The 72,089-nt window shown below is 32.3% G+C and overlaps 3 protein-coding genes, 1 long non-coding RNA gene and 2 other non-coding genes across 7 annotated transcripts in view; 5 read left to right on the forward strand and 1 right to left on the reverse strand.

Annotated features, from left to right (window-relative positions):
• LOC145041406 (pentatricopeptide (PPR) repeat-containing protein) overlaps window positions 1-2,303 on the reverse strand; it is a 2,664-nt gene extending 361 nt beyond the window's left edge. The window contains exon 1 of the mRNA XM_078989464.1: window positions 1-2,303. This exon is cut by the window's left edge and continues 361 nt beyond it. Coding sequence (XP_078845590.1) covers window positions 1-2,149 — 2,149 coding nt within the window. The 5' untranslated portion in view covers window positions 2,150-2,303.
• Window positions 2,304-11,823: 9,520 nt separating this feature from the next.
• LOC145038360 (putative B3 domain-containing protein At3g24850) lies at window positions 11,824-12,933 on the forward strand. Its single transcript, XM_078986747.1, has one exon. It carries the CDS (start codon window positions 11,896-11,898, stop codon window positions 12,526-12,528), a length of 633 nt encoding a protein of 210 aa, XP_078842873.1. The 5' UTR covers window positions 11,824-11,895; the 3' UTR covers window positions 12,529-12,933.
• A 21,310-nt stretch (window positions 12,934-34,243) lies between these two features.
• LOC145044684 (small nucleolar RNA R71) lies at window positions 34,244-34,353 on the forward strand. Its single transcript, XR_013681630.1, has one exon. It is a non-coding gene; the product is annotated as a small nucleolar RNA R71 (small nucleolar RNA).
• An 8,881-nt stretch (window positions 34,354-43,234) lies between these two features.
• WIT2 (WPP domain-interacting protein 2) lies at window positions 43,235-46,904 on the forward strand. 2 transcript variants are annotated; one of them, XM_078989465.1, is made up of 5 exons: window positions 43,235-43,462; window positions 44,258-44,785; window positions 44,868-45,979; window positions 46,310-46,453; window positions 46,549-46,904. In XM_078989465.1, exons 2-5 carry the CDS (start codon window positions 44,278-44,280, stop codon window positions 46,756-46,758), a joined length of 1,974 nt encoding a protein of 657 aa, XP_078845591.1. In that variant the 5' UTR covers window positions 43,235-43,462; window positions 44,258-44,277; the 3' UTR covers window positions 46,759-46,904. The 2 variants fall into 2 exon arrangements, with proteins under 2 accessions (XP_078845591.1, XP_078845592.1); XM_078989466.1 differs by having other exon boundaries at window positions 46,310-46,457; window positions 46,549-46,684.
• A 3,221-nt stretch (window positions 46,905-50,125) lies between these two features.
• LOC145041408 (uncharacterized) lies at window positions 50,126-52,442 on the forward strand. Its single transcript, XR_013680177.1, has 2 exons — window positions 50,126-50,421; window positions 51,874-52,442. It is a non-coding gene; the product is annotated as an uncharacterized LOC145041408 (long non-coding RNA).
• Window positions 50,524-50,601, forward strand: LOC145044717 (small nucleolar RNA R160). The gene has a single exon (XR_013681661.1). It is a non-coding gene; the product is annotated as a small nucleolar RNA R160 (small nucleolar RNA).
• Window positions 52,443-72,089: the final 19,647 nt, after the last annotated feature.

Here is a 72,089-nt window from a genome sequence, read left to right on the forward strand (position 1 = left end):
TTGAAATCAACTTAGTTGCATTATGACAATCCCCACACACCCTCAAGTTTTTAACAACTCTAATAGTCATGCCCTTAGGAATAAAAATCAACCCAAAAGCAATAGCAAGTTTTTCACTATGATGATTAAGCATCCTTATCTTTTCACTCTCTTCCACATTATGAAGAGCAAATCTTACATCAGGAACATACCCTTCTTCTATCATCTTAATGTTTAACTTCTCAAGCTCATTATAAATCTTATCTAAATAAGGACTTGATCTATCATCAGCTGAAAAAACATGCACTTTGTTTTTATATTTAATCCAACTAAACCCCGGGGTTTTTCTTATATCTTTATCTCTCATTTCACTTTTTAAATTCGCCACCTCACCCCATATCCCTTTAGCAGCATACATTTCTGATAACAACACATAACTTGCAGGATTCTGAGGCTCTAATTCTTGTAAACACTTTGAAGCCCATTTACCGATTTCAAAATTCCCATGAGATCTACATGAACTAAGTAATGTAGATAATCCAAATGCATCAGGGGAAAAAGGCATATTATTTATAAAACATTTAGCTTCTTCAATATATCCAGCTCTACTCAATAGATCAATCATACAACTATAATGATCAGAAACTGGAACAATTCCATGTTCTTGTGACATTGATTTGAAATATTTTTTACCTTTTTCAACTAATCCTGCTCTACTACAAGCTGAAAGAACACCTATAAATGTTACTCCATCTGGCTTGAGTTGACTAGTCAACATTTTTTCAAAAAGATCGATTGTTTTATTAGCTTCCCCGAATTGGGAATACCCTGTAATCAAAGAAGTCCATGACACCTCATCTTTGACTTTCATTTCATTAAACATTTGACTGGATTTCTCAATTGTTCCACATTTTCCATAGAAGGATACAAGTGAATTGGAAACAGTTATGAAAGAAATCAAACCTGAAACTTGTGCATGACAATGAAACTGTTCACCTTCTTCTAAACTAGAAAGATTCCCACATGAACTTATGACACTTCCAAGTGTAAAGTCATCTGGATGTATTCCATTTCTTTGCATTTCACAACAACACCTTATTGCTTCTTCACAATGACCATTTTGCCCATACCCCACTATCAATGCAGTCCAAGAAACAATGTTTTTGACTTTCATTTTACTGAATACTGTTTCTGCATACTTTACATGTTTGCATTTTACATACATGTCAACAAGGGAGCTTCCAACGTATACATTGTCCATGATATCAGTTCTTATGATGTATGCATGGATTTGGGAACCTTCTTTTAGAGACAGAGTTCCTCCACAAGCTTTCAAGATGCTTCCAATTGTGAACTGATCTATACTGAATTCTTGCTTTCTCATTTCTCTGAATATATCGATTGCTTTTTTGGATAAACCGTTTTCGGTAAACCCTGTAATCATGGTTGTCCAAGTGATTGAATCTTTTTCAGGTGTGAGATGAAATAATTGCTCTGAATCTTCAATCATGCCACTACGGAGAAGATTGATAATCATTGTGTTATACATTACGATATTTCTCTCAGGCAATTCATCGAACACTTGTCTTGCATCGTTTATAATACCTGCTTTTGAGTACATTTCAACCAATGGACTACCCACAAATACGTAAGATTGAAACCCATGAGATACTATCTGCGCATGAATCTGTTTACCCAAATCAAGAAACCCGTTGTTTGTGGATAAACTGAGCATAGTCGAAAATGTAATCCTATTCAAATTCACAGATTTTCCGTCTTTTAACATCGACTTATACGCCTTTAATGCTTTATCACAAGAACCAAAAGTAGCGTAACCGGAAATAATTGAGTTCCATGAGACACCATCTCGTTTCGGCATGCCATGAAAGATCTTTTCCATTTCCAGTAGGTTCCCTGATTTCGAATAAGCAGAAAGAATGGTGTTCCATGAAAAAAGATTTGGTTGAGGAATTTGATCAAACACTTTGCGTGCATAAGTAATATTCCCTAATTTGTGGTAACTGCTGATGAAATTATTGAGCAAAAAGGTCTCGATATCTACTATGGTTTTAATTATAAAGCAATGGAGCTTCTTTGCTTGAAGTTGGTTACGGGTTTCACAATAGAGCTTGAGCAGTGAACAGTAGGAGTTTGATACGGAAATACACATGCTTTAATTTAGCGGGTAGAACTCTTTGATTATCAAAGCGCTAAACGCTAATAAAAGTCGTCAACTTAGATTCATGGTCCCAACGCACCAAATATATCGTGCAAGTGTAAACGATTCTTCGAAGAAAGGGGAAGCAAACAGATCATTCCATAAAATCGTGTCTAGTTAGAAATATGAAAAGCATTGAACAATTCACTGAAGAGTAAATTTCTGAAATTACACCTTTGGTTTTAACTTTTTTTCGGATCGTCCTATGGTTTGATTTTGTTGCGTTTTCCGTCCCTATGGTTTGATCAAAATTGCACATTTAGTCCCTAAATTTATGTATGTAAATGACAAAAAACGCAATAAAATTAAACCGCAGTGTCGATTCGAGTGGAAAAAAAAAAAAAAAAAAAAAAAAAGGTTAGGAACCAAACATGCAATTTTGATCAAACCATAGGAACGATTTCAGTAATTTACTCTTCCCTAAATAATATTATCATTCCCTTAAAACATATTTTTGTATTAGATTAGTTGTATGTATAATGTTTGATAAAACTAGTACAATTAAATGTTAAAATTTAAATGTTGATCATAATATCATTGAATTCTTAGTTTATTTTATCATATAATAATATTAAATGACATGTATTTAAATTGTTTTGTTAAAATAATATATATATATATATATATATATATATATATATATATATATATATATATATATATATATATATATATATAATTTGTTAAGATATTATGTTTGTTGGGATTACTTTGTTGACAAAAAGTGATATTGATAAATACTAAACAAATAAGGAACTTGTGGAGTACACATTTGTTTAGGTTTTATCAAGTTTCAAAGTACATTATCATTTAAGGCGAAGCCCCTGAACGAACGGGGGTCCGGGGCTAGTGCCCGTGGGAGCGAGGTGTCGGGGTCCAAGGGGTGGCAGCCCTTGGCGGGGTCCAAGGGGCAGAGCCTCTGGTTAGGGTCGACCCTGGGTTTGACCCTTATCCAAATATCCATTTTTATGTCAGTTTTTATGGTTTTATGACAATTTGAAACGATCATATGACAGTTTTCAGACAGAGATTTTAAAGTCTGTTTTGGTCTCATTTCTGGTACATACAAAAATATCATCAAAACATCATCTGTTCTTGTCTCTCTGAGTCTTGTCCGATTAAAGAATATTGGGAGTACCACCCTAATACTTTAATCTCAAAATGTTTAACACAATTTTCAGAATTTTCAAGTCTTTCTATACTAAAATTTCTAACAATTTTTATTTTATTATCATGATTTTTTTTGGTATCCAAGACATGGACCAGGATTTGAGTCTCATTCCAAGTGATTCCTCTTGTATTTTTTTTTTATTATGCTTAATTAATTATCTGGCATGCATCAGATACATATTATGTGTATGAGATTAAAAACTATTCTTATCAAGGCCGATCCAAGACGATTTGAGGCCCAGGGCAAAATAAAAAATGAGACCCTTTAAGTAAAAAATTAAAAAATATAATCAAATAATGACAACTAATGTGCGAAACAATCAAATAATGACCTCTACTTTTAGGACACGTCCTGATTGCAAAAGGGCAAGACACAAAAACATAACAAATGAAGGTATTTGCACACTTGAAATATATAAGATAGTATTACGAATTCATGTAGCTTATAAAAAGTAAAAACCCCAAGGTAATTCGATTTGGTTTAGAGAATATCTACATATAAACATACATGCTAAGAACTTTAGAGAATATCTAATAATAAGAACTTTAGGACCAATATCACCTTTTCAAGTATTAAAATTTATCATTTAATCTTATATTATTCCACCACTAAAAGAGAGGACCAAGCAAAAGATAAGTAAATATTAATCTATGTTTTTTTGCACATAACAAAGAATTAATAGACTATATAGATTATACTATTTATGGGGAGAGTTGTAAGAGTACCTAAAGGTTCTTACGAGTTGTGACTCGATAATAGATTACAAATCTTTCTCCTCCACTTACTTGGCATTTCCTTTGCCTGCTTGATGGGTTGGCTTTTGGTTTACCTATTGAAAATAGTTACATGTTATTTATGTAACAAAATCAATAGCAAACAATAAAAACATGACATTTTATTATTAGAATAGATTTCATTATGACACTTCATCAAACACTTAACAGACAACTAAAATCACATATTTTTTCTCTAGGAAAGAAGCTTGTTCAAAAGAACCTAAATTTTTTGGAGGGAAATAATCAAATAAGCTTGTGCAAAAGAACCTAAATGGAATGTATAAATCGATAAACAAAGAAAATTGAAAAATATAACTAGATAAGCAATACATTACTTTTAGGTTGATATACGCAACCCATTTCAGAAATAAGAGGCATAATCAGACTCAAAATCAGTAGTAGAAACTTAAATTTGTAGCTATATATGGTAAAACTAAGAAAATGGAAAAAGAAAAGCAATAAATTACCTTTAGGCTGATATCGACATTATCCATTTCAAAAACCAGAAATCAGAGGTGCTTTCAAAATCAAGAATTGAGAGACGTATTCCCCCTATCATTTTGACAATTGCTTCTTGAGAACGAGAAGTGCTTTAGGAGGTGGGAGGAGAATTGGGAGATTTAAGAGGATGTGAGGGTCTTTTTCTTTTTTCCCGCTTACGAGTAGCAGACGTGCAAAAAAAAATGTGAACTGGTTGAAAAATGTAAAACATTTAACAACTTTACAAGCTAAGGATCGAACACGGGGATCTTATATCAACTTTAATGTCTACAGATGCTTAACCATCCCAACTGCAAGTACCTTTGATTCATTTTCGCTAATATATTATATATTATCTAAAACCACATATATAGTCATCTGCAAGATTTAGGGGCCTCGAGATTTGACGAGGCCCGGGCGGTCGCCCAACTTGCCCTTCCTCTACGATCGGCCCTGACTCTTATGGAGTGGTTTAGTGGGTATATTGTTGTACTCGGATTCCTTTGTATTCATTGGTCCGCGTCGTTTTTCAAATATGCAAAAATTAACGGCCACTTGAGCATAATATATATTAGTCATTAGAGTTAAGGGTTAGTTAAAAAAAATTGAAATGTAATTTTAGACTTAAGGTTTTAATTGTAAATTTTTTGTGTCTAAAGAACATGTAATGTAAGATCTTTTTGAAATTAACATTTTTTTATTTTAAAATAAAAACTTTATTTTCGATATAGTAGATTTTTAATTAAAAGATAAATTCCTAACTCTAATCAAATAGAATTTAATGGGCAAAGTGGTTATGATATTACAAATATTTTTTTAATACTTTTTAAAATCATGATCGTAAGATCGAATCTTATCTCGTTCACACCAACAAAGATATTTTCCACATTCAAAAACCTTTGAATGCAGTTTTATTGGGTTTTCTTGTTTCTCACTCGTTTTTTTTAATCAATACACAACAATACATCTATATACATAAAGAAATTATAATGATAATCAATTATATTTGCAAAGGGAAATGTTTTAAGAGACAAAATTATAAATATAATATGCAAAATATGATTATACAATTGTATTTACTAAGATAATAATTATATATCAAACACGATATTTAAAACTTTGCAAGCTTTTAATACATTTTGGATGACATTCGACGTGTTTGATGTATTAATTTTAACAAATATTATATAAATTAGTTTGACATATCAGCATAAAATATAGCAAATATTTCATATTTTAGATAAATTGGTAACAATTGCTACCTTGTTTATTATTAACATTATTACTATATTTATAATGACATTAAAATCCAATAATATTTCTTTAAATATCATTATGGTACAAAACATATTTTTTTTTATTTAGAGAAATTAAATTGTTTCATACTTTTTATGTCTACAAATGTTCCAAACCAATAAAATTATGATAAGTATTATCATTCCATATTTTTTTTAACTAACTCATTAAGTCTATATTAAGAATATACGAAATAAAATTAAATTGAATTGTGATTTGTCGTAATTTTAGTGGGTAGAAATAATTATAGGCATAAAACGTAAAAGATAATGTAATTTATCATTTATAAATATAGTCGTTGTGAACGGTTTATAAGTTTGATTTCTTAATAGGTTTAAATGAATCAATACAATTCAAAAAAAATGATGTAGAAACTAAAATGAATTTGAAGAATGGATAATGACTTAAAATGGTAATATATTTTTCGATTTGTACATATTTGATCAACGAGTTTTTTTTATCCAAATTTGCTCTTTCAACTTGTTTTATTGTTTATATTCAATCATTATAATTGTCCACTCTAGATAAGTCAGAAAAATTAACTTAATATGGTAATATATTTTTTACTTTATACACATTTACTCTTTAATATTTTTTTGCACATTTAGTTATTGATATTTTTTTTGTTGTAAAAAAAGATCTTACTACTTTTATACACATTCAATACTTATGACCAAATTCTTTAGGTTTTCTTACGGCATGCTATGTGGGACAATTATTAATGAAATGTTCGAGATTACTAATGCTTAATTTGTAAAGGAAAATGCAAATTTGAACTAAAAATCCAAATTAACTTTATAAAACGTAAATCAAAACATTGTACGATAGTAATATCATTATATACTTATAAATCTTGCATTTTTTCTTGAATCACATTCATTTGAAACTCCTATGACTTTTCAATTTTTTTTAATAATTATTATAAGTTGGTTAATAATATTAAATAAATATCAAACCTAAAGTGTAATCATATATAAACTAAATTTCAATATAAAAAAATATATATTTTCTTTTACTTATAAAGTTTGTTTTTAACTTTAAACATATTATATTTAATTTATTATGTCTAATATGTTGTATGTAAACCATTATCATTTTAAAGCTACAACTTTTGATCAATTTGTATAAAATACTTAAATTATTAATTTAAATATAACTTTACAAGATCAATTTAAACAAAAATTTTAGTTGAACTTAAACAACCCAATGAATATTATATAAATAGTTAAAAGTGATAAATTGTAGTGTCTTTCTAATAATGATTATAAATTGGTTAATAAGGATAAATAAGTATCAAACCTGAAGTGTAATAAAAAATAAACTAAATTTCAATATTGAAATAATATTTTTACTTCTACTTATAAAGTTATGTCTTTAACTTTTAACATACTATACTAAATTTATTAGATTTAATATGTTGTTGTATGTAAACCATTATCAGTTTAAAGCTACAACTTTTGAACTCTATAGACAAAATACTTGAATTGTTAATTTAAATATAACATTACATGGTCAACTTCAATATAAATTTCAATTTCACTTAAAAAAACCCAAATAATATTTTGTGAAAAGTGAAAAATGATAAATTATAGTGTTAAACGAAAAAAAAAAACTAAAATGTAATATCAAATCACTAAAATATTTCCTAAATATATTTTTATAATCGTTAAAAGTTTTGAAATAAGTATCTTAAAATAACTTACAATAACAATAGTTAAAAATAACTTTATATAAATGATTATATTGTTATCTTTAAAATATATATATATATATATATATATATATATATATATATATATATATATATATATATATATATATTGTTTGATGTTTTAAATAATTACACTGATAGAAATTAAAACGTTAAGAAAATAATTTTTAAAAATGAATTAACAATAACAACAACTATAAATAATATTAAACCATATATTATATTTAATTTTATTCATGTGTAACCTGTAGGTAGAGGTCATTTAAAAGATTGAGATTATGCGGTTTTAATAGATATATATTATCATATAATTCAAAATAATCAATATAATATATCAATTTAGTATACGAATTATTATATGAAATTTAACAACGACATTATTGTTATCTTTAAAAAAAACATATATTTGTAAATATTTCAGCTATATAGATGCTTCTGCACAACGCACGGGCATTCGCCTAGTTTAATACATAAAACATAATAAAAACTTATTTTTTGATTCATTTAGCAGTACAAACTTTTTAACTTAACGTTCCAAATACTACAGATATTAATGAATGTAGCTAGGGGTGTAAACGAGCCGAGCCGAGCCCGAGCCTAACCAAGCTCGAGCTTGGCTCGTTTAATTTTGAAGAAGCTCAAGCTCGAGCTCGAGCTCGATTCGAGCCTTAAATTGAAGCTCGAGCTTGGCTCGTGAACAATTTAGTGAGCTCGCGAGCCTAAACGAGCTTATACGAGCCTATATATATATATATATATATATATATATATATATACACACACACACACACACTCACACACACACACACACACATATATATATATATATATATATATATATATATATATAGGCTCGTTTAGGCTCTTTTAGGCTCGCAAGCCCACTAGTTGAAGCTCGGCTCGAGCTCGTTTAATAAACGAGCCTCATATTTGGGCTCGGGCTCGTTTAATTCGATCTCGAGTCGATCCCGAGTAGCTCACGAGTAGCTCGGCTCACTTACACCTCTAAATGTAGTGTTACTTTAAGTTGTGGGCCATTTAGGTTATTAGGCCTCATTTAATCGTTATTCTTTGTGTTGTGGGCTATGTGGCTTTGTGAATCTCCATAATAAAAAAGTGTCTACATTTAGAATTTATGGATTCGTTTGCAAAATAAAGTAACACTAATTAATATAATCAATTTTCTTTAAAAGAAACTTCACCACTAAAAATTAAATGTATAGATATAATTATGTATAATTCATTTTTCCTAGGGTTATTTTACATAAATTGACCTTAGGTACCATGGAACATTCATAACAATTTCCATAACACAGGAATGGGAAGTGCTTCACTTCTATTCGTAATCTATTATATATCTATATACGGGAATGATAGCATTGAGAAAAGTTTAATAGATAATTATTATTAATGAATAAACCAAATAATCAATCTAAAGCGTCGAAATTTAAAGCGATCAACAGCAAAAAGAATGTTTGTAGACTTTTACAATGAACCAAATTATAACAAAATTCACTTCATTTTTTAGTTTATTTTTTTTTTAGACTATGTTTTTTTCGAAAAAAAAAAAAACAAATATACTGTTGTTCGGGATTTTTCGTCTTTTTTACATAGAGATTTATATTGATATATATAAAAAAAGATTTTTTTTTTGAGAAAACTCATTTAATTTTCTTTGTTTGTTGAAAAGTTAAGTTCTATTTTGTTTTACAGAAAATAATTAATAAATATATCAAAATCCATATTTTTTTTAGTACTCTTTAAGCATAGATTTATATTAATGTTTAAAAAACAAAAATTTAGTTCAAATTTGTATTGAAAACCTGTTCAGATTCACATTGTGAACCTGTTCAGATTCATATTATGAATCTGCTCATATTCACAGTGTGAATAATAGTAAGTCGGATTCACAATGTGAATAAATCATTTGTTGATTTTACAAAACTAATTTATGATTAATGAAAACGCTAAAGTATTATAAAACTAAATTTAATATATTTCGATTCATATATGAATTTCACTAAGTTAATTTGCGAATGATCAAAGAGTTGAAATAGTAACTCGAATTCATATTGTGAATGTTGCAAAATGAAATATTTACAGTTTAACTTCACAATGTGAATCTGAAGTGATCTAACTTTTTTCATATTGTGAATGTTACAAATTAAAATATTTAAAGTTAGATTCACAGTGTGAACTGATCGAATCTTTTTTTAACCACTGTTGATGTTTATTAATAGAGTACAAAAAATTAATATTTTTGGTATAATTAGTTTTTTTGGATAAAACAAACTTACATATTAAAAAAATAACAAAATGAAGTGAGTTTTTTTTTCGAAAAATAAAGTCAATTTTTTATATATCAACATGGATCTCTATGGAAAGAGGACGAAAAATCGTAAACAACGGTATATTCGATTTTTTTCGATAAAAAAAAGATGGCCTATAAAAATTTAAATGAAAAAAATGTGTGTTTTTTGATAATGAGATAGATTTTTTGGTATAATCTGGTTTGTGACCATCCAATGTATAATTGTACATCTGTTTCCTTAACTGTTAATCATTATGATTTTCAACGCTCACGATTGATTCATTGGTTTCTTGTTAATTATGATTCTCTATTAAACCTCACGCAGATAACATTTTAATAAAATAATCAAATATTTTATTAAATATAATAAGCCAATAAATATCTCTAACGAAAAAAGTATGCACTCCATAATTATGTAAACAGTACAAGTAAGTTAGAGTGTGTGTGTGTTTGTGTGTGTGTGTGTGTGTGTGTGTGTGTATATATATATATATATATATATATATATATATATGGGACGGTTCACATGAAATTAAAAAAATAGAGATCTTAAGATTCAACCTGAACCATATATTTCTCGTTTATTACTCTAACGCTCTAACGTACCAGCAACATCAGTATATGTCTAATCATAAATGATTATATGGCAGAGAGGTATAATCATATGTGATTATACATGTTTATATGTATATGCCTAATCATAAATGATTATATATATACGTCTGTTCACAGATTGACTAATCACATATGATTATGACAGTTAGTGGCAAAAAATGTGGTGGTAACAGAGGTGACGATGGTATAAGTGACGAATGTGACAATGGTGAGGTTGACAGTTAGTGAAAATTCATTGATCAATATGGGTGTGCTGCTGACATCATGGAAACATTGGTAGGTCATTGTGTTGTCAGAAGATAAGAAATTTAAAAATAGCAAAGTTACAAAAATAAATCAATCAGTTACCTTGATCAACTTTCTAATATCATGATCGTCAATAATAACACAATAATTCAGTCCCATACTACATTTTGATTCCTTTTGATTCATTTGGAATAACAATCCTACTTTTCACCAATAAACAAATTTAGATAATATGGTGGTCTCATAAAATTTTACACCATAATATAACATTCTGGTCATATATCCCGGTGCAATACATATGATAGTTGCGGGTTAACAAACTCCTATCTTCCGTCATCGATAAGCAAGATGAAATACTCAGTTGAACTCATAGTAAGATTTTTTAGAGAAAAAATTAGAAAAAGAACACTTACGTTTAATCTAAAAATAACCTTCTTTTAATATACCACTAGTAAGAATACGTATGATATAATAGTCAAAATGAACATGAAATAACATTCAACTTTTATTAAATAGTAGTCTAACTACTAAAAAGATAAGAATAAAAACAAAAAAACTCATGAAACTTTATTTTACTGCCTAAAACCATAAAATCATGGGTTTCTAAAAAAAAATACTCTTTTGAAAAAACATATTTTACCCAGAGCATACCTTAGGCAAACTTATAACCTACGGTTATCTTTTTTTTTTTTTTTTTTTTTTAATTAAGCGAAAAGCCATTAACCAATTTGGTTAGATGAGTAATTTTCTGTTTTCGTATATATACATGGTTTAGGCTTTTTACTTTTTTGTTTCAAGAGGATGTTTTGCTGTCATCGTAGTACTGTGTGCATAAAAATATGTACAGAGAAGAACACAGACCTTTCTTTTTCTATTACCAGAGTGATCACCGTTAAAACCTACCGCTTTTCACGTAAGTATACGTTTTTTTCTTGTTCAAAATCAATAACTACCACTTTCCTCGTCTATATATAATAAGAACCCGATTAGGGTAACTACACATACACAAGTTCACATTCTTATTCTCCTTAGTTCTTCCTTCGATTCTTTTAGAAATTCCACTGAAGTTCTTAATTCTTCATTACAAAAACAATGAAAAGCACTCCCCAAGATTCAAAAACAAGGAGAAAGCGTCATCATTCCGCTGCTACGGGATACAACAAGGAGGCTGAGGATGAATATTATCTGAAAAAGATCCAGGAATTAGTAAACCAAAAGATGGAGTTGTTAGCAGTGCAACAAGAAAAAGACTCCAAGAAGACATTGAAGCCTCCCACTGCGAAGACAAAAATGAACAGTAAGCGAAAGGTGAGCACTCGGAGGTTGAAGAATTTCATCACGACTGTCATGAATGGCAAAGATATGACACTCGTCATCAACAAAAAATTGTATGAAAGCGATCTTTTGGAAAGTCAGAACAGGTTGAGTATGCCGATGAAACAACTGAAAACGGATGAGTTCTTGACAGAAAATGAGAAACAAGATCTGGAGAATGGAAAGGAGTTTGAGGTGGGATTATTGGGGCCGACATTGCGATTGCATCAGAAACCAATGGTGATGAAGATGTGGCGATTGAAAAGCACAGGCAGACGCAGTTATGTGTTGAAGACGAACTGGAATGAGTTTGTGAAAGAGAACGAGAAGGAAATGAAGCGACATTCAAAGATTCAGGTCTGGTCTTTTCGTAAAGACAACGGGCTGTTCTTTGCTCTTTCATGCGTATAGAGAGTTTTTAGTTCAAATGTTTATATTTGATTGGTAGAGAGAAGAATTATCGGAGGTTGTATATGGATTTAACAATTGAATTTTGATATCAGATTTCAAAAAACCCTAAATCTTTGAAGTTTTCCGCTTAAGCTAAAAGTCCTGATTCGCTATAATCAAATACATTCTTTATAAACATAAAATTTTGATTGAACAATTTTGACTGTTGTTCATGCTTGAAGATGGCGACAAACAGGTTTAAAATTTCCGGCGATCTTGGATCAGAAACTGTTCGTCTTTTCATTGTTGATTTCGATTCTTCATCTGGTGATTTGAATTAGAGCAAGTTTAATGTTTTGGATGAGATCTGGAAACGAAATCGTTTTCTTCACCCTCGATTTCGTCTTTCTCAATGGTTATGGAAGTTTCCGGCGACTTGAAGTCCATCAACGCCTTTGTTTGTTTCTTTGTTTTCATTCTTGATTAGGGCAGCAGCACTGCAACAGATTTTGAAATGGAAGTGATGATGCCTGCTGATGCTTCTAATTCAAGTTTATGCCTTTCTGAATTGTAACTTCTTGATAACTTGCTTATTATTTTCATATTTTGTTTGACATAATCTATTTATCTTTTTAATATTTTATTTTTGGTATAAATACAATATTTCCTTAAGTCATTTTTTAAACAAGTAAATCATACACCCACTATTATATATTGTCCTCCTAAATCAACACCCACCATTACATATTGTCCTCCTAAATATGCTTCTAATGCAAGTGTATGATGGTTGAGGGGTTGATATGATCATTTGCATCTTGGTCATGTATAATCTTGGATTTTGTATGGTAATATGATAAACCCTGTTATAATTATGCTCGGTCCATAACAAAGATTGTGTAAAAATACATTTAATTTGTATTGTTTCATTTGTTTGGGAGGTGATATTTCTATTTGTCTATTTTATTCATCCACATGAAATCAAAAAATTTGGACTTTTTAGCACTTATTTTAATTTATAAAAAATATAAAGCTTGAAAATGGTTTATAGTTTATAGTTGTCGCCTCTTATCTATTAGAGTATTAGACTATCATCATTAATCGTTTTCGCTTCCCTATCTTAGCCGGAAACACCATCACTGCCACCATCTGCAAACCTATATTCTGATTGAAGCTCACTATCACCACCATCTGTACAGCCCTACCTCGCTTTCAATCAATCATCTTCTACATCAAACCACCTATCATCATACGCTCTCTTCATCTCAGCTACCACACCAGCATTCACATCCAACCACCATCAATCCTTAATACACCATAAAACCGGAGAAAGCCTCATCATCTTCTCCTAAGATCACCACCATCACCATCATAATCATCTCATGCCACACACCAGACCCTACTACTAAAAACATTCACACGCAGCCTCCGCCATCTTATTAATTAGACTATGTTCTCAACAACCTTCATCATACACAACAAGAGTCTTCAGGGCATTACCATAATCATCTTCACCCTTGTTCTATGTCCATTGGCTTCACCTTACACAATGGCGGTTTTAGGGTAAGTCCATGGTGGCACCGACAACCCTGACTTTTTAGGACGTAGTGGAAAAAATTTTGACAATTTTATTTTTTCTACTATCGTGCAACCCCTAACTTTCCCGTGACACCTCTACTGTGAAATCATGCATTTGCCCGTAACCTTACACCAACACCATGAAGCCCACAAATAAAAACTAGCAACCAAAACAACATCTCCGACCCCCTGTTCTGATCATCACCATCATCTTTTTTTAGAATCCCTCATCAATAGGATTCCCTGTTCAATTCATTTACATTATTCCAATTTGTTTAATCAATTTTAACAATCAATTTTATGAGCAGGGAAACAAACATATACCCGGAATAGGAAAATTCTAGTTATTTTAAACATTTTATGAATTTTGTTTTATTTATTTTGTACTTTTACTGACCTGATGCCATTGTAATAGAAAGAATTTGAAGAAGCAAAAAAAAAAGTTGCATGGGAACTAGAAAATGGTAAATCTTTTGACCGGAAGAAAACTCTATGAAAGCTTTAACCAAAACAATTATTTGCATTACAGTTGTTGTCTAAAGGAAGAGGATAACAAGTTGAAAACTTTATCTCGATAGGAACCAAAATCCATTAAACAAAAACTCATTTGTAACAAGAATTAGAAAAAAAAAAAAAAAAAAAAAACTTACTTACTGTTGAAGAATAATGGCGACCGACGACTTGGAAGAAGCAATGGCGGCCGACAATTCTTAAACGACAACGAAGAATCAACGTTAGTCGCTTGGGAAGAAGAGTTAGTGTCAAAGGAAGAAATGGAAGGTGTTTAGGATTACTTTTCAAAATGACTTTTTGATTTTTTAGCTTTTTTAAAAAGCCAAAAGATTGAAAAGGTGTTTGTCAAACCCTAAATCCAAATCTAAAAAGTTTTTTTAAAATGACTTTTTTGGAAAAAGAAAAAGAATTTGTTTTAAAAGTCATGATTTTGCGACTTTTCGGTGACTTTTGGTTTTTTAGCTTTTTGGCTCTTACTCTCTCAAAAGTTAATCCGAATACATTTTAAAACCTCATTTTGAAGAAAAAAAACCATAAGCCAAAATATCATTTTGTCAAAAAGGACTTTTTAGACAAAAAAAAAAAAAAAAAAAAAAAAAAAAAAACAATCTTAAACGTCCCCATGGTTCCAACGTTTGGGATCTTTCTTTGTCTTTTCAAAAACAAAATAAGGGCAAAAAGCTCACAACACTTTAATTTTAAGTGGAAGGATTAAAAATTGGAATGGATACATCAGTTCCCATTTGTTTGTATTATATATATATATATATATATATATATATATATATATATATATATATATATATATATATATATATATATATATATATATATATATATATATATATATATATATATATATATATATATATATATATATATTCAGTTTAATACATTTTATTTTAACATATGTAGTTTTAAAAGGGGAATTGTAATTATGATGAATCAAATACAAGCTCGAGATTGTTAGAGATTTTTTTGTTTGATATATTTAAGTGTGTCGGGATTTCCGCCAAGAAATAGGTGTCTGTGAATTTCTTGACTAACCCGATAGAAGAAAAGTCAATCCTTAAATTGACTGACGTTTTGATTTTTGGATTGGTTGGATGGAAACATGCATGTGTGGACCTTACAGGGGTATCCCCTCTCGTGGGCTTGAGGGTTGGGGTTTCACGGCGGGACATATTGCTTTAAAAGTTGTTACTTGCAAAGTCATCAAACATGAGAAATCGTGCATGGAAAATCAACACGTGTTCATACGATTTACATTTTATACGTTTGGTTTCCTAGCGTCAGATACAGTGAAGCTTCTTAGTAGAGTACAACGGATCATGGATATCAATGTTATATCCCCTAGATCTATGTTTTCAAAAGAATTAGTTTTATCATACAAAAAAACTTAACTGCACAGCTTGTTGCCTGTTTACCATCTCACTTATTGTACGATAATAATTAAATTAATAAAAATTTAATAACCAATCCCGATATATTTTATAAGACTAAATCAAACCATTGTTAAAAAAATACTACTTAAATAAAACATAATAAAAAGTCAATGAACCTTATAAAACAAAATACTGATAAATAAAAAATAATAAAATGACAAAATAAACTTATAAAACAAGGTTTGATTACATTCGGTCAAGAAGGTTTCCGTTGTTGGGCCTCAATCGATTCATATTCTTCGAATCTTTATGTTGTGGGCTTGTCGCTTTGTGACAAAAAAAAATGAATGCATTTTGAATTTATGGGTTCAAAGTAATTAATTCGTTTATGGTTGATGTTAAATTGTATGTTCTTGTTTTTCAAAAATTAATTCGACTCTTTCATCGTTAATTTAAAACTTACATGTTTTGTCCCTGAAATTATTAGGCACACATCAAAAAACTATTTTGCCTTTATTAATTTCTTTTTGATTTATTTCTAGTTTGTGTATTGTTTAATAATTAGATATTTTTTAGAAAAAGAAAAGACACACCATTCTTATATCTACCCCTTAGTTTTTCACGAACACACCCTCCATCACGTCGGCTTCTCTACTTCATTGACGACATGACCTTCTTCATCTCCATGGTTCACCGACAACATCACTTACTTTATCTCACATCTCCCTCTTTTGTCGTTGCTCTCTCTCTCTCTCTATCACACTATCTATCTCTCTCTCTCTCTCACACACTCTCTCACACAAACACTCAAGTTATGTTGTTACTCCACCTCTTTCTCTCTCAAAAGTTTTCTTTATCTCAAATTCTACTTCCAATTCAAACACGAAATTATCAACTCTAGTTGGGTTTATAACTTGTTCATATAATTTTTTGCAAAAAAATTCATATGATTTTTGGCAGATTTTGGGTTACCCACTCTTCCACATGCAGCCCCTAAACTGCAACCTCTCTAAACTCTATACAAATGAAAACCAATGAATAATGAACAATAAGGTTTTTTCTAGATTTACATAAATGAAAAACGATTTTATAGATTTTGAGATTGTTCTGAAATTCATGGCTTTGTTTGAAACGAATGATTGTTTGTATGCATATTTCTGAAATTCATGGGTTTGTTCTTTAGCTTTTACAAAAAGTTTATGATTGTTGATAGTTTTATAGGTTTCGTTGAGTTTTTTCTTAGATTGGACATTAGGATGTTGATTTATAGATTTTCAATCATTAGGTTGTTCTCTTAATCTCCGATGATTGAGGGGTGAGAGTATGTAACACCTGTTTTCCAAAATAGATCGTTTGAGGGATTAGTAGGATAAAAGGTAAGGTTTTTAGGAAAAACCTTGTGCCACAACATGGTGAATGGAGAACCACGACATGGCATGCCAATTGCATAAACGCATATCTGGATGACCGCCACAACGTAGCAAGAGGTAGGCCAGCACGTGATTGTAGTTGCAGCCCAAGCCCATGATTTTTAGGGTTTCTTCCATATTTAAGCACCTAATCTCAATGGTTAGGGCATCCACTTTAGCCTAGAACCCTTTACCACCAAACCCTAGCCTTTATGAATGATTAAAAGCTTGGTTGCTTGATTGAATACCTTATTCTTGGATTTTTGTGGAGCTTGAGAAAGGAGGAAGATCATTTTGGTGCAAGGAATCAAGGAATCAACTTGGATCAATCATCTTGTTCACAATTTTGATTTGTTAGAGGTATAAAGCTCCCATCATGATTTTTGTTCTTCTTAATGCAAGTAAATGAGTTTTAGATCCTTTTTGGCCCCATGAATGAGATCTAGTGGTTTGATACCACTCCAGGAGCTATGAGTTACCACTCTTAGTGTTTCTAAGGTTCAAAGTCCATAAATTTGGCACCTTTAGGGGTTAGAATCACCAATTCATGAGGTTATGTCCATTTAGTAAAAGCAAAGTGCTATATATTGAAGTTGGATCCTTTTGGGGAATACAAAGTCACCAAGGCAGTGACTTTATGGTTCTAGATACTTATTCGGATTTAGATATGTGGTTTGGACTTCTGGACTTAAGCATTAAGTGCTTAAAGAGGATCTTGGCTTAATGGATTAATACGTTGGGTGTACAAGTCTATACACACGGTATAGAAGCCATAAAATGTATACGCTTAGCGTACCACTAAGTACGCCCCATGTACTCAGTCAAATGGGTTTTTGTATTTTGGGCTTCGAGATTAGGCTTTCGGTTGGGATTAGGTGTTTGAGTTCTTATTGGGACATTTAAGTGCAAGTGGTTTGGACTTGGAAAAATTTTTGGGCTTTAAGGTAAGGCCCATGTAGAGGTTTGGGCCCAATTTAGAAAATTAGGCCATAAGGGGGCCTTGGATGATTATTTGGTTTTGGGCCTTTTAGATCGTGAGTTCGGGCCTTAGTCTTGGACCAAAATAGGCAAGGGGTAAAATGGTCTTTTTACCCCAAGTATGGATTGTTGAATATGGATAGGAACCAAAATGTTAATTGGTGTTATTTTGTATTGATAGCTTGGGAATTCGTCAGACCAGTAACCAAGGATTTTCAGTGAGATTCAGCAGTCGATGTGAGTTTCCTCACTTGGTTTAGCAAGTCTAAGGCACCAATGTTGGCCCTTATTGTTTATGTTAGGATGTTATGAGTATGTGTGACGCTTGCATGTGTTATGTGTTGCTATATATACCAGGTGGGGCTTGATGTAGGGCGAGGCCCGATGACTGAAACGTATGTTATGGTTTTATGATCATTGTATGAGTTAGCATGATTATGTGATATATATATATATATATATATATATATATATATATATATATATATATATATATATAGGGAAAGGATCAAATGAGAACACCTAAAAGGTTGAGAATGCGAGAACAGTTCTGGACCAATCAATATATAAGGTCATATTAGTAATTGTATATTTTAATTAAATTAAAATAAAATAAAATCAATCAAATTCCCTTAAATTTAGGATCAGTTACCAAAAAAGAAGGAAATATTATTTTTTATTTTTCTTATTAATAAATATAAAAAACATTTTTATAAAAAAAAATTAACTAAAAACATTTCATTTTTTTTCTTAACAAATATTTTTTTTCGAATTTCATGTTTTTTTAGAAAAAATTAATAGAAATCTTACCCCAAATCAATACATTTGTATTCATAAACGATTTTTTTTTTCAAAAAAAACTAATACTACTACAATCACAAATGAATACATATCAATTTACAAGTAATCCACCTTTCTTTTAATCAACCGACAATAAAAGAGGTGTAAAAATTATCATTTCTTCATAAAAGAATACATTTAATCATAAATAAATACACTTATTCACACAAATGAATACATTGTTATTAACAAATGAATACATGGTATTCACAAATGAATAAAAGAATACATCTAATCATAAATAAATACACTTATTCAAACATGATTACACTACTGTTTACAAATAAATACATTGTTATTAACAAATGAATACCCTGCTATTCACAAATGAATAGCTCTCTCATGCATTTCATCAAACAGCCTAATCGTCCCAAATACAAAACCAATGAACCCGATGTCAAATACGCCCTCCACAACCAAAGATAATCCTTATACAAAGCTGGATGTAACACAAATCCAATGATGCCCCTCTTGCTTATTGGTAATTACTCTTTTCCCTTTTTACCCTTTCTTTTGTATGTGTAATGTAACATTGGCACAACACAAACTTTCCCACGCAACCTGTATAATGGATCACTTGAAGATACAAAAACAATCAATGATGAACTCTAGAGTATCTGCCATAGTGAAGACCTGCAAACAAATCAATGATGTTTGGAAAAAATTGGCAATTCACAAACTTTCCTAGCCACCTTGTCAAGAATGTGTTTTGTTTTTACTCTTCAAATTGCTCCTACGATTCTGAAATCAAAATCCACCAAAAAAAAGTATAATCAACTAACCTTAATATGTCATTTCCGATTAAAAGGGAAAACCACTTCTTTTCCTTCTTTTCCTTCTTCGTGAACTGTCAAAGACACCACCGGAGATGGAGTTTTCTTCCAGTGAATAATAGAGGCAACACCCTCCCATTTTCCTTCCTATTTTTCCTGTAAAAAAAAAATCAAACAAACACCCTTTTGATCGATTTTTCTGCCTGTTTCATCATCCTTCGTGTTAGCTGCCAAATAACAAATAAGAGGGTGCAAGTAGATTACGTGCTTATCAGACATCTTCTGGCCTCACCCCTCGCTCTCCCTTTTCTTCCTATCGACCAACGACCTACGAAGATATTGTCTTCATTGCTGCTTCTTCCTATCTTCTTTCTCTTCGGCCTCGTCGACCCCCGTAGACGATCTGTTCAACAGAATCGATCGACAAAAACTCGTGCCGCCTGCGAGCCTTCGTGCTTCCTTCTCGCCGTCTTCCTTCATTCATTTCCCTTTCCTTGATCGATTAGGGTTTAAAGGAAAAGAAGTGGTTTTCCCTTTTCTTTGACAATTTACAAAGAAGTGGGTTCCATCGGGTTTAAAGGAAACGAGAGAGAGAGAGAGAGAGAGAGAGAGAGAGAGAGAGAGAGAGAGAGATTTTAGGAGTTGATAAAAATAAGAAAAAAACTATTGACTATAGTACCCTTTTAGGTAATTAGGAAGTTACAGTTTAATCCTATGACTTTCAGAATTTATATAAATGGCCCGTTAATATTAACCTTTGATTTTAAATTTTAGAAGGCTTAGATTTGTTCTCGCGTTCTCAACCTTTTAGGTGTTCTCATTTGATCATACTCCTATATATATATATATATATATATATATATATATATATATATATATATATATATATATATATATAGTATGTGTATAGTGGGCGGGGCCTATGTAACATTAATAAAATTCTTGAAAATTTTAAACTTTTTAAACAACTCAAAACCAACATTGTTTACAAATTGTTTTCAAAATAAGTTTCACATCAGAGGAATCCCAAAATCGTAAAACAAGAATATGAGGAGGTACACGATTATGCCTTCGTCTTGCCGTAATCCCCTGAAGTACCTGAATCACAATCTAAAACTATAAGCCCAAAGCTTAGTAAGTTCCCCTAAAATAATAATACATAACAACAGTACAGATGTATAACAGGATATTATGGGCCCAATCAACCATCGGGTTGGAATACCTCAGACCCCTCAACCATCGGGTTGGAATGCCAACATACTATGGGTACAATCATCCTCGGGATAGAATACCCGAGTCCCCTCAACCATCAGGTTGGAATGCCAACATACTATTAGTCCAATCATCCTCAGGATGGAATACGCTAGGCCCTTAACCATCGGTTGGAATGCCTCGGCCTGATGGCTTACACACAAAGAAGTGAAGCCTCAGCCACCAACCAATCATGTGCACATAATACAGATAAGCATACTACTAACCAGTCAACAAGTAGAGAGACAGATCTCACAGATCTCTAAGCATAGCAACATCCTAAATACTAGGATACAGATCTTAACATATGACTACAATGCTATAGCATGCATAGCAGGATATCAAATCCAAAGGGTTGGCCTTGGTGCCTTCGATCCACAAGTACAGTGAGGAAGACTCACCTCACAAGTAGTACAACTGATATGGTCAGACTCTGGATCTCAGCTCCCGACTCAATGCCTACAATCATCATGACCAATTCAATCAGAATCCTAAAATATCCAAAATGCCCTCAAAAGTCCAACTTGGTTGACCATGGTCAATGTCAAAGTCAACGATCAAAGTCAACAGTCCATGTTGACCCAACTCATCGAGTGCACCAAGGAACTCATCGAGTTTCTATAGTACTCAGAAGGTTAGGAAAACCCAGCCAACTCGTCGAGTTGTCTGGAAACTCACCGAGTTTTTCCCAGCTTAGCACGTTTAATTGATTCTTTGATTCTAGAGACTCTAAGCTCAAATCTAAACTCCAAATGTTATCTAAAAGGATAAAGTTTGCAACTTTATCCTTTGGGGCTACTTCAAGTGCTCAAAACCCCTCCACAAGGCATGGAAACTCAAGGGCTTAACTATTAAGCACAAATTCCATAAGATCTGAGACCCAACTTTTCCGGAATATATCCTAGCCTAAAAATCATCCCAAATGTTGGTGATTTATAGACATGCATGTCCAATACATGTCTTGAACCCAAAATGTGTAAAAAGGGAAAATATAACCTAAACTCCTTGCATGGCATCAAGGCTTGGCTAAAGACCAGATCCAACTCACTATAAGGTCACCTTGACATGGAGATTCATAAAGTTGCAACCTTTATGAAGTCCATCCATTGCAACATCCAAGAATAAGGAGAAAAAGGGACAAAATTCAAGATCAAGCTACATAGATAGATAAAAATCGGATCTTGAACACTCACAAAGGTCCAGAAGAGATCCAAACCGAAGATAGTAGTTTTTCTTGCTATATCCTTGCTTACTTCTCCCAAACTTCTCCTTCTTTTACTCCAAAATGACATACTAGCTCACAAAATGAGTGGGGATGATGATTAGGGTTCATAAAAGCCGATATAGGGGTTTGGAGGTTGATAAAAGATCAGCCTCAAGGACTTAAGAAGATTATATAGGGTGAAAAACCCTAAAATGTAAGGTTTCTCACCCTGGCGCCAACACGTCGAGTTTTCCTCACCAACTCGACGAGTTGGTCCAAAAAGATGCACGACCCAAAAGCGTTCAACATGACGAGTTGAGGCCATCAAATCGCTGAGTTCCAAAGTAAACTTGCTTTTTAAAGAATAAATCTCATACCTATAAATTAGGATGTTACACCTAAAAATAGATCTGTATACCGAGCGGGGCCCAATGTAGGGCGAAGGCCATGTATGTGATTTTTTATGTATGGAGTGGGGAACTCACTAAGCTTAGTGCTTACAATTTTCAGTTTATGTTTAGGTACTTCTGGTTCCAAGCGGAAGAGCCCGGGATGACTGCATCGTACACACCACATAGTTCCGCTTTTGTGATTTACTCTGATTGATATGATGTTGATACACTTAGCTTCACTTAGATTATATTGATGATGTTTTCGGAATACTGTTTTATTTAAATTAAAATTGAAAATTTTGGATCATTTTTTTGGTACGTTTCAAGATGGCTTTCTAAGGTCAATAAACTTTTAGTGAATAAAAAAAGAGTCATGTTTGGATTTCCTTGTGTCCATGCTCAAGTTATAGCCTCATTAAGGATTTAATGGACATATAATTGTAGATCTTGGCTTATCGTGGAGTTCAAATGGATAAAGTTGGAAACTTTATCCATTAAGTCATTGAAATAGACTAAATATGAAGTTATGGATTTAGATCTGTAAGGGTTAATCTCTTAATGAAGAATATGGCTTTCTGCCAAATTCCAAGATATGGAAATGGGCTTGCCATGATGTGGTGGTTCTCAATTTTGCAACTATTTTGTCATGATATTCCCACAACATGACCAAGAGGCCTACACATCATGGTAGGGATTGATGAAACATCCCAAAAATACGGTCCAAAAATTTCAAATATCACGAGAAATGTCATGAGAAATGTCGTTTGGAAATTCGTAGAATGAATGGAGGTTGGACACGTAACCTTAGGATCGTGGAGTTGATTTTCTAGGAGCCAATAAACCTGCAAAATAATAAACAAACAAAACCAAAGAAATATTTCAAGATTAAGCAATTGGAAAGAAAAATGAGGTTGTTTTCCCAGTTCTCACGTCGTATGACTCAAAGCTCACGTCATGAGCTCAATTCGTTGGAAGAATTAAAATTGATCTTTGTTTTGTCCAAATCAAGCCAAATACATTCATGGGGTTTATTTTAACAGTCAATCTAAGGTAATAAGCACACATACAATACCTATTTTACAGAAAAATGCATCAATTCGACACTAAGAAACCCAAAAACGAACCCTAACTTATAAATGCATAAAATCAGTAAATTAAATGTCTTAAACACATAAATCTTACCTTTTGATGAATGAAAATCACAAATTTTAAAAGGAGCACACATTTAAAAACCAAAAAATCCAAGTGGGGGACCAAGGGGTGATTTTTCGTTCGCCTCACGTCGTAAGTGGTGGTTTGGGATATAAAAGTCAACTGGTTTATAAACGTATAAAAGAACTAGTCCCCTTTGGAGTTCACATTGTGAGGGATTATGCCTCACGTCATTAGTTTTAAACTGAGGAAATAATTGGGATTCTTTTGATGCCCTACATCGTAAGGATTTATTCACACGTCATGGGAGCTTATTTCTTGACAAAAATTCCATTTTTTTTTCTTAAAAATTCTACCACTCACAATTTGGATACCACACTTGAATTTTTAAATAGAATATGAACAAATTACTAATCCTAAAAAGCAAATAAATCAATGCAAGTCGAATAAACTAAAAATAAAGGGAAAAGAAAATGCAAACCAAGCTCGGGTTGCCTTCCGATAAGCACTTCTTTGATGGAGTCGTGAGCCAGACTCCTTTCCACTCTACGTTGCGTCGGCTGGGAGAGGAATCTCTCTTGTCTCCTTCTGTTCCTTCCACCTTCTCTTGTAGGCCGCTACTCTCCTTATGTATGCTTTCTTTGAATTTTCTTTCTTCCTTGTATTGTCGAAAGCATCATATTTTCTTTTGACTCCTTGAGATTGTTCAACATTTGTGCTCTTCTCTTTATCTTTAGCAACTTCCTTCTTATCCACTGCCATCTTATCACGCTTGTTCTTCTTGCTTTCTTGATCCTCATCTTCTTCACTTGAACAAAAATCTTCAATTCTACTAGCCTCCCTAACTTGAGCTTTCAGTGTGGTGAACGCAAAGACTTCAAAAATAATTGGTATTGAGGGTCTTGTGTTGATGATCTTGACTTCTTCTCTCCATTATTTCTCCAATTCTACAAGCTCATTGTCTTCTTCATTCCATCCATAAAGAATGTTTTATATTGTGCCTTTGAGATCTTGAATTTATCATCAACCTCAAATGTAATCTATTTTTCCCCACTCGTAAGGTAAGCTTTTACTCACGAGTATCCACCAAGGATCTTGCGGTGTTGAGAAGTGGGATTCCAAGAATAATTGGTAAATCTTCATCTTAGTTCATATCTATAACTACAAAATCAATTGCAAAAATGAACTTCCTAATTTTAACCAATAAGACTTCTACTATTCCTCGAAGATATGTTACCGAACGGTTAGCCATATGGATTGTCATTCTTGTGGTCTTCAATTCCGGAAGTTCAAACTTTTGATAAAAAGAATAAGGCATTAACTTTATGCTAGCTCCAAAATCGGCTAATGCAAATGTCTTCGTGGAATTTCCAAATTCACATGGAAACGTAAGGCGTTCTGGATCTCCCATCTTCGGTGGAATTCCTTCCATGATAACTGTAGGACATTGTTCATTAACAACAACCTTGGATGACTTCTCTAGTTATTGTCAAGTGTCAAGAAAATCTTGAAGGAATTTCGTGTATTTAGGCATTTTAGCCAATGCTTTAATAAATGGGGTATTAATTGGAATACCCTTTACTTGATTGACGAACCTTTTATGCTCTTTATCCCTTGATCGAGAAGGAAAAGGTAACATAGGCTAATAAGGCTTTATGAAAGAACCATTTTTCTTAATATATTGGTTGCACGACGTGAGAGGTAGTTGCTCACGCCGTGAATCCTGGGCACCGGTTTGATTTTCTTTTTCGGTCTTCACTTCTAACTTTCGAGAAACCACTTACTTTGTAGCTTCATTAAAGATCACTATAGGCCCTCAATAAGGGTCTTCATCAGTAGAGATTGTCATGCCGTGAGGTTTCGGTTTTGGATCAGAATTTTAGGATGGTAATCGTTCGTTAACGAGATTAGTCAATTTTCCAAGTTGACTCACGATGTTTTTAATGAAAAATTGTTGGTTTCTTATCGTAGCATCAATAACATCATGTCTTTTCTCAGAAGCTTCCATGAATCTATTGAGCATTGACTCAAAGTTCGATTTCTTCTCGGGTGGTGGTTGTTCCCTTTGGTAGTAGCCTCACCGAATTTGTTGATACTTTTCTTCTTTGGCCTTCTTGTATTCATCATAAGGCAACCATTATCTCTTTAGATTCCTCCAATCTTCATCAAATTGATCACCATTAGAGTATCACATGCATGCTTTTGGCTTCTATTTTCATCCAAGTCGCAATCTTTCATTAAATGTGGTCAACTTCAATTGTCGCAAATGACTTGTATGGCATGTATAGATTGACCCGTCTTAGTAATTCTTCTATCCATATTATTTAAGTTCGCTATCACCGCTGTGAAATTCTCACTTTCTCAATCTCCACCTCCTTTTCTTCCTGTAATGTCTTCACGAGGGTTTGATGGGTTTTGGTCATAAGACATCCTATGTGCTCATACAAACCCTAATGCTTGGATCTAGGTTTCTCTATTGTACATGCTTTGAATCCAAGACTATAAACCCTAATTCTAGCATGAAAGTAATCATATTAACATGTAATTAGGTTTAAGATCATACCTTGATTGTTATGTAGCAATAACAATCCCAAATCTCCTTGTATTGACTTTGGAATGCTTAGAGTCACAAGTGTCACTCCTCTAATGGTTCACAAACACCATAAGCAAGAGGATGAAGAGGAGAGAGGATGGAGGCTACCAAAAACGTGTAGAAACCCTAACAAGAAGCTTAGCCACGTTTTTGAGCCTTAAGGGGTCTTTATATAGTTGGGCTATTAAGGTTATCTAACAAGGAAACCCTAATTTGGATGCTTAAGCCCTAAGCAACCCATAGACTCCTTTAATTAAGCCCATGGACGATTTTCTTATGGGTTTCCCATTAGAATTCGTCCATCCCTTAATACAAGGCAATCCATGGCCCAAATTGCAATTATCTTATAATTACAATTCCAGTCCCTTAAGTTTAATTAATCTCTTTTAGTCACAAAACTAATTACCAATTAATTATTGACTAATATTAATTAAACAATATGATTTCTCCTTTAATATATTATTCCCATAATATATTAATAAATCATATTTAATCCTTTCTCTCCATAATTCATCCTATCAAGTTGCTTTGGTGAAGGCAACCCAAAAGGACCATGCATCATCGGGTCAAGTACATACCAAAATAGTTATGGACTTAGACACTAATCCAACAGTCTCCCACCTGGATAAGTCTAATAACTATTATGCGTATGACTTCAGATCCCGATCTGCAATCGTAGCTTTCCAAAGCCGCTGTCAACTCTGATCCTATCAGATACGCGTGTCCTTAGATAAGGGATCATATATTCCTCCATTCTAGATATCGTATGACATATGATTTTTAATCATTCTCTTTGTACTATATCTCGATTTCTGATTTATGACGACAGACTAATTGAACAAATCAAATTAGCCCTAGCCCGGCCGAGCATTTACGTTTGTCATCACTAAACCATCTAGGGGCCCAAAGATATCGCTTTTATCCTTCTTTGGATAAAAGGAGCGGATAAACTTTGATACAATGCTTGCTTGCACTCACTAACCAAATCACACACAACAATATGTTTTATAACACCAAGTTACTAGTGCGTTTACATATTATCAATGTGCAACCGATTAGCAAGATACAACTCACACATCTCGGTTTCAAGAATATAAGATATTATCGTCTCACTAATCACTCGTGATATGATCCATGGAGTGATCCAAGTGAGCGTGGGTTTAATCCAATGCTCAAATCATATTTATAAGCACTCATGAACGTTGCAACAAACATTTGCTTATGTCTAATACTCTTCTGGACAATCCACACACCAATTCACGACAGTCTTCATTCATATCTACTTCCAACATATGAACGACTGTGGCCCGTTTGAATAATTCGATTATTCTTAACAAACTCAATGATTCTGGAAGTCAAAACATGCAAAGTGAAACACAAGAATAATACTAATCCCATATGGCCTCAACCCTTTGAGCATAAATAAAACACATTTTATTTATCACCATATCGATTACTCATTATTTGTCGTTTTGGGTAATCAACTTCTTACTAGAATTATTACACTTGTCCCATGCTCCTAGCATGCACACAATGTTTACCTATGGTTCTTACTTTGTGAAATAGATCACATTGAACACATTTCCAATCCTTCTCATTTCACAACTCCAAATCCGTTTTTCATAAGTTAAAGAATATCAAATTCTTGTTACTTATAGAATATGCTAGATTCTAACATTCTATGCAACTATCCTTTTGTAATGTCACTGCACCAAAGTCACAAAGACTATTGCCAATGATATTACAAAGTCCTCTAACGGAGATTGTTACAAGACAATTCCTTAGATATGATGTCTCTCACTCAAAGTACATTCCTTTGAACATCCTTTTGCATAAAAGTTTCTAATCTAGACATAGATTTTCAATATTCAATTCCCAATATAGATACATTTCCATATTTTCCATATGACAACTTATTTTTAATAGAATCTTATCTATTCCTAATAATGTCGATATGGTCCATCCAATATGAGAACATTTCCATATCTTCCAATGCTATACTTCCAACTACTCACAAGCGACCAATCCTCGTCGAACTTTGGATTGTCCTTTGATAGTTGTTTAATTATTTTAGTCAAAACCGATTCTAGTCCCTTTTCCCTCTAAATGCGCTAGAAATTTGGAAAATTTTAGAATGGTCAAACATTAAATCATTTGCAATCGATCCTATACCCGAAGCGTATGGGACACGACGCATAATGTTTTATTTGCTATGTTCTCAAAATTCGAATTGTGAAGAGGAATGCCGTAATCATAATCGAAACTTTAAGAACACACTATGTACCCTTGACTAATTTTATTAACATTTCTCAACCTAATCCTTTATATTTGAAATGAAGCATAATATTCTCTCCCTTAATTATAGCAAAACAACCTTTCAACTCTTACAGCTTTGCAAAGTATGACTCTTGTTTTCTATAATTAATATTACCAACTATGCAATACGTGCCTTAATAATCATACAATCATAACATTTATGCTCCCACTAGCTTCGACATGTATTCATAAACATCTTAACTTTCAGAAAAACAATACTTATTGAATTTCTTAAGTTCATGTTTCTAATACTTAGTGCTTTGATAATCTTTTATCAAGGCTTCTTGAACTTATACACCTTTGCCTTCGATAGTTCATATGTGTGTCTAAACATCTAAGACTAATTGCCCAACCTCAAATTATGGAAAGGGATGCCGTAACCATAATCGAATTCGAGAATGCAATTTTACAATCACTATCTTCTTAAAATCTTTCTTAGTGAAAGCATTTTCTCACAATCATTTTCATGAAGGAGGAAATCTTATGACACTTAGATTTAAACGGTGTATGTGTTCCTATCCATGTGAATTTGTTAAAAACCAAAGTTTACGACAAATTCAAACTCATATGGATCGAACTTTCTTAATCTTGATTTCTTGCCTTATGGTAGCACAGCTGCCCACCACGTCTTCCAAGTAGTTAAGCAGCTCACCTTTTCCTATTAATGTACTTTCCATTGATCAAGGCCCTTGCCTTTTATGCATTCAAATGAGAACTCATAGGACTCACATGCGTAATTAACTCGATTGGATTGGTACAGAAACAAAATAATGTCTTCACGATAGGTTGTAAACCACAACTCGTGTGCTAGTGATGATCGATAAGGTTTATTTGATTTATTCTTGAAACCTTTCAAGACCATTAAGACTCCCACTGACTCCTTGACATATAAGATTCTTTTGTCAATACAAATATTCAAGAGTTAGTGTAGTTTTTATCAAAACACTTCATAAATTGGTCCTAGTCGGTTTTTGTCTTATTCAAGACATCACAACTTTCCACATTTGATGAATGTTATAAAACTTTAATACTTTTCACTCATTGTCACAATCTTAACTTTAAGACTTGTTATTGGAACGAAGTATGATAGACTTCTTGATTTAACCATTTCTTCAATCCTTGATACCTCATACAATAGTACTAAGACTTACTTAGAGGATCAATTGAGATATGGTTCTTAATCATTAAGACCCATTATAAAGCATAAAAGCTACTCTCCCTTCTTCTTAGAATGGAGAAACTTTTATCTTTTTGCCTACTTGATTCTTCTTATTCGTTCTACTATTGATCTAAACCCTTTAATCAATTCAGAATTACACTTAATCTTGTAAGTGTAATCATATTTACTAAGCCTTTAGTAAATCATGACGAATATATTTGTTACTCTTATGGTGAACTTGATCAACACACAACTTTGTGTACTCGATCTCCTATTCCTTCACTTGACACTTTGTCAATGAATTAGTCTAATTTCCAAATATGAAATTTCTCATTCATCATGCAACCAAGTTGTGTGATTCCAAATTTCTGTCCAATTGAAACTTTGGGCGATGAGAAACTCTCCCTATTTGGTAAATTCTCGACGTTTCCATAAATAACATAACTAAGAATCATATCCATTCGTTGTAGAAATATGCAAACATCAATTTTCATAACAGTTTCATTGCAAGGAAGTAAACAAATAAATAAGTTAAACAAAATTTATTTTATTTATAAAAGCAGCGGAAAAACATTTGTCCTTACAATGCAAAATCTATTGAAAACTATGTAAAAGGAAAATTTCTAACAACTCTATCATAACTATCTAAGCTCAAAATCCAATCTTCAAGTCAATGCGATCGAGATCCATCTCTTGTGATTAGATTCATCTTGTTCTCTTATCAAGCTTCCTTTCTTTTCACCGATCCTACAAAACATTCAAATGTAATCTTATCACATCATGTATTAAGAATCAATGAATAGGAACTTAACGGAGTTGGATAGTGGATTTTACCTGAAGCGTAGTCATACTTTTGACTCTCCCATCTCTTAGATCTCTTAGGTAAATAGGGCAACTTTGTCTCCAATGCCACTTCTCTTGGCAATAAAAGCAAATTGACTCTTTTGGAACAACACATGGAACTACCTCGGACATTGCCTTTCTCTTATGATCAAACTTTTCGATCATTGCATGTCTTTCATTGCCATTGTCTATATCCATAGAGGTCTTGAAGGCAGATTCACCAATCAACTTTGCCTTTTCTATTGCGCCAAACCATTGCTGATTCAGCAGCAACAAGCATATAGGTAAGATCAATAAGGGTCACGTCGTGGTTCATCATATAGTACTCTCTTACGAACTCACTATACGAGTTAGGAAGTGACTGAAGAACCCAATCAACAACCATCTCTTCACTGACAACGGATCCCATCATTCTTAACCTATCAATGTGTGACTTCATCCCTAAGACGTGTGCACACACCGACTATCCTTCTTTATGTTTACTTGCCAAAAGGGCTTGAGTGATATTGAACCTTTCAATTTTACAATCTTGTGGGTTAGGGAGAATAATTGAAGGAGGAGGAGGAAGTGAAGCATGATTTCTTGTTCCTCGATCGAATCGTGGAATATCATCTTCATGTGGAATGCTTGTTCCACGGGAATCGGGAAGACCATAGTTGTCGAACTTTGACATCTACAAAACGGGAGAAAAACGAATTCAAGTTAGTTGATTGATTGAGTCCTTGGTAAATCACCCAAATGAAATTCCAAGGCTAGGACCCAACACAATATTCTACAACTCGGGAGAGGCATGTCGTAACCCAAATTGAAGAACATTTGAAGGTAAGTGAATGACGATTCACTAATTTCCACCATGAAAAACGAAAAATAATTTTAAGTTTTAAATCTATGAAAACTGCTAGATCCTTTGAGATTCATTGAATATTTCAATGGCATGTTTAAATCTCGATATGCCCCTCTTGTTTGTGACTGGGATGCCGAGGATCACAAAGCGGGTGTGAATAACCATGCAAACTACATGGTGCCCTCACATGTTACAATCACCTATTCGATGTGCCGGTAAACCACACACGCTCCACCGAACTATGACAAACATTGAGTCACCCTTTGGTACCTTTGCTTAGAACCATTTAGTGTGCCGGTAAACCACACACGCTCCACTAACGTCTTTGCAGGGGCACAAAGTGTAATTTCATGGAATTGCATCAATTCACTTTTGCCTAAGTAACTAAGATTAGGAATTTGAAAAACATTTAGTTACTTTGTATTTCATTATACTTATAATGGAAGGTTTCGTCCTATCCTACCCGTTCGGCTAACGACCCTCCACTAGTCAAGAGTGCGGTGGGTAAGAGTGGATACCCATTCAATCGCCATTTTATAGGCAATTTCCTTAAACACCCCTTATAGACCAGCTTCGTGAATGAGGTCTACTAACGGTAAGACTGACTTTTACTCATACATATATATATATATATATATATATATATATATATATATATATATATATATATAATGTTAGACTTTTAATGTTATATATAGTATAGGGTGTATTTTATACTTTTAAAATACTATATGGTTAACTTTATCAATTACACTTTTAATTCAATTAAATGGTTAACCTAAACTTTTATGGATTTATTAAACCTCTTTTAATTATACTCCTTAATTAATTAATAAAACCATAAGGGTGTGATTTGAACTTTTCAAAACATTACTAGGGTTTTAGAATTTAACATTTCTAATTAAACTTTTAATCAACTTTTAAATTCCAAAACTTGAGGGCAAATTTTGAAACATTTCAAAACATTAGGGTTAGAATTTAAATATACATCAAAATTAAACTTTTTAATCAAAATTTAAATTCCAAAACTTGAGGGCAAATTTTGAAACCTTTTTCAAAACATTAGGGTTTTAACTATTTAAATTTCAAAACTTCAAAACTTTTGGGTTCAAATTTAAACTATAAAACCTAAAGGGCAAAATATGAAACTTTTCATAACAACAAGGATCAAATAACAAATAATCTATACTAACATTTAATTACATAATTATCCATATTTGATTTGTTTAATGATTTCTTGCAAAACAATTTATCAATTTACTCAAAATAATTAATCAATTATCTTATTAATTGATAATTATCTTTAATTAGATCAAGAATATAGTCATATATATATATATATATATATATATATATATATATATATATATCATAAAATCGGATTTATATTGATCTAACATGATAAGGTAACTATCCATATGCAAAAACAGCAAGAAATTCCGAGATAAGCATTATCTGACGAGTTGACTCGTCGAGTCAAGCCTGGACTCGTCGAGTCTGCATGGACTCGGCGAGTTCAGCTATGGACTCGGCAAGTCCAACCTCCATAAGCCAAAAAATCGAATTTTTTTCAAACATATAATGCATCAATACAATAGAAACCAATCTAGGCTCTGATACCACTGATGGGTTTTGGTCATAAGACATCCTATGTGCTCATACAAACCCTAATGCTTGGATCTAGGTTTCTCTATTGTACATGCTTTGAATCCAAGACTATAAACCCTAATTCTAGCATGCAGGTAATCATATTAACATGTAATTAGGTTTAAGATCATACCTTGATTGTTATGTAGCAATAACAATCTTAAATCTCCTTGTATTGACTTTGGAATGCTTAGAGACACAAGTGTCACTCCTCTAATGGTTCACAAACACCATAAGCAAGAGGATGAAGAGGAGAGAGGATGGAGGCTACCAAAAACGTGTAGAAACCCTAACAAGAAGCTTAGCCACGTTTTTGAGCCTTAAGGGGTCTTTATATAGTTGGGCTATTAGGGTTAATGAACAAGGAAACCCTAATTTGGATGCTTAAGCCCTAAGCAACCCATAGACTCCTTTAATTAAGCCCATGGACGATTTCCTTATGGGTTTCCCATTAGAATTCGTCCATCCCTTAATATAAGGCAATCCATGGCCCAAATTGCAATTATCTTATAATTACAATTCCAGTCCCTTAAGTTTAATTAATCTCTTTTAGTCACAAAACTAATTACCAATTAATTATTGACTAATATTAATTAAACAATATGATTTCTCCTTTAATATATTATTCCCATAATATATTAATAAATCATATTTAATCCTTTCTCTCCATAATTCATCCTATCAAGTTGCTTTGGTGAAGGCAACCCAAAAGGACCATGCACCATCGGGTCAAGTACATACCAAAATAGTTATGGACTTAGACACTAATCCAACAGGGTTGTGGTACTCACATGAATGTTTGACAAATTCTTCAATTAAAGCTTTTATGGTGGCGGGATCCTTCCTTGTCATTGGTCCGTGCAAATCAAGGTGTTGAGTGTAATTTCTTGAAAGACCTTTTTATCTCCCCCATGATTCGTATAAGGACTCGTTGTTGTTTTGTTGAAAATTAGCAATATTTTTCTTGAGTTTGACTATCTTTGAAGGAGGGTTGAATTGCTCTATGAATGCTTCACGAAGATTGGTCCAAGTTCTAATTTTCCCAGGTGCAAGTGACTACAACCAAAATTTTGCATCAGAAGTAAATGTCAATGGAAGTATCCTTAGTAAAACCACATCTTTTGAAACATTTAGAACATTGAAGTAGTTTGTAATGTCCAAAACTTGATCGATATGCTTGAAAGCATCTTCATAGTCTTTCCCGAAATATGGTATATCTTTGAGCATTGAAAAGTTATGTCCTTTGAGCTTAAAACCTGTTTCAGTTGGAATTTTTGGTGGAATTAGACTGGCACCCTTGACATTACGCACTCTATTTTTGTCCTCCTCCATCTTCATTGTCGTGATATCCTCTATCTCTTCTACCTCGCTCTTAACCTCTTCTTCTAATTCTCTTTCAGTTCCTAGCTCGTATTCGATACCTTTCTTATTTGGAGTTCTCTCAAAGCTTTCAAACTTGTCAAATTGGAAGGTGCTACTTGATTCGTCAACTTTTTTATCCTTCTTTTTGTGGAAAGTCGATTCATGATCTTTAAGTGGTGGCACTATTGGATTTCTGGATCCTCAGGTCATAAATCACCAAAACAAAGCAGAAACAAAAACATAAAAACGAACTAAAAAGTACATAATCGAAAAAAAAAACTGAAAAATCAGATCTCACATCGTGAGGAGTATATGCTTACCTCATGAGAATTGTAAAAACAAAAAAATTAATTTTTGCAAAAAATTAACTATTTACGGTTTTTACCTCACAAAAAAGGATCTATTAACCTAAAGCAGTTAAATTAACAATTGAAAGTAGCCGTTCCCCGACAACGACGCCAAAAACTTGATGTGTTGTGCAATATTACCTACCAGTTTTAAATTTATAAACATAACTAACTTATCTACTAATGCACTTATAGCCAGTGTACCTAGTCAGTTTATAGTATAGTAAAGTAAGTTGGGTAATTTAGCTAATAAGTAACTACTAAAAATCTAATAAGTAACTACTAAAAATTAATCTAAAAACAATAACTAAAATGGGGGGTTTTATCTAATTTGCAAGTTTAGATTAACTTAACTACTCAATTAGCTCAAAACTAAGCAAACAACTTAACTAAAAATGATTGTAATCAGAATAATGAAGACATTTCCGTTTAACTTTGAATCGCCATTTTCCCTATGGTTAGTTTCTAAACATAGATTAATTCAGTTAGTTACCAATATAAATATTATCAAGAATCTTGATCCGGTTTCCTAATGGGGGGTTTTATCTAATTTTGAAGTTCAGGTTAACTTAACGACTCAATTAACTCAAAACTAAGCAAACAACTTAACTAAGAACGACTGTAATCAGAATAACGAAGATATTCCATTTAGCTTTGAATCACCATTTTTCATGTGGTTAGTTTCTAAACATGGATTAATTCAGTTGGTTACCAATATAAATATTATCAAGAATCCTGATCCGATCTCCTAATGTTTTTACGAATTCATGAACGTACTGTTCAATGATCATACATAAGTAAACACATAATTAATTATTAAAGATAAATGGACTTTGTAAGATATATCTAAGATTATTATCTATGATCACGAAAAATAATCAAACACAATTATGATCAAATTATGTTCTCTAACACAGTTTAAGTTGTTACCTTTATAACATAATCTAAGATTTGGTCAATCATAACTCTAGCAATCTAATGATTATAAACTACTAAGTAAACAAGTTCATGCAATTGGAATGGTCATTCAACTACTTTAACTTGAATTAAAGCAAAAAAGATTGGAACTTTAATATAGTAGCTAATGATAATCAAACACAAGCTAAACCAACTTCATAAAATCCATATAAAGCAAGAAACTAACACATAGTATTTGAGTTCATCTACACTAAACGAAAGTCTAATGATTTAACTTCTCATTGCAGAAAGTAAACACACAAAAACATAAGAAATTAAGTTAGACATGATTAATCTAAAGAAAACCAAATGTAACGCGTTAATGTTAACGCATTACATTCGGTTTTCTCATAAGAAATTAAGGGATTAAGGGAAGACTAGTAAATATGATAATATCAACTAGTAACATATTAATAATGCTTAGAAATATGTATGAGTATGATAATATGAACTAGTAACATCTTAATAAATATTCGGTTTAAATATATTTTAGGCCAAAATGAAAAAAAAAAAAAAAAAAGTCTTCTACAAAGGCAAATTCAAAAAATCCATTACATCATCAAAAATATTTTTTGTTATAATTTTTGATACAAAATCACTAATAACAATAGAAAAAACAACTAACGGGTAGTAACATAACAAAAACAAGTTTATTAATAAAGTTGTATGAATTGTATATATTTTAAAATTTTCCCTTGAAACTTCAAATACCACTATAACAAAAAAAAGTAATTAAAAAACAGCAACAAATTAAAACTTAAATAAAAATACATGCAAAAAAAAATGGAGACCCAATTTGTAATTCACACAACTTACAACATGAGATTACAAAGTATGAATCAACAGGAACAAAATTTCAAAATCAACTATTAGCAATGAATGTATTTTAGATGGATGACACGTAGATTATAAGACCATTGAAAAACAAAATATATGGTAAAAATAAAATCATATATTCAAATTAATATACTTACAAGATAATTACAAGATAATTAGAAAGTATTATTATAACCTATGATAACTATGATAAGAATCGATCCTCAGAAACTAAATATTCTGAAAAATCTAGAACGAACTAAAAAAATAACATTTATTGTTATTATAAGTTTTCATTTTTAAATAACAATATATAATAAAAACATATGGGCCATTCGTTTTATCTGTATCACTTGATGGTGACTACGATATAAACCAAAGTAGGAAACTATCAAATTACTAATTATCAAACTAACAAACTATTTAATTATAAACTATCAAGTGGATGTATCAACTGGTGGTGGCAACGAGTAGCCTGTGTTGCTCATCTTTTAGACTAAAGCTGATAATAAACTATCTCTTAATCTTATCATTGTTTGGTTTGATCATGTAGTTGCATCATTGTTTGGTTTGATCATGTAGTTGCTATATTTCAAAATAGGGAAAATGATTTACAAGCCCAACTAAGTTTTCAAACTGTTCAAAAAACACAAATCATGTTTTGTTTGTTCAAAAAACCAACGAACTTAATATTTTGTCTAAAAGACCCAACTAAGTTACACTTTTCTGAAAGTCAAATAAAAGAAATAAATGACGTGACTTATTACCGTATCGAGAAAATGATTTGTTAGATCAACAAAGTTTTCAAAACGTTTAAAAAACTTCAATCATGTTTTGACTGTTCAAAAAAACACTAATCAACTTAAACAAAACAAAATTTGGATTTTTTGAATGGTTTGGAACTTTGTTGGACTTTTTAGACAAAAAGTTAAGTTCGTTGAGTTTTTTTGAACAGACAAAACATGATTGAGATTTTTTGAATGGTTTGAAAACTTTGTTGGGCTTTTAAGTCATTTTCCCTTCAAAATAACATGTAAAATTGAGTAGTATTTGTGGAGTCACATATTAACTCTCCAAAACGAATTTTTATGGAGAGAGGAAAGACTCCAACATATATAATCACTTACAAGACTATATCACACCAATATAAGATACATTAACATGGAGTTTAACAACTTTCTTGCATTTTATATGAAAACTTCACATTTTATGAACGTAATGTGGCCAAAAGTTAAGCAAGCATGAAATTGGAGGTTATAAATGCAAATATGATATATATGGAAGGTTAAAATAGAGAATTTACACAGCAAACTTTATTGGAATCTTTAGGGATGATGCTGAATGATGCAAGCTGGTATACCTTGAATTCGGTCCATAATGGTTTGTATAAGAATCTCTTGGTTGCTATCGTACGCAACGGGACACCGGACACATTTATTTTTACTTTTTTTTTTTTTTTTTTTCTATCTTGAGAGTGTAAAATATGTCTAAATGACTATTATTCTTTTAAATCACAATGCTAACACCTTTAGGTTCTATTTTAATAACAGTTTTCATAATCACATACTGACTATTTATAAAATAACAAAAAAGTTTTTTTGCTGGTCAAACAGAGAAACTTCAACATTTTTACCCATTCTAATCAATCAATAATGATTTATGCTTTTTTTTCAAACGTCAAATCTAATAAACTCTTAATTTTAAACGGGATTTAAATCTTTGATATCTTCGATTTCAAGAAATGATGACAACATTTGATATCGTTGTACTAAAAACATTTGGTCCGTCGATTTTACTATCTTGATAACATTATTAATTTTTTTAAACATAATAGATTAATAGTAATATTATATATAAAGTATTCATAAAATTTTGCAAATGATGGTTTAATTTTATTATTATATAAAGATTTATCAAATTGATTAAAAGGGTTTACTTTACCAAATTAACAAATGATTAATACCTAACGTGTATAGTAGTTAACTATAAAAAGCAATTTCTCACTAAATTTTGTCTACAATGGGGCCAAAATGTACAGAACCATCGAGTACTACGGAATCTTACTTTAATAGTTTAAGGGTTAGGTGGATGTAAATTTTATAATTTTTTAACTTTAGCTATAGATTTATCTATCTGTTTGTTTTTCAAATCCAGGTCTAAAAGTATGATATATGTTTATTATCTTTATTATCTCTGGTATTTTCCGTGACAGGATTATACGACCAATATAAATTGTATCAAAGTCAACTGGATAAACATGCACAGGACATTTAAACCACATCATATATAGTTATAGACATAAAAATAAACATTTAACTAACATTTTTTTTTTAATATATTACGAATTAGAAATCTTATATTTACATATTACAAAGTTTCATTGAAATTATTACAACTTTAGAGTACAAGCAACGATTTTTTTTGGAACTGCTGAATTTTTATAAAAAGCAAAAAAGCCTTAGCAAGAAGCTAAAGGCAAAACCAAACAATTACATCAAAAAGTTAAATGAGGTTTTGAAGACATAAATTTAACGAAAAATAGAATTTATGCTTCCCATGCACAACCAATTAAAAAAATAACAATATCTTTAAATAATTTATATTGTCACAATTTAAGACATGAATAATAAATAAAATGGTTCCATAAAATACCATACATACATTTTGACTTTTTTTTTTTTTTTTTTTTTTTTCTCTCTGTTTTAGACCTAACATGTTATTTAATTATAAAGATGCTTAATTTTTATCTATTAATCGTTATTTCAGTCATGAAACCGGCTAACAACAGTTACATTTGGGTTATTCTATATAAAACACTATATTTTTCGGTTTTAGACCTATTTTTTTTTAAAGCAAACCATTCAATGTTATTTCATTAATAGTAGAGGTGTCAATCATGTTGTGTTTGGGTTGAGGATTCGGAAAGATCAACATGGACACGACCCATATAAATATTTGTGTCGTCGTATTCAACCATAACACGAATAAGCCAAACTCGGACACGACCTACATAACCAGTTTATTTGTACGGGTTTGTGGGTCACACTTGTTCAACTAGGGACAATTCTAGAAAAATAAAACAACTAAGCACATCCAAGTCAGTTGTATGTAGAATCATAAATAGCTTGAATGTTTGATTTGTAAATCTTGAAGTGAAGTTTGGATCATTGTAAAAGAGCGAGACTCAATGGTTGCGAGAACGTAAATACTGATTACGTGGTTTAAACTTAGAGCAAAAAGAAAAAAAGATATCTAAATATCACATATTTACATGTTAATCCTTACTCTATTCTTTAACTTAATAAATATTTTTAATATAATAAAATAAACGAGTTCAAATAGACCCACGAAGATATTTGCAAACTCAAACATGAACCGTATAATAAATGGGTTGGCAAGTTGCGGATTTGTGGGTACAAAAACAATCGATCAAACCCGTTTATATGTTGTGTCGGGTTCATGTTGTGTCATTGGTTGTGTCAAGAGCTTTCATCCCTAATTAATGGAGTCGGTTACCAATAGGTAACCCTATATCTCACTAACTCATGTCCGTCCTAAACATCAACCACCAATAATAATTGATTCTAAAACCCTAGGTCGTGTTTCTTCTTTGGACAAATGCGATCACATTTTTGGTCCAAACACGTCTTCGACCACTTAAATAAAGTACATTAAATGTCAAGTCTAACCAACTCTTACTTTTAAACGGGACTTAAATCTTCGATATCATCAATTTCAAGAAATGATGATAACATTTAATATTATTGTACTAAAAACATTTGGTCTATAGATTTTACTATCTTGACAATATTCTTAATTTTTTTAAAACATAATAGTAATATTATATACTAGTTTATAGCCCGTGGTAACCAGAGTTATAAAGTTAATTAAACTTTAATAGTTAAAATTTAAAATTATTAATAACTTATTTTAAATAAATTATTAATTAAGAGGGTTTTTTTAGTTATATAAAATTATAATCATTGATTTAAATAAATATGTAAAATTATATCACTTTATAATTTGTATTAATTTTATTTTAATTTTTATTCTAATGTTGTTAATTTAATGTAATTAGAATAAGAAATTTAAAATTTAAAATTTGAAATAGAGAATCAAATATGTTGACAAATGGTATGCATTAATTATAAGATATAATAAGGTGAAACACGGTAAAAGAAAATTAAAATTTGCATTAATTATGAGGATTAATATGGTAACACATATCAAAAGAAAATTAAAAACTATTCTTTTATGAGAATAGGTATCTATAAAGTATTCATAAAATCATACAAATAATGGTTTACTTTTATTATTATAAAAAGATTTATCAAAATGATTAAACTTTAAAGGGTTACTTTACCAAATTAACAAATGATTAATACCTAACCGAGGCAATAATTTTAGCCCATGGCCCTTGCTCAAACCCACATTTACTCCCATAAATAGTTTTTATAAGTTGCACCCATATCAAAGCATTACATAAAAATCGCTACTTCCATATTAGAAGTAACGAAAAATTAAAAGCACTAAGACTACCAATGTCTAACCCTCCACTATACGTCTATACCAATGTCTAACCCTCCGTTACCTTTACCTTCAGGATCAAATCCCACTTCACCCATATCATATTCCTCACATATTCATTACCACCCTAAAAGAAATGAGACTTTATAGATTCAAGATCTTTAGCAACTTTAATCGACATTAAAAAAAAAACACGACATATAATACAAGCCTAGCAGTCCCAAAACAAATTTAACTAACGTTAAACGACCGCCAATAGATAACGTATCCGCTTTCCACTTAGATATTTTTTTCTATAACTTTTCCTTGATCAGATTCCACCTAGCAACCTTTGACATATTTTGATCAACAGGTAACCCAAGATAAGATAAAAAAAAGTTTATCAAGGCGACATCCCACCACTCTAGCAAAGTCGGCCACCTCTTCCCAACTCATGTCAATCCCTAATAAATTTGATTTAGTCAAATTAATCTTCAAACCCTATACTAAATAAAAACAATGTAAAATATTAACCATGTTTATACCATTTTCCTTACCCCATTTGCCAATGATGATCACATCATGTACATAGAACAAATGAGAGATACTAATGTGATTACTACCAATGTTCATTCCAAAAAATAAACTATTTGGCAATTGCATCTTCAATGGCAACATGTAACCCCTCCATTACTAAAATAAACAAGAAATGAGACAAATGATCTTCTTGCCTAAGACCCCTCTGCAATTGGAATTAGTCTATAGGGCTATCATTTACAAGAACCGAAGCTCTAGCCAACACCAATCAAACATGTATCCAAGATCACTGCTTAGAACCAAAATGAAGAAAATACATCATACAATCCAAAAACTTCAAACTAACCGAATCATAAACCCTTTCAAAGTCAATCTTGAGCAACAATATCTTTTTCTTTTTCTTTTTATAGCATTCAAGTATCTCGCTTACCATTTAGCGGACCATCTAGAATTTGACGTTTTTTTTTTACAAAGGATGATTGTTTCATACTAACCACTCATATAACAAATATAACAGAAGCAATCCGTAAGGCTAAAATCTTAATAATAATCTTACACTGAATTCCAATAAGATTGACAGGATGGAAATCGGTAACCACCATTGGATTACCGGTTTTAGGAATCAATGTAATAATTTATCTAAGCAACATTAGTATGAAATCATCAAATACACCATCAGAGCCATGGTATAATACATGTATAAGTTCCTGTATCGTAATAATGGTTCAAATTCGAACTGATTCAACATAGTCCGGTGTATGAAATCACATCATACCTAACTATGAAACATGTACCAAATACCAAAAATATCAAACCATTTCAAAATGTTATTTGGATTTCGAACTTTGGTTTACTTTTCAGAAGTTTTTTTTTATAATTATTATTAATTTAACCATCAAATTTGGACATAAAAACTGTAGAACTAACCCACTATATCGTAATGTTTACAAATATGCCGAAATACCGTTCTAGGATGTAGTGGCAATACATTCATATGTTTCTTAAATAATATGACCACCTAAATGGCTAAATGGATGAGCATAAAGTGGATACATATCCATCGGTTATCATTCCAAAACGATTAAATTTCAAATTCGGTGGTCATTTCTTAAAAATATAAAGTTCTTGACTATTTTATATAAAAAAAAAAAAAAAAAAAACGTGTGATTATTTTTTGTGAACGACAAAAATAGTAAAAAGGTTTTGGCCATATGTAGTTTTCGCTTAAATTACAATCATTGTCGCCGTGGCAAACTCTTATTGGTTAAACAGACAAGTGGACCCCACGTTAGGAGAATCCTCGCCCATAACCGATACGCTCCTCCAATTGCACACAAGCTTTCCAAGTTGACCGTTTTTGTATTTAGGAATAAACCATTTCACGAGTTCGTAAGGCGCACGTTAGCATTACAATCTCGATTAAATGGCAGAGATCCCTTTTGCTCGATTACCAGTAAACACCAAATGATGTCGAATTGATTGGGATTTGGGAGTTGTAATTTCCCAATCTTTATTGAGAAATCAACCCGACCCGACCCCAATTCTGAATTCTGCAGGTAGGTGTCTGTTCTCTGTTCATATGCTCTTCACTCTGTTCGACTTTGTTTCGGTTGTTTTCTACTCAACTGCATATGACGATGGAGAAGATTTTGTACTTGAATTTCATGGATTTTTTTTTGAGTTTTTCTGTTTAAGTTGAAATTTCTGTGGTCTTTAGGTGATTTAGCTGTAGAAAACTCGAATATTGTGATGATTAGTTGGTGGGAATTCGCCATGCTTTAAATTAACTTCTTTCTATTAAATTCAGTCGTGCTATGGGTTTAGGGTTTATGTATTATTGAGAATTCTAGAGTTGTGAATGCGTGAATTTATGGGAAGCGTATTTATTGTTTTTTTTCTTTTTTTTCTTTTCCTTCTATTTTTGGATAATTTAGGAGACTTGTTCTTCCCAAAATATTCCCATCTTGATTTCGAAATCTAAACCAGTATTTATCGAATTCTGTTTTGCTACTCCAGATTGGTGAACTCAGTTTCGATATAATAGGCAATTTTCTGCTTAATTTTACGCCTATACCCTCTAATTTCAAACAAGAAGCTAACTTTTCCTTTTGTCAAGATAAGATTCTTGAATTTCACAACTTATTTAACTGTTAATGGTATATCTTTCATGATGTCTAATTATAGTTAATAAGCTTTTTTCCTCAATAATCATGAATTAATGTAAACTTTTTAGTTGGAAATTAGTATGCTAATCTTAAAAGAGCAAAAAAAAAAAAAAGGCTTTCTGTTTGATCTCAAAAGTCATACTTTGATACGTTTCATTTTGCTTTTTATGATCTGTTTTTTTACAGATTGAGAAAAAGGAATAAAAATGGATTCACTTAATGATATTAATCCAGAACTGGTGCGATTTCACGAAGGAACCATTACAGATTCCAAAGACATGGGAGAAATCGGAATCTCCATGGAAATTCTAACGAAAGTAGACCTGCAATTGGCGTATTCATCAGAGAAGTTACTTAATTTGGAAAGTCTTTTATTACACATATTATCATGGGAAAACGACTTTGAAGCCATGTATTCTGACGATGTCTCAGTGGAATTCGTTGAAAAATCGCTCACAATCGATCTCTTATTCAGTTTCGTGGATTCCGAGGTTAAAGAGTTTGACGGGTCAATGGATTTGATTCGAGTTGACCTTGTTGACACTCATCAAAGGCTCTCATCATGTAAACATCTTGGAGAATTATTCTCAATCGTTGAAGGGAAACTGCATGATTCTGAGGATTCTTTGAAGCAATCACAAGAACATGTTCTTGAGATGAAGATGAAATTGGCCAAATTGCAAATGACTTCATTCGCTTTCAATAACAATGAATGTAAGTCAGTTAGTTAGTTCATCATCTATTCATTGAAATCCTTATCTGATTTGATTTGATTTATTTACATGAAATTATGAAGGTTTCTCGGAAGATTTTCAAGGTTTGGACATCGAAGCGAAGCCAAGGTTACAAACGATTGATAAAGTTCATGTTCTTAGAATGCTGGAGAAATCGTTATCAAGAGAGCTTGATCTCGAGAAGAAATTAACAGAATCAAAGCAAAACGAAGAAGACTTGAAGCTAAAACTACGATTGACAGAGCAGGTCGCGTTCATCATGGAAGAAGCAGCAGAAGTCGTTTGGGGTCGATTTTTGGAAGCGGAGAATGCTTCTGTTGTGCTCATGGGGGTTTCAAGAGATCTGGTAGCTCGACATCAACTCATTCAATTCAATCTCAATGGTGTCAATCATCGAGAAGATGGATTTAGGTTAAAACTTGAAAACTGTATCAAATTATTGAACACAAAAGACGCTTCAATCGAGAAACTCAATAGCAGAATCACACAGCTCGTTGCAGATAATCTCGAAGTTTCAACATTGAGAGAAAAACTCAAATCGCTAGAAGAAAAAGTCAACGAATCAGAATCTAACCTGAAGAACGCGAATTCAACAAACGAATCGATCCAAGAACGCGTAAGAGAAATGGAAAACATGATAGAGTCGTTAAAAGATAACATTTACACAGCAGAAACTAGAGCTGAAACAGCCGAAGGGAAGGTGGCTCAATTGACCGATTCAAACATTGAATTAACTGACGAATTAGGGTTTCTAAAAGGAAGCCATGAAAGCAGCTCGAAGAAGATGACTACACTTGAGAAACAATCGAGAGAACTCGAGCTTCAGTTGCAATATGCAAAGGCGTCTTCTGAAGCAGGTCAAGAACAGCAAAACATGTTGTATTCTGCAATTTGGGATATGGAGACTTTGATCGATGAACTGAAGCAAAAGGTCTCGATAGCTGAAATCAAAGCCGAAAACGCTGAGGATCAGTGTTTGTTGTTGACTGATACAAATTCAGAGTTGACCAAAGAGGTTGACTTTCTTAGAGCTGAAGTTGAATCACTTGAAGCTTCTTTGACTGAGGCTAATCTTGATAAAGTGACTAATGCTAAAGATATTGGTATTAAGACAAAGCTTATTATGGATACAGTCATGCAACTTGCTACAGAACGTGAGCGTATAACAAAACAGGTATCCCTTACTTTTGTCAAAAATTATTTAATTGTTAAATACACTGAATCATTAATTTTATTTACAAAAAAAAAATCAGCTTGGACTGTGTCTAGGTGAGGCGATGGAGGACTCCAATACGTCTTGTCAGATGATGACATGTGTGTGGAGCCTCCGAGTTGCTAGATGATTGCTCTGATACCATGTTAGATATGTGGAGTTTGATTAATCTCCAAAAAAATCATTTGAGGAGAGATAAAACTCTATCAGATGTAGGGTTGGATGAGACTGTGTCTAGCTGATAGAGAACAATATCATTTATTATATCCATACTTTCTCTGAATCTTTCAGTTGCGTTCTCAAACGGAGAAAAATAGGGTTTTGATGGAAACCCTAAAAAGAAACACAACATTTTCCAATCAAGAAATGAAAGTTGCAACGTTGAGTGAAAAGATACCACAAAATTTGACAAAATCGTCATCGGAATGTATAAAGGCAGGTACACTATTCACAAACTTAACGAATTTGAGTTGTGGGAAGTTGTTATATATCTAATGGTTGTATCCGATTTTATCAATGTCATGACTCAGGTTGAAGAAATAGAAGTGGTGAATGACCCTGAACCAGAGTCATCGGTTACTGACTCAGACTCGAGTTTGGATGAAATAGAAGTAGAAGAACCGGAATCCAGAACTAAAAGAATGCTTGTGATTAGAGCGATTTTTGTGTTGTTGATCTCGGTTTTGGCAGCGTTTTTTGTCAATTGGAAACCGGTTGGTTTTGATGTTAATGTAGGTTGAAGTTTTGGATTTGTGTCGAGTAACATTTGTTTTTTTTTTTTTATTATTATTTTTTTTTGTAGCATTTTTTTTTGTGGCAAGTGTTAAATTTGTGTATATGTGTATGTAAATCATTGTTTTTCATAAGTGAGGTTGAAGTGTGAACATATTGTACATGTATCTTTGCTTTGTTAGATTGAATCAACGATGATGGTTTTTGTTTGATACGATAAAATGAAATTACAGATAAAATTTAAATGAAATAATAAAAAGAACAATGTATAAGGACTTGAACAAAATTAAAGTGAAAAAATAATAATAAAATGTTGTGGCATAGAGTAAATTTTAATCAAAATATAAATTGTATAACCTATATAATTAATGTAGGGTGATGCGACAATAAGGTGATTATAAGATGATTAACAATAAATCGTGTTACTGTTAAAAAAATTTATGTAGGAGTTATGAATATTAGTGTCATCTAGCCAAATGGTTTGAGGGTGCTTTGTTATAGAGTAATAGAAGAGATGTGAGTTTGAATTTCTTATGTTACATAGTTAAATGTATCAAGATCATTATTGAAAGTTAAGTTGGTCACAAATTCTTCATAATTCATACTCTTTAATATTTTTTTAATAGCTATCTTTTTTGATGTTTTAACTTGAGGTATTTTTTTTTGGATAAACCTATCCAAAGCCTTCGTTTGAGACTTTCGTAATTCTTTATTTTTTTTACTACACAATAACTGCTTTTGTAGGCATGTTTTTCTAAAAATTATATATGATATAACATTAACAACAATGCGAAAGTTATAAATATTATTCTTATCAACTAAGTAAATGCCACAAGACAATAATAGAACTACAAAAACTAAAGGGAATTAGCAACTGGGGAAAATTTTCAAATCACTCAGAACTGAAATCAAATTCAGAATTCATGATAGCGTGCTTTGCTCTTTAATTACTAATCAACGACAACAACTAGAATATAAAAAAATAGGCTATCAAATTCAAATATCATGAATAATAGAATACCTATGTAATTTCATTCGACAGTCAAACGATATCAAAAATACAATTAGAAATCAGAGATGGAGTTCAGTAGAATAAAAAAACCAAGAAACAAGAAACGTTATTTGAGCTTTGGAATTGGAGCAAAAAAGTGATCTCCTGTTGCAATGTTTAATTTCAATGTGAGCTCTTCTTCGAATGAGAACATAATATTACCTTTTGTCTTTGGATTATTAAATGGTTGATTGTTGGATAGCCGATTGAATCATATGAAAAGATAGAATATATCAATTTTTTTATCAAGACCAAAACAAAAAAAGCCCCCCCCCCCCCCCCCCCCAAAAAAAAAAAAAAAGGTTTAATATTCCCCAAGGGATAATGACTTAGGAGGGTAATAACGTTTCCTGTTTGTCCATTTTAGATCCCTAACATATTTTTTGTGCGTATTACACAATTAAGGTTATTATAACCGTTTACAAATAGTCATTTTAACATGAAGAAGCCGCTAAAAGGATTATTTATAAACGGTTATAACAACCTTAATGGTGTAATATACACAAAAAATACGTTGGGGATCTAATATGGACAAACGGGAAACGTTATTACCCTCCTAACTCATTATCCCATGAAACTATAAACCTCTATAATAAATTTTTACTTTTTAAATAAGAAACTTATAAGTCTTGGGGTTGGTAGTTTGGATGTTTTTAACCTCGGGCTTCTTTATAAATGGAAGTGGTGGTTTTTTAATAACAATGGAGCTCTTTGGGTTTAAATTGTCAAATTTTGTCATGGGGAAGGTGGTGGTTTTTCGGACGATTCGAGAATAGGAATTGGAGGGGGTGTTTGGCAAAAGATTGTAGGATCCATTAATTACCTCCATGAGAATTGTTGTATTCCTTCTAATTACATGTATAGATTGGTGGGGGATGAGACTCAAACGAGGTTCTAGAAGGATGTTTGGTGCTACTCGAGCATCTTGATTAAAGGCCAAAGCAAAGAGCCTCCCGAACCGCTCCTTAAGAGGAATATCCAAGCACCAAACATCCTTCTAGAACCTCGTTTGAGTCTCATCCCCCACCACTCTATACATGTAATTAGAAGGAATACAACCATTCTCATGGAGGTGATTAATGGATACTACAATCTTTTGCTAAACATCCCCTCCAATTCCTATTCTCGAATCGTCCGAATAACCACCACCTTCCCCATGACAAAATTTGACAATTTTAACCCGAAGAGCTCCATTGTCGTTAAGAAACTGCCACTTCCATTTATAAAGAAACCCGAGGTTAAAAACATCCAAACTACCAACCTCAAGACCTATAAGTTTCTTATTTAAAAAGTAAAAATTTATTATAAGGGTTTATAGTGTCATGAGATAATGACTTAGGAGGGTAATAACGTTTCCCGTTTGTCCATATTAGGTCCCCAACGTATTGTAAACGGTTATATTAACCTTAATGGTGTAATACGTACAAAAAATACGTTAGGGACCTAAAATGGACAAACAGAAAACGTTATTACCCTCCTAAGCAGTGTTCTAAAAGGCGCGCCATGGCGTGAGGCGTGACTCCGCCGTTACGAAAAGCCTCATAACGTTGCTGTTAGGCCTGACGCGTGTCAAGACGTGATATGATGCGCCATGGCGCGTTATGGCGTGTTATGACACGTGTTTTTTCATTTGAGTAGGGATGAGCAAAAGGACTGAACCGGCTGGAACCGGCCCGAACCGAACCGGAACCGGGAACCGGCTTCGGCCAAAATCAAGAATCGAACTGGCCCGACGGTTCTACCGGTTCTTGTCGTGTCTTCAAATGTTGGAACCGATCCTTGAAAAATAGCATTATACGGTTCCGGTTTTTTCCGGTTTTACCGGTTCCGGTTATATCGGTTCCGGTTCCTACCGGTTTCCGGTTCCAAAAATCCACAAAAATAACGTCCCGGTCCCGGCCCGACCGGTTCCATCGGGTTCCGGTTCCGGTGCCGGTTTCGGTTCCGGTTCCAGCCGGTTCCCCGGTCCATATGCTCATCCCTACATTTGAGACATGGTTTTTTGCTCTTTGTTATGTCTTTTTCTAATCGGAGATACAAGTATTGTGGTTTTCATTAAATTTTTGTTACTAGTTATTGATCTAACACTTATAAAAAGTAGTTATATTTAATATAAATTTATATTTACGTGGTAATATAATTTTAAATTAATACAAAATCGCCGCCTTACATCACGCCTTGAAAAACACTATGGATCATCATGGCTCGTTAAACTTAAGACTTGACCTTACCGCCACACCATGCCTCATGCCATTTCATGCCATTTAGAATCATGCTCCTAGTCATTATCCCATTCGAGTCATTATCCCATTCCCTAAGGAAAATTGCCCATTTTATTAACAGCCAGCACGCTCTTTCTTTCAACATGAGCAAAACGACGACGTAGCATTTTGAAACCCTAGATGTCTAGAACTAACGCCTGTATAAAATCACTTCTCCATACCACTGAAAATCTCGCAGCCGCATTCACTTTCTTTCAACAAAATCTCAAACTCGTCGATTAGGTATGTCAAAGTGTAGTTATTTGCACGACATAGCCCCTTTCAACTTGAAGCTCATAGTTGTGAGGAATCATCGAGATCAAAGGGTATTATTTGTGCTAAATCAAATATAGCTTTTGGTAAAAATCTATTCCTATATATCGAATGTTATGCAGTTCGATTCTGTTTTGCCAAAATCACACTTCTTTTTATCTCAATTAGATCTTGATATTAGAAGCAAATGCAAAATGATGAGAAACTTTAATCTGAATTTTAATTGTTGAATTCATATATATTACCTTCAAAGTTCTCTGATTGCTTTGCATATTATTTCCTGATCTTTCATGTGTGTTAATCTTTTTTGACTCAATGATGGTTCTGTTTAGGGTTTTGCAAATTGTCAAAAAAACAAATGAATAATCATGTTTTCGTAGACATTTCTGCAATTTAGTTGTTTTTAATCATGATTTGCTTTTCTTGAAAAAATATTAGAATTTTTGTGTGAATTTAGGGCACCTATTTTCATAGTCTGGTGCGAAACCAACGATCAGATTATACGAGCATGGTGCAACATTAATATTTTTTTTCTTTTATGATTGTTGTTTGACCCCTTTACGTCAAAATAATAATTACTGGAAAAAAGACATTTTTATAGGAAACGGTGACACTGTATTTCATATTTTTTGAATTTAATTAAATTATATATTTTTTAATACACAAACATTTAATATTATATAAATTATATTTTTTAATACACAAAATAATACATAAATTCTACTTTTTTAATACACAAACATTGAATATTATATAAAACCTGTTTAATACTCGGGTTAATTTTAAAAAAAAATTAAACATTAAAGTGTAAACAAAAAATGTTTTTTAATGTACAACATTAAAATAAGAAAAGAAGAAAATATTTATTACAATTTAATATCATATATATGATACTTAATATTTTTCATATATAAATATATGATTTTAATTTTAAAAATTTAAACAAATCAAAAATTAACAAACGGATAATATTTATTTAAAAAATACAATAAAATGATAAGTATCAAAACTTATGAGAGATTGATTTGTGGCAAAAAAAAAATTCATTTATTAAGAAGGATTTTTATTTTTTTTGAAGATAAACAATTAATACTAGATAAAAAAAAGTTATATTAATATAGAACATAAAATTCATTTAAAAAAAGTAAAACATTATTTACTTTTTAAGAACTTATGTAAAACCTAAAAACTTGATTTAATATTGGAATCACGATTTAATACAAGATCAAAACACGATTTATTTAATAATAGATGAAAAGCAAAAATTAAAAATACATATAAAACAAAAAAAATACTATAGCTTATCCCAATGTATTTTTAATAAATCATTTTTTTTTTTGTATTGTTGAAAATCCAAAGATTTTTTTTACAAGTATTTTTTAGCTTTAAGAAAAGCTTTAACATATAGTTTTTTTCTTTTATTCTTTTCAATTCCAAAAGAATGTTTGATTTTCCTCTTAATGATCCCATTAAGAGACTAGCTCTGGATTGTTCAGATTTAAAGTGTTTGGTTGAAACTTTTTTTATCCTTTTAACAGGTGGTCAGATATGTCAAAAAATGATATGGATCGTGAAGAGGTGAGATCGAATCTAAATGAAAAAAAAAATACTTCTAATACCCTTGCCCCAGCATAACACATGCCTGTGTGTTTTCTTTCTCCCCCACTACACATTGAACCATCTTCCACCATTCTCCTTTTTTCTCAGCGTTGACCACTTCTCCTTTGCTAGCCGCGTCGCTCTGCCTTCACCTTCTTTACCTCCACCCTCGATTTCACTCCCGCTCCTTCTTTATGGTCGTTTTTTTTTCAGGCCCTAAAACATGTTCTGATTGATTTATGTTCTTTATCTCCAACAATGATTTAGAAGTAGGATCACAAGAAACCCAATGTTCCAAAACCATAAACAAAACGGGGTACATGTAGTGTGTGAAATCAATGTGGAATAGGAAAATAAACCAAGAAAATTAGGAAGCAATGATTACGAGGTCCAATTTTTTCTTGACCTTCCAAATCCGTTTTTCTTTTCGCCATTTCCCATTCCCATGATCTCCCCAATTTCTTGTAAAAATGTATAATTTCTTTAATGAAGGTACATGTTTATGATATTTTGATATGTTTTTCTTTTATATCTTGTGTGTACAACCTTGACCTTAATTCTCAAACACATTTGAGTTATATCATCATTTTGTGATCCGATTGATAATTGAACAAATTTATTGTGAGATATTGTTAAAAAAATTGTTATACTGTGATCTAAGGATCGGTATATGAAATTTGGATGTTGTATGATGTCTAATTGAATGTTGTATGATGTAAAATTTATATGCAAAAAAAAAAAAAAGTTCAAAGGGTTAAAATGGTCATTTTCACCATTAAAAGGTACACATTCATATGCCTAACAAACATTAATTTATCATTCACATAAAAATTCAGAGCATGTATATCATCCACGCCTCTGCACCATTCATCTATGAATCATCCAGACGCAACCACATAGCCCCTTAGTATCCAACCTTTTGATGTCGATTCTTATTTCCTCCACTTCACTCGATGAACTTTATGCTCATTTTTTTTGCTCTGTCTTGTCACATAAGACGAGTTGGAACTTCATATGGATTGCTGTTGTTGGGCCATTGGTTGATTAATTGGCCTTTTGGCCTTTCAGTTTATAGTTTGGGCCAAAGTATTGGACCAGGATAGGTGAGGGGTAAAATGGTATTTTTACCCAAGATATGAAGTGATATGTATGGATTAGAACTCAATTGCTAATTGAGTATCAATTGATACTGGTAGGTCCGAGAAGTGGATAAGCCAGCAGCTAAGGATTTCATTCAGGAAGCATCTGCATTTGAGGTGAGTCTCCTCATCATACAAATGGGTCGAAGGCACCAAGGCTGACCCATTGTAATGATTTGGAGGATATGCTATCGATACATTATGTATTTATGTGAAGACCATACGGGGGTTCCCATGGTAATTAAGTTATATGTAGTATGCCAGTTGTCTTCGTGACTCTTGCATGTAGTGGATATTTGCGAATGTGTTATCAATATGTTATGTATTTATGCGAAGACCATGTGGGGGTTCCCGTGGCTTATTTTATGCTATTTGGATTGATAATTGAATATATGACATGTTGTTATGAAACTTGTATGGAAGTCCCCGGGGGGTTCCCGTGGCAGTGTATTAAGACCATTAGGAAGTTTCTATGACAATCAGTATAAGTCCTTGGAGGGTTTCCATGACTTCCTAGTATGTTTACTTGTTTAGCTTGTATGATATTTCCATGATTAATGTAGACTGTGTGGAGGTTCAAGCGGCAATTAGCCAAGACCATGTGGGGGTTCCAGTGGCGGCTAGTAAAGACCATGTGGGGGTTTCTCGTGGCACTTTGTGTAAGACCTTGGAAGGTTTCCATGACATCCATATATGTTTATATGTATGGGTTATATGGTTTATGTAGCTTTCATAGCTAATATGGGTTATATAATTATGTGGTTTGTGTGGGGTATGCTTTGGGGAATTCACTAAGCTTCGTGCTTACAGTTTTATTTATTGTTTCAGTTATCATCGATTTGGAAAAGAAGGCCTCGGATTGATTGCAGTGTACATACCTATGATTTCCGCAATATGATCTTGGAACAAATTCTGATAAATGTTTTAATTAACGATGTCTTGGAATGTTTGAAATAAATGGTATCAAAGTTTTGGCTATAATAAAAATGAAATTTTTACCCTTGATTTTAGGTCGTTACATTACTTGGGTGTGAGTGGAGGAGAGTTTTGAAGCTTAGAAAGTGATTCTTGTGTGTTTGGTGTTAAAAGGAGGATCTTTCAAGTGAAGGTGGTGCATTCTAGTTTGTAGATCTAACAACTTCATCTTCTTTTGCAGTTTTTAAAGGTATAAAGTTGAACTCTTGGAGCTTGTTTTAATAGATCTTGTTAGTCTTGCATTTTTGGTCATTTTAGTCCAAAAGCTTGGATCTTTGTGAGTATGGAGTACTCCAGAGCTATAAAGTTGTCCTTTCAGATATTCTAAGGTGTCGTGGGTCATAAAAATGCCAACTTGGTCATTTCATTTCTTCTATGCAAGAGTTGTGATTGTTTTTATGAAGCAAAAGTTATGAGTTTTGAGTATTAGATTCTTATAGCCATGAAAAGGCTAAAAGTCAGATAATTTATGGATTAAGACGATATTTAAGGACCGAATATGTGTTTAGAATGAATATCTTAAGGATTAAGACATTCTACATGAAGATGGTGGGAACAATGTGCGTATGTTGCACGTATGTTTGGCTACACCCCACATAGCCTTATGCGAGCCCATTTTCTTGGTGGTGCGCTTTACGCCCAGTGTAGAGTCAAGTACGTCGAGCGTACTGACCATGTTGACTTTTGTTGACTTTCGTGGATTTTGAGCATTTCAGTATTAGGTAGCTAGTGAGGGATTTATGAAGGGTAAAAAATCTCATTAAGCACTTAATGCTTAAGACCAAAACGTCCAAATTCAGATCTAACCTCTAAATAAGGTCTTAAACCATAAAGTTTCCAACTTTACTCCTTGCATGCCTTAATGGGACCCAAAACCTGATTTTATCCATCTAAACCCATAAAATGAACACCAACTTAAGCATGATTCATCAAAACCCATCAAGCTGCCATTTTTATGGTTCCTAATAACTCCATAATGGATAAAGTTTCTAACTTTATCCATTAAAATGGTCCAACCAACCAAGATCTAGACTTTAAGTCTCAAATGGACCAAAAGTGCATCTTTTCCAACTTAATCCGTTAAGTCCAAGTATCAAGCCTTTAGATCTGAATCAATATGGTTTTTAGATAGATAAAGTTTCCAACTTTATCCATAACAAGGATACAAACTTTCAAGATCTAAACTTTATGCATTAAAGTGACCAAAATCTCATAACACCCAATACTTGCTAGATCTATGAAATGCAACCAACACTTCTCCGAAGAGCTTCTTCTTCTCTAAGATGCACCAAGAACAATCCAAAGCACTCAAGCACACCTTCTTTTGCTCAAAAGGCTAAAACTAGGGTTATGGTTTTCAAGGGAGGGTGTTTGATAGGTGAAGTCTGAGAATTAAATGGGTTTGGAGAAGTTAAGGAGCTTAAATAGGGCTCAAACCAAGAAAATAGGGGTTGGGTACTAATCGTGTATGCCCAATGTACTCCTGATACACCCAGCATACTCGAGTATGCCTTAGTATGCCTATCGTACTTCCCCCTACGCCCATTGTGTACGGCTTAACTCAAAATCGTCCTAACTTCAAACAGTCATAAATTCTTTGTTGCAACTCCGATTTTGATGACCCTTATATCCGCAGAAAGGTAATGAGAAGCTCTACAACCCTATCAACTCTCCTTTTCCTTAAAAATTTTCGAAATTAAATCCAAATTTCTTAAAAAGGCCTGAACTATCACTTTATGGTTATACTATTGGGCACCAAAGCACCAACCGAACACTAAGATCACCTAATCTACATTACCTACATCCAAAGGAGTCTAAATCTCTCTTCCCCAAGGCCCGAAGCCTTATTATAATTGATCTTTGGGTCACGACCTCGAATTATGAAACAATTTGAAAATGACTGTTACAGTGAAATTGTATTTGACACTATAACTTTTCTAGGAATGGTTTCATGAAAACTGTCTTATTATGGAATTAAAAATGAAAATTTTGGATGCTACAATTTGGTATCAAAGTCTTGGTTTGAGAGATTTGGATGAACTCTAAGGGGGGGGGGGGATTCCAAACTCAAACTAAGTATATGAATATTTTTATAAAACTTTTCAAAGGAATGAAGAATTTTACCGGAGAAAACCCAGTGAAACAGTATGTAAAATCAGCCAGAGCTCAAGCGGTAGTTTCTCAAAATATCTCTAATTATTTGATGAGTAGTGTAGTGCTGATATTGTATGGACTGATAGAACTATGTGCTAGTGATATGCTAAGGATCCTATAGGAAAAGTGTGATAGGTTTTCCTGAATTGAGATGCCTTTAGCCTAGGAGGTTGCTTTATAAGATTGAATCTATCATTTCTATTTGCTTAGTGTATGCTGGATTAGATGTCTAAGCCTATAACTATAATTGGTATGTACTCGACCCGAGAGTAGCATGGTCCATTTGGGTTGCATGGCATCAGAATAATTGGATAGACGAATGAGAAAAAGGTTATTTATGATTTATATTAATATATTATAAGTTCTAATATATTAATATAAAATCATATTATTTAATTAATATTGATCAAGAATTAATTTGGAATTAATTTTGTGATCAAAAGAGACTAATTAAATATATGGGGATTGATTATGTAAATCATTCATTATTGTATATGTGGGCTTGTGATCCATTGTCCTTCATGTTGGGCTTAACCTATGTAGTAACCCATGGATACTCCATGGAGGTTAAAACCCATGAATCATGAAGGAAATGAAAAGTCATGAGTTACATGATGTAACCCTAAATGAACCACACTATATAAAGGACCCCATGGTTCATGAAATGGCACCACTAGTGCATACACAAAAGAGGGCAAGGCCGATTTTCATAGGGTGAACCTAAGTAACCTTCTTCTCAAGTTATTCCAATTGTTGGTGGTGTTGTGTGAATCATTTGAGGTGCAACACTTGGGGCATTAAGCTCTTAAAGGTTCAAGACTTCAAGCTCCATTAAAAGGTATGTCATTCTACTATATTCTTGTATTGTATATACTTCATATTATGCTAGTTAGGATGAAACCTTGGAATATTGAATATTTTCATGTATAATAGAGAAAACATAGATCCAAGGTTTATAGGGTTACATATACACCATAAGAGTATTAGAATGCTGAAAACCCATCAGTGGTATCAGAGCCTAAACTTATTTTCAATTATACTTGATGTAATGTTGTAAAAACCAAAATTCTGGCTATCTGGATAGTGGAATCGCTGAGTCCAAGGAAAAATCCATCCAACTCGCCGAGTTTGTCCCTGCACTCGACGAATCGGAGCCCCTGAGTGCAAATTTTCGATGTTTTTGGCTGGAATTGGATTAAGAATCATTACCCTAAGCTGTTTTTGAACTTATAAACCTATTTTTGATGTGGTAATGATCATTCTAATACAATTCAAAAAGATAATTGTCAAAAGTTTGATGTTTTGTATTAGTTTAAGGGTTATGCTAATTCATAAATGTTGTTTGACTTGAATTGTCTTGTTCATATGAGTTTAATCTAGATCATTGTTCTTCTTGACATGTTTGGTTGTTTATTAGATGATCTAAATGGCCTTTAATGGATTCCATAACTTGTCCTCAAGTTATGGAAAACCAAAAGTTTTTCTTTAAAAGAATTATTAAAGAGTCTTAGGTTATGAACTTGAAGGTTCTTTTCCCATAAATTGTTTTATGACCTCAATAACTTGTCCTGAAGTTATGGATTTTCAAGAGTCTTGCCATTAAAAGTCATATTAAACTCATATGTTATGGATTCGAAAAGTTTTTTGAATTGTTCAAAACTTGCCTTCAAGTTTTGAAATTTGTAAACTTTTCCTCCATGAATACTTTAATTCCAAGTTAAACCCTTAGATTTTTAAATGTTAAAATTCAACCCTTATACTATTATAATATTAATAGTTAATAGTTATATATATATATATATATATATATATATATATATATATATATATATATATATATATATATAAGAACAAGACAGTCTTACTGTTAGTAGGCCTCATTCACGAAGCCGGTCTATAAGGGGGTATAAGGTTACTGCCTGTATAATGGCAGTTTAATGGGTGTCCACTCTCACCCACCGCTTCCTTGACTGGTGGAGGGTCGTTAGCCGAATGGGTAGGACAAAGACTATAATTCTCATTATAAGTATAATGATAAATATAAAGTAACTAAACCTTTTATAAATTCTCAATCTTAGTTACTTTAGTTACCAAGTCATTGGTGGAGCGTGTGTATTCAGAAGTGATAGTCAGAATGAGAATGTGGAAATGTTTCCATAGGTGGAAGTTATTCATTAAATATGTGTAAAATTAGAAAACTTAATGCAAGAAGGATGTTCAAAGGAATGTACTTTGAATTTGAGACTTTGTTTCCATGGAATTGATCTTCATTGTAATACTTTGTAATGTCTGTTGCCAAGTCTTTGTGACTTTTATGCATAGTTATTACAAGAGGATCAATGCATATGAGTTCAAAATCTAACAGACTACACTAAATGACAAGAATTTGATATTCTTACATTTACCATAAGAATAGAGCTAGAACATAGCAGATTTCGGAGTTCAATCACAAGATACAACAACAAAACAAGAGAAAGCAACAACAAAAACAAAACTCAACAGCAAAAAAAAAGTGAACATATATTTTTGGCATTCAAACACAAGATAACAGGTTTTAGGGCTTAAAATAACCGATTTCACAAAAATCGATAAGCCAAACACAAGAACACAACAAGAACACAAAAAAATCGACCATAAAGATTCTTAAAAAAATCGACCATTAAAACACAACAAGAAAACTTACCGGTGTAGGGGTGGCGACGAGGCGGGTCGAAGAAGGTAGAGGAGGAACGACACTACCATTTATCTGAATAACTAGGGACATATATATTTTTAACACCCGGTTCCCGGTACGTATTTAAATTTAATTAATTGTATGTTTTTACACTGGGAGTCAGCAAGTTGGAGGCCCAACTCGTCGAGTAGACTAGACTCTTGGATGCGAGTTTTAAGTAACCTACTCGTCGAGCCGAGAGCCCGACTCGACAAGTAGGACTATCTAGATGAAACCCTAATATGTAGGGTTGCACCATATTCAAGCACCTTATCTTGTCCCAACCCAACCTCCATTGTCCCTCCCAGTCCAGAAGAGCCCCAAATCAAAACCCTAACCTTGATTGAGTGTTCTTGAGCCATTTTTATGTGTTTGTGATCGTTGTGAAGCTTGAGAAGGAAGAAGGAGCTTGGGAGTTCAAGTGGAAGCTAGTAGATCCAGAGTTTGTGTCCCATTTCCAGCTCATTTGAGGTAAAAAGCTTCAACCTTGAACCTATATCTCTTAGATCTCTAGGTAGGGCTCATTTCCTCACTTTCTAAGCCTTTATAGAGTCATACTTGGGATTTTGTTGTTCTAAGAAGGTATGGCTTCAGATTTGGAACCATTGATGGTTCTTATGGCATAAAGGTGTCAACTTTATATCCATAAGCACCCCATGCATCTTGTAGACTCCATTTTAGGCCTTTTATGCCAAATACCCCATGCATGGACGTCAAGTTTAGAACTTTATGTGTATTTGGACCCTAGGAGGTCAGATCTATGTTTTGAATGCATCAAGGCCCACTGAAATTGAGTGTATAGTTTTAGACATAGAGGGACTCGACGAGTTAGGTCGAAATCCCCCCCCCCCCCCAAAAAAAAAAAAAAAAAAAAAAAAACTCCTCTGATAATGAACCATGTATTAAGTTAGAAGGACACTCAGTCAGTTAGGCTCATTGAGGACCTGGAAATCATGGGACTCAACGAGTGTATGAACTAACTCGACGAGTTCAAGGCTATGCCCCAAGAGTATGAAGATGGACTCGATGAGTCCAGGAAGAACTCGGCGAGTCCAACACCAAGAGCATCACCTTGCATGGAGATGAACTCGACAAGTCAAGGACTAAGCGTCCCAGCTAGCATGAAGATGGGCTCGGCGAGTCAAAGGATGAATTCGCTGAGTCACATGCAAAAGGTCCCGACTTTGTAACATGGAACTCGACGAGTTGGTGAACCAACTTGAGGAGTTGTCGAACCAACTCGACGAGTTGACCAAAAGTTGACTCTGACCATGGTGTTGACTTTGACTTTCACCTTAACCTAAGTTGACCATGAAATGGTAACTAAGGAAGATGACTATGTGTAGGGTTTGAGAGGAGTTGATCCCGACAACGAGGATAGTTCAGACACTTAGCTTTACAAGGTGAGTTACCTTCCAATAGAAATGGGTCTAAGGCACCAAGCCGGATCGCTAGTATGAGTCATAGTAGAGATGATTGTCTTCGTGATAATTATATGGTATGTTGTTATATGTTATGATTATGTGTCAGTATGAGATGACTTATGTGATAATGGTAGTAGGGGGAACAATGTCCGGTTACCGGGCAATAGGGCCCAAGGGGTAGTCCAGTACCCAACTATGCTAGATAGTATGTTTATGTTATTATTATTATTATTATGTGGTAATGGTAAGGGTGAAATAGTCCATGTAACTAGTTGAGATACACCAGAGGGTAGGTCGGGCACCTAGATATGCCTGACAGTGGGGTAGGTTGAGCACCCTGGTGTGTACTCAACAGGGTAGGTCGGGCATCCAGATATGCCTGACAAGGTAGGCCGGACACCCATATATGCCCGACAATATGTGATTTTTATGGTATGTGGCATGATGGGGAGAACTCACTAAGCTTCGTGCTTACAATTTTCAGTTTCGTTTCAGGTACCTCTTAAGCAAAGGGGAAAGAACCGGCACGGTAGTAGCGCATCGCACGCATATGATTTCCGTAATTAGAGATCCATGAGATTGTACTCTGACATTATTATCATTATTTTATGTTATGGTTTTTGAGACACATGATTAAGTTTTTATGATATGATATGAATCGTTGATGTTTTTCAGTAAAATGTTTTATGGGTTACTTAATTAAACACAAAAATTTTTGGTCTTGAAAATTAGGATGTTACACTATTTCTATCTACAACTGTCCCTAATAGGACATGTCTATCTATAAAATTGTTAAAAGACACGTTTTTTTGTGCGACATGCATGGTAATGGCTTTTGCTATGGATAAAAATCTTATCAATTATGATTTTGATTGGGAAAGTGATATTATGATCGCAATAAAACATTGGATCACAACAATATAATAAAATAAAGATTTTAATCTTGAAATTTTCAATGTTGTTATTTTCAATTTGGAGACCCAACATGCATGAGAAATTTAAAACACAATTTGGAAAAATAAAGTCGAGATTTGAATAGACATAACTAAAAAAATAGTCTTTGTGGTTTGCATTTTTTATGGGATTCAATCCAAACCTTGTTAAATATGTAAAAAGTAAAAACAATAATTTTAGCATAATTATTTGTGGATTTGATCCCTCCTGAAATGACTAAATTTTCATTATTTAATTTGTAGATGTCGGATATAACCTAATGGTCGTCGATTTCTAGCAAAAACAACCCCGTTGTTCCCGTTTTCTCCGATGAAGTTAGAGTCAGATAATACTAGGGTTCTAGTGGCTGGATAGATGAAAATTTAGGGTTTCACACTTAATTTTTTCTCCCTGACATTTTAGGATTTTTATTCTGCTATTGCCTCCTACCACATTTTAGGATTTTTATTCTGACACTGCCTCCTACCACACCAATAAATGTTAGGGTTCCAACGACGCTGAAGATCTCGACTGTAGATTTGGAAACCCTTCTGACCGATGATAATGATCACGTCTAACCCCAACAGTTGGCACTGGTTCGACGAAAATGACATGTCTCAACGATGTGATATTGTTGTATTACTCTGATTGGTGGTGGTAGAGGTGATCCGACAATAATGAAGAAAGAGATGAATTGGGTGTGGGTCCCATACTTTTGTTTAATAAAAATCTAAATAAAATTGAAAAAAGTATAAAAAAAAGTAGCACAATAACAAGTTAGTCGTTTCAATTTGGAGAGGGACTAAAAGGACATAGAAACCTCAGATAAAAGACTATATTTTGATTTTGAAACTTTATGGCCCAAAAACCTGAAAACAAATATAAACCACATGGATCAATTTTACAGTTTTGTCTTTTTTAACATTTAATGTTGAACGGTTAATGGATGAAATACATAGACACAAAATAAAGAAGGAATTAATCTTTCTTTGTCATTAATTAAGAGGAAATCAGATCCAATAACATTAAGGAAATAAAGTTTATTTCAATTGCAACAATAAATTTATAATTCCTATATATCAAGTGATTTAAGGTGTAATCGGGCTGCCTGCAGGATGACAAATACATGCACCTTTGTCACAGTAAGCATCGTGATTATTGCACCAATATGTCCTGCAGATATCATCATCATCCAGGCATTGTGATAACAAGGATCTTCCTTTAAGGCTAACTGATGATGGAGGTTGTGCTGAGAATGACCATGCTATAAAAAAGAAATATATCATCTATAAACAATCATGATATACACATATGAGAGAGAGAGAGAGAGAGAGAGAGAGAGAGAGAGAGAGAGAGAGAGAGAGAGAGAGAGAGAGAGAGAGAGAGAGAGAGAGAGAGAGATTTACCTGAAGCAGAAAACAAGAAGATGGTCAAGAGTGCAATCTTGAAGGGAAGGTATTCCATTGAGATCTATTTTCTTCGGTGTAAACAATCACCTTATTATTATTATTTTTTCTTTATATAGATAAGTAAAATTAATTAACATTCAAATTTCATGCATTTACTAAAGGAAACGCACCTTTTTAAGTCGATAGAATTAAACTTGATAAAAAGTTACCAGTCATTTATTATTGTACTCTGTATTCATCTACTTTCGTTAGATAAGGATACACACATGTATAAATAAATATCTTAGATAATGACTAATAACTAATATTAAAAACAAGGATTGTTAGACATAAAACTCACCATGTTAGCTATTACAAAACAACACTTAAATTCTAAAAGGCCTAATGTTTTCCGGTTCTTGGTTCTTGGTTCTTGGGATTCTCCATTTCCAACTAAACCGGTTTTGTTATTCGGTTCTCGATCCGGTTCGAGCCAGACCCAGAACCAAACACATCCCTAAATATTACACTTACTAGTAGATCCCTAAATATTACACTTACTAGTAGAACTGAACATATTGGAACCAAAATCTGGGTATACGGTCCGGTTCCCGGTACTTCGGTTCTCGGTCCGGATATGGACCGATGCTCCTCTCTATACTATTATTCGGTAAACTTGTTAGGGCGTCTAGTTAGATGATAGCTTTAAAAAAACTTTTCATTCAAATCATTTATTATTCCCCGACTTTTTAGTTATTTCATTTAGAGAAAATTTCATTTATATCTTTGTAAACTTTTATAATTAACTTTATATTTTTATAAAAATTTAAATTACATCTATATCCTTATAAAACAAATAAACAAGCATACACATACCCAAATACTAAATTTAATAATAATTAATCTATATAAAAATTAAATAAAGTATTTAAATTAGATTATAACTAAATTACTAAAATATCCATTTACAATCTTTCCTTAAAATCGATCTCCTTATTCACGATACGATTATTCTTTACCCGATTCTTTGCTGCATCCTATTCTGTACAATCAACTAGCAAACTTTGACATATCCCTAATTGATTATAGCGGTAAAACCTGATGATTGCATATTTGATTAGCAAAACCGAAGTAAAACATGGTGATTGTAAATTCGAATAACAAAACATGGTGGTTTCATATTCCTAATTGATTAGTAAAATATTAGAATGTCAAAAATAACCATATCATGGATAAGAATGTGGGTTATGGGAAGGATTTCAATGAGTATTTTAATTAGTAATTTATTTATAATCTAATTTAAGAATAATGTTTTTAATTTTTAAATAGATTGAATATCAAATTATGTACTTGGGAATATAGGTGAGTTTATAGATTTTATAAGGATATACATGTAAGTTTAAGTTTATAGATTTTATAAGGATATACATGTAAGTTTAAGTTTTACATATAGACATAATTGTAAAAGTTTACAAAGATATAAACAAAAAGATTTTTATTAAGTAAAAACTTTTAGAAAAAATTAACGATTGAAGAAGGTTTTTGCCAAAAGATTTTTATTTAGTAAAATTTTGTGACAAGCCTGATCTGTCTAAAGGTAATTTTCTTGTGAAATGTTAACTATTGGATATTCCATTTGATTGTTTATTCTATTTTTGAAAGGTCTTTATCCATGTTAGCTATTTTCTTTTTTATAGACAAAATTATTTAAATGGCTCGTGTAGTTGAAAAGAAAAACAAAAAAACAAAAAAACAAAACAAAGGAAACAAAACCAAAACTACGGGTCCTTAGCAAGCCATCGATTTGGTCCTCTACAAGAAACAATCCTTGAAGGTCATAACCATAAGACCAAGCCATTAATATAAAAGGAACATGCTTTATTGTCGACAGATTTTCCTCTTTTTTCTTCATGTATTTGGATCATCAAATGTTAAACTTTTCATGCAATTCAAGGATAACTCTATAACATTGTGGTCATATGTTAAATGTCAGCCTTGTTGCTATCATTATCTTTCATTGAACTTTGTGTGTTTAAAATATGTGATGTGTAATGTATGTAGTTTGTATAGATTTAAGGCTTTAAGAATTTAACATAGTGTAATTTGCTATCTTCAAGTCTCTTGAGTGATTATAACTCCTTTTTGTATTGTAATTCAAAATGTGTTTAGTGCCTCGTAGAAAAATAAAAACTAGATTAAGAACCAAATAACATGAGAACGGTGTAACAGGATAAATCATCAACAAGGAAGAAAAAACAAGAATTTATGAACCCGAAGGAAATGTTCAAAAAAGGAATTAAAAACCAGCCATCTATGGTAGTCTAAACCATTGATCTCGCCACTCCAAAAATCATCCCAAATGTCTTATAATGCAATGAACCTGTACATGAGGGAGATACAAAATATTTACTATGGTGTTTAAAAATGCAAGAAATAGCAATGCACAATAGCCAAGTTATTGTTTGTTTGTCACTATTACAACACTGTATTTTAAAACTTTTTTATTACGATACCATTCTTAATAAAATCAGCCCAATTATAACGTCACACTTTTGTTTTATGACATGCTTACTACTTTTTGACAATGCAGTTGCATTATTTATTAACATCCTATTTTTTAAAAGTTAAAAACGGAATTACCTTCTATCAAACGTTCCAATAGATTAGTAATAAAAGTAGAGTTTTGTACGGAAAATGATATAATTACCTATGAATATTCTAGGGTTGGTCTATTTAATATGGGTGAGCATAATAATTGAAAAACCAAACCAAAACCAAATTAACCGATATAACCAAACTATAATAATCGAACAATTTTAAAAACCGTTGGTTCGGTTTCTAATTTTTGTTAACCGATAACTAACAGTTCGGTTATGGTTTTATAGATTAATCGAACCATTATTAACCAAATCGCTAACTTTATATTTTAATATATAAAAATTATAAAGTATATATAAAATAATATAGTAAAACTTATTTAATACCCATTAAATTTTCAAAATATAATTCATTAATCCTTGTTTATCAGGAGACGAACGAGCAATCAAACCTTCAAAGACTGATCACGCATAAACACAAAATCTTCCAATAATGCATTGAGTTAGATTATTGATTAATGTTGTAATTCCTAATCGTAATTCCTAATCGGCTAATACTACAATTTGTAAATATTATTCACAATTAGTTTAATATTCACACTCATAATCATAATCGGAGGCTTCTCACACTGTTAATCCTAATCGAATATTATTTTGACTTTATAGTCATGTTCGAAAGATTTTTTGACTTTATAATCAAGACTTCTAGGTAAGTTAAGTTTTGGTTCTTCTTGACTTTGTGATATATTAAGAATGTTTTTTTTTTTATTTTTTTTGCTTTTTTATTTGCTTTTTTTGATTTAATCACATTGAATGTATATGAATGATTGAATTTTTTTTTATCTAGATAACACATAATATGAATGTTTGCCTATTTTATTTTATAGTTTTTGATTTAATCGTATTGAACGTGTATGAATGTTTGACTTTATTTTAATGTTAATATCAATTATCAATATATGAAATTATTAATGTCAATTTTGTTTAATGTTTTATATTTTTATTGAAGGTTTTTATTTTGAATGTGACTATGTGTTATCTCACTTTGAGTATCGAAGGTACACATTTTATTCTATTACTATAAGCTAGGTTACAAACATTAGTGCCAATGACATTTTTATATTCTCTTTTCAATTTTTATGCCAATATACTTTCACCATTTAAATTATTTTGAACATTCTGGTTAACCAATATTAATCAATAACCAAAATCGTTAACCGACAAAAACCATTAACCATAACCAATATTAACCATACCCAATGGCTACCAAAATACATTAACCAATCATAATGGTTATGGTTCATTTTGACCAATAACTAGACTAAGCCGCCCTATACACACCCCTACTATTTAATCCCTAAACTATTTTCGTAGTTTTATAAGAGAACGAGGTAATTTTTTGAATCGATTACGTCATTTTGGCCAAAGTGAAGGGGTCACCCGAACATTTGTTGACCAATTTTCCCACATCGACTTTGAGTTTTGCCTATGTGTCAATATTTTGTTGTCTAGCTACAACCTCTTAAAGCATAGGACCACCTTATCACTCCAACAACCAAGCTCACAAACTCTCCTTATACCACCATTAAACCATCCTTACACCACCCCTGCCAAACCCGAGAACTCCAGCCGGACTCCGCCCATTAACCACTGCTACTACCATGTTAGTTTAGCCGAACCCCACAACAGACAACCAAATCGACCCACCTGCTCCGTATACCACCCCCATCGAAACTCACTTAAACCGGAAACAACAACCACCGCTCAAACCACCAATCTCGCCAGCACCATCGATAGATTTTCACCCCGTTGCAGCCCCTCCTTATCTAACCCTCGTAAACCACCATAGTCGAATCCCATCACTTATGGTTCCACTCTCCTTGACGAACACATCAACCGAACATCTCAGCACCATAGTTTCACCTAGCCATCACCTTCGCGGCTCTCTTAAACCATCACATGTGAACCCCAAGAACATCTGTTATCACCTTCGTGAAAAACCACCACCAACACCATAACCAAACCTCTAAACATGAAATGACCACCTTATACTTTTATGAAAAAAGTAATCAAATACGAAATTGAACAAATAGAAACATAAATAAATCAAATTAATATGCAAAGGTTCATAAATCAGAAGAACATACTTATATTTGGATGTTTACAATAGTTTCAATAATCACGATAATAAGTAGAGACTGAGGCTGCTTTGCAGTGTCCTAAGATAGAAATTTCCCTAGTAGGGATCTATCTAGAGGATACAACAATCTGGTGATCCTGACGAAATTCTTCATGCTTCCTTGATTTTCCAGAAAAACGAGAGTGAAAGAAAGTGGTGTTATTGTGTATATGATTCAACCCTTTAATCTGCCAATTGATCATCTATTTATAACCAGTCATATAACAGTTAAAAACTGCCAACCATCATACATGTTCCAAAACCAAAATTAACTGCGTAATTAACTTCCAATCAGTTAATTAACAATTAATAGATTTTGTAATTAAAAAACCAATTTCGGAATTTATGTATATAAAAATTAATTAATTAGTCATTACATGTTTTAAAACCGAAATTAATTGCATAATTAACTTCCAATAAGTTAATTAACAATTAATAGATTTTGTAATTAAAAAATCAATTTCAGAATTTGTGTATATAAAAATTAATTAATCAATCAAAAAGAGCCCCAAGGCCCGATGCCATCTTTTGAAAATTAATTATATTTAATGACAAGATTTATCCAAGACTATTTCATAGCCCAATACCACAATTCTAGCCCAAATGTATTTTTGTCTTGCTTTATCAATTTAAGAATATTTGGAGACAAAGGCTTATAAAGCTAGTCAATGTTCTTTCTTTCTCCAATGTGGGATAATGCTTTTGGTTTATAAGCAAAGTTCCAACATATACCACCTGTTGTGATCGGAAACAAACATCACCGAGAGTTCTACCTCCATCACCGGTAACCACTACCACCTCCGGTTTAACCCAAAGCCACCACCACCAATAAAGCCACATGCAACATTCGTGTTTCTCACAAACCGAAACCACCACCTCTACCTTTGTTTTCTCACAGTCGAGCATCATCAGACAACTATCACCTCGTTTTTCACAGAATTGAAAACATAAGCCATCAGTTTGTTTTTGATAAAAAGAGAAGAAGAAAGAAGGAAATATTTGTTTGTGTATGTGTGAGATCTCTTTCAAACCATAGAAAAGTAAGAAAATTTTGATTTTTTTTGTTGACTACATAAGAGAGAAAGAGATGAAGATGGTAGTGCACAGTTGTTGTCTATCATCCAAACCGGCTAAAACAAATAAAGAGATTAAAAGGATAGGTTGCCCACAACTTAGTTCCCTCATAAAGCCATAAAAAAAACGAAGTGACTAAAATGGTCAACCCTAGAAAGTCTCTGAGTTATATGCGTCATTTTCCTAATTTTGTATTAAGAAAAAGATGAATGTATACTGCTATAACTAGATGTTTGCCCGTACAAAGCGACATTGATAAATAATTTTTTTGACGAATAGTTTTTATGGAGAAATAATTATTATGTTTTATTATTAGTTATTTTGTAATAAAAAATTACTAGTTTAGAATAAAATATTTATGTCTGTATCTTTGTTTATAAATTAATTAATATTTGTATCTATTTTAAGAAATATAAATTATTTTATATACGTGGATTTAATATTTTAAAATTTTCATTTTGCTTCAAATAAAATTTCTTAATTATTTTTCTTAATTCAAGTCTTCAAACTTTTGATAAATATTAATAAATTATTTATGCATAATTGATTTATACAAAAAAAACTTTATAACTTATACTTTTAAAAATTAATATATAACTAATATGTTTTATAATATAGTATAAAATAAACTAATTATTTTATAGCATTTAATAACAATTATTTTCAAAAGGAATAACGTAAAACAAAGACACTTCAAATACTTATTCACAAAAGTTGTCATCCATGTCTTAATGCGTTTGTTTACACACATCTACACTCATCTATAGTATATGCCCAAAATATTTAATCCATGTTACATGCTAGTAGTATCTAATCAATTTTATTCATTTAAGAATATAGTTCAATGGGCCCTAAAACATCAGATATTGTATTGTACGAATTACGATATGAATTTTTTTAATTTGGAGAATTGGCTGATCAACATGAAGATCAAGAACTAAAGAAGAAAAGCCTCACATCCGAACTTAGATTTTGTAGATCGAAAAAGACATGAGCTGTCAAGAAATCAATTCGTCATCTTATCACTTCATGGAAGCAACGACCCACCCATTTGAAGGTTGTCCGTCCCTAAGGTCCTAACGAAAAGAAATGTATCTTTTTTGTTTCTAAGGGTTGAATCATGCAAAAAATCCACACATCTAAGTTTCAATATGGGAGTCGGGCCTGTGTTTTCCATCCTGAAAAAATAAATGATTTTGTTTCTAAGGGTTATCCATCCTCAATTTGGGTTTTGTAAGTTTATTGTTTTGAAATTAGAATATACCTTATTTGGAATTATGAAATTTTAGTATGTGAATTGACTAGTAAAGTTATCTTAAATGTGAATGGCAAGGTAATCCAAGTTAGAGTTATGAATTGTATTTTTTAAATATGAACTAGTTGTAAGATCCATGTATTACATGAGTTAATTTAAAAAAAAAATTAAATATAAATGTTAAAATATCTGACATTTGAATTTATAAGAACATAAGAAAAACAATGAATTATTATAAGAAAAATGTTTTTTTATCTTTTAAATTTAAAGAAATAATTTAAATAAAGAAATGAAACTAATGAGTTTTAATTTTAGAATTTTTGAAATTAAAATGTAAGCTTATTAATGAAATTGATATCTATTTATTACTACATTTATTGTAATTATTACATTAAAATATTATGTGAGGTCGAGGGTTCAAATCCCGTCGTGGACATAGGTGGAATTAGGTGTTAGTTTAGGAGTAGATTAATATATTTGTATTTGCTGGTTAAAAAAAAGAAAAAGAAAATGGCATGTGAAAAAAAATTAATTCAAAATAGCCACAAAATGACATTTGACAAATTGAATGAGAGTGTGACAAGTGACAAAAAAAAACATTTATTTACTAGAGAGGATTGTTTTGATGTTTATCTTGAATTGGTTTGATTTTAAATGTCCAAAATTAACTTATTAGATAAATGAAAATGTACTATTGTGAATTCTGAAATGGTTTTTTAATAGCAAAGGGGCTGTTTGATATTTGGTTGATTGGGTCCGGTCAGCAATTTTGGGCTGACTCGGTCCAATCAGCCTGTTTGGTATACTAAAAAAATGGTTGACTCGGTCAGCTTTGACTGACCCCATAGCTTACTCGGTCTACTAATTGTTATTAGCCAACTCAAAAAGTGGCTGATATACCTAAAGGAAAAAAAGCGATGCACGCAGCTTTCATAAGCTTTCTTTATCGCTGTTGTACCTCCCTTCCTTCTTTTACAAAAAAATCGAAAGTGCATGTAATCTTCCCTCCGGGTAGATCTACACCGCCGTCTCAAGCGCCGCCTATCACAACCTCCGACTTGTTGTAGTCTTCCCTTCGTTTTTTATAAAATCTTTTTTTTGATGTTGGGGTGTTGTATGAACGAAATTTGTTGGTATGTTTATGCACGATTCATCTAGAAAAAATCAGTTGTTGGTATGTTTATTAAAAGAAATCTGATGTTAGGATTGTTATTTTTGAAATCTATTTTCTTTTCTTATGTTGAATGTTCTTACATTTGTTGATTAACTGTCTTTTTCTTTTTGATGAACTTTTATCATTTATCAGATGTGGAGTGATTTTTTTTCAAGCTTATATGTTTGATTATTATCTTTTACTTCAATTGTAAGGGGTATTGAAGTAATTATACTTTTCAATTCATGCTGCATGCTGGTCTTTATTGTTGGGTTCATGAGAAAGTGGTGATGCGGATGAAGTTTGATCACAAAGTTGTAACATATCAGGGGTACTCTGTACAACAACACTTGTGTTCTTCATTTTCTCCTTTCTCTTTTATATTTTTTCAATCCTGTCATTGTAATTACTTGGTAAATTGTAGTAGTTATCTAGTATTGCCATCAAATTTTCTTAGATTATGCTTGTTGAACTATTTTTCTATAATGTGTAGCACTTCAACTATTTACTGGTATCCAATATAGAAGATGATGTAGCAGTAGTTTGGTATCAAGGATAACAATTGCTATAGAAATTTGTACTTATGATGTATTGCACTTCAACTATTTAGAATACGTTTTGTAATTTCACTTTAAATTATATAATTTTACTTTCATTTCACAACATTAACCTTTATCAATAACTTTCATTTTATAGCAATGTACTATGTATTTTACTTTCATTTTATAGAATTCTATTTTTAATTTAAATATAAAGAGCCCCAACAATCCGTTTATACCATTCTACCTCAATGGGTTATGTAAAATGGGGAAAAAATGTTGTAAAATGGGAAAAATGTATTGTAAAATGAGTTACTAAATGGTAAATTATAAAGAAATTATTATTAGAAACATTGTTTAAGGGTAATATAGTTATTTTGTATAGTCAGGAAGATGTAAAATCAAACACCAAATTTCAGTCAGAAGTTAATCCAGTCAGAACTACAACCCAGTTAGCTTCTAACCCAGTCAGTTCTAACTCAGGCAACAACTATCAAACGACCCCTAAGTTAGCACAATTGCAACTAGAGTGGATCATTTACTGATTTCATTTCATAATTTGTGATTAATTGATGCGTTAACTATCATTTTATCTCTCATTTTGTCAGCTATAAAAGTGAATGACAAACCAA

The sequence above is a fragment of the Lactuca saligna genome, chromosome 4, assembly GCF_052625555.1.
Source record: "Lactuca saligna cultivar CGN05327 chromosome 4, ASM5262555v1, whole genome shotgun sequence".
NCBI lineage: Eukaryota > Viridiplantae > Streptophyta > Magnoliopsida > Asterales > Asteraceae > Lactuca > Lactuca saligna.

Excerpts from the sequence above, each read along its gene's own strand:
- WIT2 (XM_078989465.1), top strand. The coding sequence starts at position 44,278 with ATGGATTCACTTAATGATATTAATCCAGAACTGGTGCGATTTCACGAA. Across the intron at positions 45,980-46,309 it reads GTGAGCGTATAACAAAACAG|TTGCGTTCTCAAACGGAGAA; the intron begins GTATCCCTTACT and ends TGAATCTTTCAG. Across the intron at positions 46,454-46,548 it reads CGTCATCGGAATGTATAAAG|GTTGAAGAAATAGAAGTGGT; the intron begins GCAGGTACACTA and ends GTCATGACTCAG.
- LOC145038360 (XM_078986747.1), top strand. The coding sequence starts at position 11,896 with ATGAAAAGCACTCCCCAAGATTCAAAAACAAGGAGAAAGCGTCATCAT.